The sequence below is a fragment of the Dendrobium catenatum genome, unplaced genomic scaffold (genome assembly GCF_001605985.2).
Source record: "Dendrobium catenatum unplaced genomic scaffold, ASM160598v2 fragScaff_scaffold_758, whole genome shotgun sequence".
NCBI classification, from domain to species: Eukaryota; Viridiplantae; Streptophyta; class Magnoliopsida; order Asparagales; family Orchidaceae; genus Dendrobium; species Dendrobium catenatum.
In genome coordinates this window covers 185,014-237,938 of record NW_021319220.1, presented here as the reverse complement: position 1 = coordinate 237,938, position 52,925 = coordinate 185,014, and the positions used below count along the sequence as shown (strand labels likewise).

The following is a 52,925-nucleotide window of genomic DNA, read 5'->3' as shown; positions in this document are numbered from 1 at the left end:
TTGGTGACATAAATTTTCATCTCGAATGAACTGTTACAATTCTTTGCATCTTAACATTAATTTTTGCTTAATGAGAAAATAATATACTGGGTTTGTATATTATAATCCATTTTATAAGTGATGAGAGGTCTCATCCTTTTTCTTTTGATAATAAGTGATATTAGCAATAAATAAATCATTTAAGCTAAACATGAAATTCCAATATGGTCTTGGGCCACCTTCATTTCGTCGTTCAAATCATGGCCTACCGGATGGAATAGTTTAAGAGATCATTCTACCTGAACTCTCACAACGATTCTCCATTTAAATCTCTCCAACAAAAACTCTTTCTTCAAAGATATATTTTGTATAATCTTCTTAAGCATTCATATAAGATTTAATGTTAACTCATATTTTGCATTAACCTACTTGAGGAGCATAAGCACTTATTAATGTATTGACGAATCTTATCATCGAACAACAATCTTTAAAGCTATAAGTCTATCTCCAATCCTATATTTTTATTTTAAACATATAGCTTTAAATCTCGTATTCTATAATATACACCTACACCATTTCTAGGGTAGCAACTCCTACCGGAATACCAAAGTTTAAATCCTAAACTATCCAATTTCCTTATCCTTATCTACAACCCATTTAGGTTTGATAATGCACAAAATAGTAGTTTTAACTTCCTATGAATCATAATATCTATTAATTCCATTAATTTTCCTGTAAGGGAACTTATATTCAAAGTTCATATCCTATTTTTTGTTTCATGGACTAGCTTCTTTGCCCACATCCATCCTTGATGTGGGAACCCTTGACTATTTAACACTGCACTCGGGCGCCGGTGCAGCGGCCCTTGCACACTTGTCACTGTATTCAGGCCATACAGCGCGTCGCTTCAAGGGGACGCCCTAGCATTAACACAATTTCTTAAAGGATTCATGTCATTATTGTTCGACAAGTTTTACGCTGGCTGTCGACTACCTAACGCAACCCTCCACTTTTCTCATCTAGGACTTGGGACCTGGCAACGGCAGTGTTAAAATCTTTCGCTTTTATACATAGCAAAATTAATATGCTCAAGGAAAGTCAAAACTCTATCTTCTCTGGTTTGGAAACTAATCTGTTGGATAAAACCCTTCATGGGAATGTTCTAACTATTCAATAAGAATTTATTGACGCTACTAAATGTGAAAACATTTATATTAAGCAGTGGCCAAATGTGCTTAGCTCACTAGTGGGGAGGATGACCTTAAGTTTCTGTATCAAAAATTAAAAGAAGAGGAAATAGGAATTATATTTGAGAAATTCATAATATTAATTATTGCCCCATTCACACTCAATAAAGAATCTCTACATAATCATTATTCATTTAGGCCCTCTTTTATCCCTAGATAAGCAAACTTCTCTCACAATGGGTCTTCTAATGATCATATCAAAGTTGCTCTTTCTTATATTGGAAATGATAAGGCCCCTGGCCCAGATGGTCTCTCTTCCTAATTTTTTATAGACTCTTAAAATATTATTAGAGAATCATATATTGTCGCTATAAGATGCTTCCTCAATACTACATTTATGACACCTCAAGACCAAAATTTGAAAGAATTGTCTATTTCATCTCTTATATAATCTACCAAGCTTTTAGTAATTCATTAATATAAATAAGTCTAGTGAACGAAATTATGAATCATATATATCAAAATATTTCTATATTCATTCGTCAAAATTTAATTTATAATAATCAATAAATCAATAACTATATCAGTATGTCTCTCTTAACTCCTAACAATAAAGGAATAAAAACTAAAATACAAAAAAATAAAATAAACCTGAATCCTAATCTGCCTCACTCCACTAAATCCTAGCTCCTTCATAAAAAATATATAAAAATCACATTATGAGCTAACAATTCAATATGTACCATAACCAATAATTACAATCAATGCACGATAGTAGAAATAATATTCATGTAATCATTCAATCCATAAAAATCTAATTATGTAGCAGTAAGAACAAATAGAAATCAATATGAATAATGCTATTCATAATTAATAATCAATGGTCATTGTTAAGTGTAAATTTTGTACTATTTATTATATTAAAAATCAATAAAATATATATTGTTTTTATTGTGTTTGTGCAACAAAAATTTAAGAAAATATAAAATTTACAAGTATTTAACAGTGTTGTAGTGCCCACATGTATAGCGTTGTAGTGTGGACATCTACAACACCTATAATCTAGTTTTAATATTGCAATGCTAGGCTCTCTAGAATTTTAGAAAAAGTTGGTGCCCCAGTAGAGCCAAGGTTAGCGTTGCAGTGCCTCACAGTGTCGTTGCACCAGAAATCAGCACCACAACACTGGAGCACCGATCATCAGAATGTCGTAGCACCCTCAACTTTTGCAGTGCCTCGGTGAAACAGTTATCAAAATAAGTTGTACCGTCTCAACCAATATATGTGTCAATATAACCATTAATCGTGCCAAGTCAGCCTAGTGTCGCAATGGAGCAAGCCTAATAGCATCTAGACGCTAATTCATTTATCAACATTGTAATGATAACTTGTCGAGTTCCATGACATCTAAATCCTTTTTTGCACTTTTATAAATAGTTTTTAGTACTTTTGCTGAAGAGTACTGTAATTTTAGTGGAGTCTTATACATTATAATATCTTATTATAGTTTTCCCTATAATAAAGTCTAAGGGAGGCTAGGAAAGTGCAAGATACTTTCATTTAGGAGATATGAGCTTCTATTATATTAGCAATTCTATTGTGTGAAGAAGAAGTGTGGAAAATATCAATTGATCATTCTGGGTAACATTTATCTTAATCATTATTTTGTATCTTTTTTTATGAATGAAATGAACATGATTTTACTTCCTTTATTATCCACGTCTAGCTAAATCTCTAAGTTTTGGGCTAATTTTGTAAACATATAGTACTGATATAGAATTTTGTGCTTTAAATTATTTCATATATGTTTTCAATATCTCTAATTCTTCATTTAATACATATATACATAGTTAATATCTAGTGTGATATATAGCCTTGGCAAAGAAATATTAGAATAAATAGGAATATTGAAATGGAATATTGGTATACTTCAATATAAAAGTTCGATAAGGAAGTTAAGCCTAAGTGAATTGTCCCTATGTACACAAATGTGAAAGCAATATTATATTTTAATGCGGAATCTAATAAACTTTTCAAGAGTTATAATATCAATTATGACAATTTAATCAACACAACGTACTATCAATCATAGATTTTTATCAAGAAATTATCACAAAAATAAATCTATCATGCAATCTTAGCAAATAAAAAATTGCATAAAAGTAAAATGTGGAAAATAAGAAATCATAATAAACACACAAGACTTTTATAGTGGTTTGATCAAAACATGACCTACGTCCACCCCCCACGGAGACCTCCTCTTTGGGTATTGCACTATCACTATAGTGTCTCTTATTTATTCCCCACAACAAGGCAGAGAAGCTCATACAAAATCTCTTCCACCAACCTGATGCGGTAGAGGACCATAATCCTTTTCACCCTCCCAGTGAGGCAGAGAATCTAGAATCATTTTCACCCTCCTAGTGAGATGGAGAACCTGAAATCACTTTCACCTTCCCTAGTACGGCGGAGTAGCCAGGTCCTTTGACACCAAAGAGGTCTTCTTCCCAAAGCTTACCTTAAGGCAAACCTTGACACATTGAAGAACTCAAGTGCAAGTTCGCCTGAACAACCGTGTGATACTCTCTCTCGTACTCTCTCTCTCTCTCTCTCTCTCTCTCTCTCTCTCTCAATAATGTTAAAAAGTCTTTTTAATATAATAAACTTCTAGCTCTTGGCTTCCTTATTTCATTTGTGAACTGGATTAAAGCTTGCACCAACTAGGTTCCCTTTTTTGTAATTATTAATGGTGACCTAAATGATTTTTCCAAGTCCAAAAAAGGTTTGGGATAGGGATGCGATGATTGCATATATCGTAATTTTAAAACTTTGTATTAAATTAGTTTTAAGTTAATGAAAATCCATGTTTGAATGTAAGATCATATTTTATGTTAATTTTCTAAGACCTATGTATGATAAATTGGAATTTAAATGAGAATACCAAGTGTAGGAAAATCCTTTGGAACTCTATGTTTCTAGTAGAAAAAATAGATTTTAGATGGGCACTTCAACACTATAGGGAGAAGCGATAGGTGTTATAGCTATGTTGAGTAGAGTTGCGGTGCTAATCACTAGTGAATATTTAATTAAATATCTAAATTGATAATGGGTCTGCATTATTGCGCTCAAGGGTAGTTGTGTTGTGTCATTAGTTCAAAAAATAAATATTTATATAAGTATCCCAAAGCATTTTCTAAAATCAAAAACCAAATCCTTTGGCTGGCTAGAAGAGAGGAGAAGAGGAGAGAGAGAAAAGAGAAAGAAAATTTGGGATTTTGGGGACCATGAAGTAACTTTCGTCCCTCATGCTAGTTGAGAATATTGTCCGTCTCAAGGTAGGATACAATTATTGTACTTTAATTTTCAATTTATCTGTTTTGTTGAGTTAGAAATTAAGAAAAAGTAAAGTTAGAAGGTTTGGGAAAGTTCTCACCTCATAGCACTTGATATGTTATAGTGCATAACATTCTAGGCATTTTGACAAAAAAAGTATGAAATTTCATTGGTTAATTTATTTTGTATGGAATTTTAATTTTTATGAATAAATGTAGGCATTTTTAGAAACAGTTGAAATACACTATAAGATTCAAAATGATGTTTGTTATATGCTTTTTGCAATACAAAATGTGAAAAGTTGGGGACAAAAGAGGTGAATATATGGCCTTTGTTATATGCTTTGTGCGATACAAAAGAAGTTAGAAAGGCTTGTGTGTTTATTTTATCTATCTTAAATAAACATAACATATCAAGTAGACGTATAGGTGAAAGTAGAGAAATAAGAGGAATCGGGTTAATATGATCAAGTAGCCGTGCACATTATCATAATTTTCAGTAGCCTGTGATTGTGTTTAGAAAGCTAACCTTGCAATTAAATTTATCAATAAAAGTATTATTTCTTAATAACAATCCAAACTCTTAATCATCAAAATATTATCCGCATTGGCATAATAGCCTCATAATTTTCCCTTTTGGATAACTTCTAAGGATGTAACTCATCCCAAAAATATTCTTGTATGAACATACTTAACTTTGAAGTGTTTCTTATAAAACTCCAATTATTACATAAAAGCTTTAATATTGAAGAAATTAATCGCATTCCACTTGAGAGTTTTCATATCACCTTTACCCTTGCAAGTAATTAAATTGCCTTCCATATTTTAAGGGGGTCCATTAGATGATTTTGGCTTCATTTACATATTTAATACCTAAAATTTACCATTTGCATAATAAAATACTTATTAACAAAGCTAATGAAACTCTTGATGACAAAGAGGAAGTCACAATGAATCTTTCCATACATAAGGGCTTTGAGATAGGATTTTGCTGAGGAGCTTCAAGTATCGTCCTACTTCCCGGCTACTACAGCTTACAACGCCGCCCATGAGTGAAACATTGAATATTCATCAGTAAATTCATCAGCAAAACTAGTGGTGTTCGAAGGATAGAGGTGGGGATGAGTTCGGTGGCTTGCAAAGCTTGATGACAATAAAATCATGACGATATATCAACTGCGTGCTAGGTTTTGATGATTTTAAATTTTATTTTTATTGTTATTTAAATGTTTTAATTGTTATGTGAATAAATTATGAAATTTTAATGTCAATATACATAAAATAAATTTATTTGGAATGTTATGTATAGGGTGTCAAAACCTGACACAACCCGAAACCCGACCCAAAAAATTCCGAGTTCGGATAAACCCGTTTTTCATACGGGTTCGAGTTTGTAATTCTAACACGTTTGTAAAACCGTGTAGGGTTAGGGTTGACCCAAAACCAACCCGGATTGACCCGTTTTCATCATTCCACATGAGACTGTCGCGTCAAGCCGTCAGGCGTCAGGTCTGCTGTCGTCGCCAAGTTGCATCACATCATCTGCAGTGCTCACTGTCGCTGCGGCCTTCTTGTCCATTGCGTGTAGCTGCCATCTATCCCGCATGCGCTGCCACTGCCTTCCCATGTGTTGCCGCTGTTGTCACACCCGCGGCTGAGCACTGGCTCTCGTAGTTTGTAGCGTTGTCAAGAGTCAAGACGACAAGACCAATTGGTGGACCGCTCCGCAGTCTCCGCTGTCGCGTGATTTCTAGCCATGATGTGTCAGGTCGGGTCAACCCGATAACCCGCACGAGTAGGGTCCGGATTGAAAAACCTGACCCGTTTACAAAATCGAGTCAAGTTAGTGTCAACCCATTTGCAGCCGGATCAAGTCGGGTTCAACCCCAACCTAATCCGCTGATCCGAATTGACACCCTAGTTATGTACGTAAATATATCCTAAATTAATAAAAACTTTTAAAATAACTTTTTTGGAATGGCCCAATAAATTAAAAAATAAAAAGCGTGTCATGTAGGGTAAAGCACATGTCATCATTTAATAGCGAAGGTGCTCCGAAGTTCGAAGCTGTTGACAGGCGAGACGAATAATAGGGCAGGTTGCGAAGCAACGGAGAAGCTGCACCGTGAGTTCGTCGGCTCGATATAAATCGAAGGAAGGATGAAAAAATATCAAACCCAAACAAGATGACAAACTCGCAGCAAATCTCGGCTTCAGCAAAGAATACGGGCGACGACGACTCCTACACCTTAACTTTCACAATCACCATTCTGTTCATCATTGGTAATGCCGTGGCATCAACATACCGCGCGCGCGGCGATCCATGGACTTTCGGCTTCGCGGTTTTTGCCTACGGGACGCTGCTGGCTCTGCTGACCTGCGTCCGCTTGTTGGAGAAGCGAGAGGCTGCGGGGCAGAAGACGGGGGGGTTAAAGACCGCGGTTTGGGTGCTGGCCTCTGTGCTTACCGTGAGCTTCGTCTGGCGGGTGGTGCAAATTCTGCTCCTCTGATCTTGTAAAGCTCGCCGGCTGAAGCTGCGGTTGATGGGGAAGAGAATGACAAGAAAAAGGTCAAGTCTTGCTATATAAGTATCGATGTCAGCGTAGGTTTTTACGGTTTACCTAGGGTTTAAGAGTCTGTCAGCTAGATCCGCTGTTGTATAGAATGACTAACCTACTTAATAAGATGTTTCTAATGGAATCTTTGCATAAGTGTTGGTTTAAGCGTTATTAGATCTCCAATCTAATTATTGGGAAGCTTTTTCATAATTTTTTTTTAATTATTATGTTTCTATTTGATTGTAATTTTATTCTAAGGCTGTGGCAATATTTTGAAGTGCAAAATAATAAAGAAGTGCTCCAACGGACCCAAATTCAGATCAGCCAACGCAAAAAGCAGTGGAAAAAAAAACTATGGGTAAAAGGAATGTAGTAATCTGAAATGCTTATTTTCTGTTAAAAAAAATATAGTGAAAGAAAAGTCAGATTCATCACAAACCACAGCATGATCATAGTGTTGGAGTAGCATGTTGTCTTATTACTGCGCTTAAAATGAAGAAAGGTTATCTGATCTTCCAAAAAAAACAGAAATGTCAGCTAGAAATAACATATCTAAAGAAAAAGCCATAGCTGTCAAGAGCACAAGTGGTAAAAGTAGTACTTTTCTTATATAACGTATAAAGAATGATCAAAATTACAGTTTCATAATTGGAGCAAAAAATAACATAATCGATCAAATGTCAACCAGACGATGGCAAAAGTAGCTCAAAGCAAACGAGAAATCATTAGTAGTGGATTTCATGCATAGTTATATGGAAATAATGAGAGTACACAATTACTTACTCACTATATGCTCTATTTTTTTTTTTTTAAGTAGTGAGTACTCCAATACTCCGCACATACATAAAAGATAATGTACGTAGTCGGCACCTAATTATTTCTCCAAGCTAACAGGAGCATCCTCTTCCAGGCTCTGGTTCTAAAATAGGTTCTGGGATGTTCTGGAAATATCTGCAAGCACGATCATTAACATTTCATAGTTCAGTTCATAATTTCACCACATTTACAGATGAACACACATCTTACCTTTTACTTTTTAACTAACAAGAATGAAAACCGAAAATAGAAATGTAGTCAGGAATTGGACAGAGTAGTATTATTGATTGGTTCTAGTAAAGCATGTAGTTATTTTGTTATTTATTCCATCAACAATCTGAATCAACATAGTAATCTGTTTATAAACCATGATTCGCATAACCGGCCTTACCTTAATCTTTCAATGATAAGATTAAAAAAAAAATGTCTCTACACCTTTCTCATGATGGATCCATCGTTCATATGAAAAATTACAGCAAAAGTTCCCTCTATTACATGGTACAACCATTTCCTTGTCCAAATATACCTGATAACAACCAGATAAATCAGTGGTTCAACTCTATAGTTTATATATGCTATGAAATGTTTAAAATTATTCTACCTTCATTTGCCACTGCACTATAGGCAAATCATTCTTTAAATTAACCAAAATCTAAAGCTAATGCAGTATATACTCTATACCAAAGCATTAAAGCATTTGCTTTTTAAGTTACATAATATATTGATTTCAATACGGTATCGTCCTCCTACAGATAGCGCTCCTACAGGAGCAAATAAAAGTGGTTTGTTAACAGTGCAAGATGATGTTATTTTAGATCAATCCAGCACTCTATGAACCACAAATGAATTGTAGCATTGATTTCACTCTTAAATAAGTTCACGGATAAAAGAAAAAGATTCGGATGACTGAAACAGCAAATATTCAGTGGCTTGTAGTTCTAAATCATAAGTAGGATAAAAGGAAACATGAGAATAAAAAAAAAAACTCAGTTATTTTGCTGACGAAATAGTTGGGATAAGGGAAATGATTATGAAGATAGTCAGTAACTGTAGAAAAAATAATCCACAGTTGCTAGTCGGCAACTGGAGCCTGGCTGGTTTCATCTGTCATGTTTATCTTAAGTGAAGTATTTATCTTAAGTGAACGCTGATACAAGATTATATCTTTCAGACCCAATCATCAAACTTTCGGAAACCTAACTGGGTTCTCCAAAAACCGCATCTATATCTCCATATGCAGAGAAACATTAATTGTTTTTCAAAAAATTTTGATCCTTATATTACAATTTAAAAGTGCATAAAAATTAAATCCCAAATAGCTAGTTGGCAACCAAATCATCAAACTCAGGGCATCCTAAATGGGTCTCCAAAAATCGTATCTATATTAACATATATGCAGAGAACAATTAAAATCTTTTGTATTGATTGATATGTGCATATATTAATCAGAAGCAAGATTTAAAAAGGCAAAATTGAAAATCAAGGCATTTTGCTTTAGCGAGGCAAGGCTTAAGCCTCGAGGCGGATTAAGAAGTAAGCCTCAAAACAGAAAAATAAAAAACACAAACTTGCAAATAATTCATAAAAATGAAATAAAAATAAAAGATCAATAATATTTATTTGACTCATCATCATAAAGATATAAATTACAAATTTGAATATTAAATGTTATTATAAAATGAAAGTTTGAAATAAGATTCAAAATGAACACTTATTTAAAACTTAAATACACCATAAATATTAGAATTCATGGCAACCTCATCCTTATTTTCATATTATTCATAATTGCCCTCATGTGCAATGATATCATCCTTGAATTCTATCTCATTGTCATCTTTTAAACCTTCTTCAATTATAATATTTTTTTAACTCCTCATACTAATTAACATTGGATTCAATGTAATGTAAAATAAAACAACAAATTAACAACACAACAAAGTAATCCATTATATTTAAATCATCAATTTAATATTTTTTTAAGCTTAAACTCCACTTTGCTACTTTCTTTAAATTAATTGAAGCATAAGTTATTATAAATTCAATAGTCATTTTAATATTAGTATTGATATCTTCATTCTCCTCATCATCAAACGCATTACTCCATTTTTAATTTTAAAAATTTCACAACTTTTTGCTATTAGTCATTAATCATTAGAAACTATATAATTAATAACAAATTATTTATTTTAACATTACCAGTTATTCGCCTCTATAATTTGAAATGTTTATCTTTCAAATATTTATTAAACATAACACAACAATTCAACCTTGTTCAGTTAATTGGTTAATTCTCTTCGTAAAATAGAATAATATATATATTATTAATAATAATATATAATAATAATTACAAAACTTAACTAAAATGAGATGCAGCCTAAAAAAGACAGGCCTCACTAGAACTAGAAAGGCTTAGGCCTCAATATGTTGATTATGTGCCTAAATTCGAGGCACGCCTCGAGGCTTTTGCCTCATACAATTTTTTAAACCATGCTCAGAAGTGCATACAATTGCAAAGTTGGCAACTTGAGGTACATGCGGAAAAGTTTAAAAATATCCAAAAATGACCCCTATATTGTAGGAGTTGTCGAGCGAGCCAAATCTCAAAACTTGCCCACATATAAGTTGCCCGCACATCAGTTGACAGTATACAAATCGAGATGCACGAGAAACTAGAAATTGCTTGAGATGTCAATTCACATTTTCTTTTTTCATGTTATTTTAATTAAGTTTATAAAATAAAATCATATATATATATATATATATATAACATAAAAGAATTAGCCTGAGAATGTTGTATTTGTTAAAATAAAATACAAATTTAAATTCCATTCACCTCAAAAATATAGAATATCATATGTTGATGTAAGAAATCATGTAAGTGCACCGTGCATATATAATTCCCACTTGTACATTAAATAGAGTACATGTTGACCCTAATAGAACCTAATAAGAATTTTCGATATGATTGGCTTATTTGATGTTTGGGGATTTAAAAAGAGACTTAAAAATTGAATTTAGAATAATTTTTTGGTAAGTACAGACTTGCAAGTATTTACAATGTTGGTATAGGGAGTGCATGATGAAAGAAAATTTAAGGCTCTTAGGAGCGTTGTGGCGCTACCTTATCTATTTTGGGGGATAGCGCTTGGGAGCATTGAGCTGTTGGGGTTGCAACGTTGTGACACTGAAGATGGGTTAAGAAAAGTATCCAAAGAATGAGAATACTTGGAAGCACAGCAGTGCTGAGTAATGTAGCACCACGACACTATCCACTTTTCATAATTTTTATATAAATATTTAAACACACCTCCCCGAAGCCCCATACCCATTTAATTTGGTTATGAGAGAAGAGAAGAAAAACATGAAGGAGAAGAAAGGGGAGAAGAGAGGATAAAGAAGACAGAGGAAGAGGAGTTCGAGGTCGTAGAGCAGGTTTATGTATATAGAGTAAATTAGGAAAAGTGTCCCTCTTCAAGTAGGTGACCATTACCTAGGTTTATTTTCAATTGTTTGAATTTAATAGGATTTATGGGTTTTAATTTAGAACAAATAGGTAAAAAATATGAAATCATGATTTCTAATAAAATTTCACCATATAACTTTTAATATATTGTAAATTTGATCATTATGCACATCCTGACATAATCATATTGATATTTTACCAGTATTTTTGTAGTTGGTGCATAAGAAAAATAAGATAAATATGCATACAAAATTAATATATTACTAATGTATTAAGATCTAGCAAAATGATTTGTATGCATACAAGATTGGCATGGTATACATATACAGTGATAGGACATACATAATTGATATGATATAAATTAATTGGCTATAACTTGTATATCTGTAATGATTTAATGAATAAATAAGCATATAGGATTCGTAAGTGATTAGCTAAACCTGAATTAGAGTGAAGAACTAGCCGTCTGCTTGTTGCCAAACCAACCCTGTTCTATAAAAATGAGCATAATGCTTTGGTTATTAAATATTATTACTATGATTTACATGATATTTACTATGTATACAAAATATGATATGCATGTATATCAATTGTGAATTGTGTACATACAAGAAAGAATGGTTATTGAATTAGATTGATTCAAATTGGTAGAGATATGAAATGATACCTTGCACAAGAGGATGGACCAACATACTTTCTTTAAAAATAAATAAAATACATGATATGATGGGAGGCTCAATGGTAGAGGCGTCAATATTTGACCTGAGCTTAAACCTGACCTGAATCCGACCTGAAAAATTCCGGGTTAGAGTAAACCTATTTGCCAGGGGTCAAGTTTGGGATTCAAGATTTTAACCCGTTTCTAAAACTGAGTCTGGTTCAAGTTGACCTGAAAACCCAAAGATGACCCGAATGCAACCCGGGTGGGTGACCACTAGTTGTTCTCTTCTCGATTCCACACCCCTCACTCAACCGCGCTAACGTCGCACCTAGCACGCCCGACCGCTTGCACTCACACCGCTCCCACGTGGCACCCAACCACACTCTGCTGGCACAGAGCACACTCGCACGTACACCTCGCACCCTGCACTCGCTCTTGTGTCGTGCACCTGGCCCTTGCCCCTCGCCCCCACACGTCGTGCACCTCGCACCTGCCCTTCTTGGAACCCGTGTTAGCGGGTCAGGTTGGGTTCGGGTCTAAATTCCTGACCCATATAGCTAATCGGGTCGGGTTCGAGTCGGATTAGTTGAACATGGGTCAATTTCAAGTTGGACCCGAACCCGACCAAAAAATCCCTTTAACACCCTTATATAAAGGAATATGAAATGATTGATGGAAGTGATGATTCCTATATTAAGCCACTGATAATGATTGAGATGTTAAGCTATAAAACGACTAATACTATATAGTATGTGATAACATACAACCTGATATGATATGATTAACCAAAATCCCGATTTACTAGTAATACATATGGATTAATGATGCATCAATAAGATATCACTACTGATATGATATGGACCGATATATTAATATAGAGAATGCACTTGGTGATTGACATATAATTATTGTGTGAATTATATTTTTCTTGCGATTGATAAATACATGATGATACCATATAATACATAAGACTAGTGTGCATAATAATGACATATGATAACACATGACAATTCTAATAGTTCTATTTTGCATATTGTGATCACATACAAAATATCATCACATGTCAATGTTCTATCATGCATGATAATGATCTCAACAACAACAACAACATCAAGCCTTTGTCCAACTACGTGGGGTCGGCTACATGAATCCTTTTTCATCATTGTATCATGTTAAAAGTCAAATTCTCATTTAAATCTAATAAAGAAAAATCATTTCTAATATTTTCCAATCAAGTCTTTTTAGGTCTACCTATGCCTTTCTTAACATAAGTCAAATGACTCAAATCTAATACCTCAACTTTCCAAACCGGGTCATCGGAAGGACTCCGTTTAATGTGATCAAACCATCTAAGGCGACTTTCTTTAATCTTATCTTCCACTAGAGCTACTCCAACATTTTCACGTATATTCTCCTTTTGAATCCTATCTCTAAGAGTAAAGCCACTCATGCGCCTAAGCATGCTCATCTCTGCAACACTTAACTTAATGTTATGCTTCTCTTTTAATTGCCAACATTCGACACCATAAAGCATTGCAGGTCTCACCACCATCTTATAGAATTTTCCCTTAAGTTTGACAGGGACTTTTCTATTGCACAACAAGCCCGATGCATTCCTCCACTTCAACCATCCAACTTGAATACTACGGATAATATCCCAATCTATTTAACCATCACTCTGAACAATAGATCCAAGGTATCTAAAACGTGTACTCTTATTAATGACTTGATCGCCCAAAGTCACAATCCCCTCATTAGGTCTATTGCTACTAAAATTATACTACATATATTCAGTTTTAGATCTACTCAAGTGAAAACCTTTAGACTCTAAGGTTGACCTCCATAATTCAAGTTTACCTCAACTCCCTCTCTAGTCTTATCAACAAGAAGAATATCATCAACAAAAAGCAAACAATAAGGTACATCCTCTTGCAAATGTCTAGTGAGAACATCCATGACTAAAGAAAAAAGATATGGGCTTAAGGTTGATCCTTGATGTAATCCAATCGAAATAGAAAAATACTTGGTCAAACCACCTTGTGTTTGAACACAAGTAATAGCTTATGCATACATATCTTTAATGATTTGAATATAAGCCTTATTAACTCTTTTCTTTTCAAGAACTCTCCATAGCACTTCTCTTGGAACTTTATCATATGTTTTCTCTAAATCAATAAATATCATAGATAGATCCTCCTTATTCTCTCTATATTTCTCTATCAACCCTCTCAATAAATGTATGACTTCCATAGTAGACCTACCCGACATGAATCCAAATTGATTTTGAGAAACATTAGTATAACGCCGCAATCTACGCTCCATAACTCACTCCCATAGTTTCAAAGTATGACACATTAACTTAATTCCTCTATAATTCGCACACTCCTATGCATCACCTTTAGTCTTAAAAATAGGAATTAACACACTCATTCTCCATTCATCTGGCATCTTTTTAGTCTTCAAATCAATATTAAAAAGTTTAGTAAGCCAAGAAATACCTTCATCTCCTAAGTATTTCCACATCTCTATTAGAATATCATCAGGTCCAACAGCTTTTTCACACTTCATTTTCTTTAAAGCATCTCTAACTTCGGTTATACTAATATGCCGATAAAAACAAAAATTTTACTTTCATTTAGAGTGCTAAAGTCACTAAAATTAATCGTATTTTCACATTCTTCATTAAAAAGTTTAGCAAAATATCTCATCCACCTTTGTTGAATATCTTCTAAGAAAAGTACTTTTCAATCTTCATCCTTAATACACTTCAGTTGAACTAAATTCTTACTACTCATATCTCTTTGTTTGGCTAACTTATACATATATCTTTCCCCCTCCTTAGTCTCTAACCTATTATATAAATCATTAAAGCTAAGCTCTTTACATCGCAAATAACTTACATAAATTCCTTACGAGGCTCTTTATAACTTTCCCAATTATCATAATTTTTACATTTAAAACCAATTTTTATAATAAATCTTCTTATTTTTTATCTTTTCTTATATATTTGGATTCCACCACAAAATATTTTTACTATTAGGAGCTTTTTCCTTCGAAACGTCGAACACATCTTTCGTAATATTCTTAATATCGCTAGCCACTTTTTCTCACATAACATTAGCATCCTCATGCACATTTAGAATCTTAAGATCTAAAATCTTACTCTCAAAAATATTTTTATTAATATTCTTTAAATGCCCCATCTAATCCTAGAAAATTGTTTTACTTTATTTTTATATTTTATGCCCTTTATCTTAAAGTCCAAAACTAATAAACGATGTTAGGTACATAAATTTTCACTCAGAATAACTATATAATCTTTGCAATCTAAACGGTCTAATTTTCTTATAATAAAATAATCAATATGTGTTTTACAATATCCATTTTTATAAGTCATAAGAAGCTCATCTCTTTTCTTAAATAAGGTATTAACTATTAAAAAATCATAAGCTAAATAAAAATCTAATATGGTCTTACCACCTTCATTTGTCGTTCCAAACTAATGGGCACCATGAATGCTTTTAAAATCATCTACCTCTCTGTCAACATGTTCATTTAAATCTCCTCCAATAAAAACTCTTTCTTCAAGAGATATCTTTTGTATTAATTCTTTTAAGTCATTCCAAAAATTAAATTCTGAACTCATATTCAAACCTACTTAAGAAGCATAAGCACTTATAATATTAACAATCATAGTATCAACAACAATTTTTAAACCTATAATTCTATCTCCAATTCTATTAGTTTTTATAACATTATCCTTCAAACTCTTATCAATAATCTGTTAGACCGGTCCAGCCGGTCCACGCAGGACCGGCCCAGGTGGAGAACGGGCGGAACATCTCCACCTCTTCCGTCAGCCGCACGCACGCGATTCCTGAGAGCTCATTTTAGGAAGGTTTTTGAATGGATTCTAGGAGGGACCTTGAATGTAGGGATTGTTTAGGGATTTCCTTTCGATTTGTATGCATTAAATACTTGGTTTTCTGAGGGTTTGGGCATCTGGAATTTGGCTGAAATTTGAGATCTCTTAGATTTAGGTTTTCTTTGGGCTCTTGGCGTTGCCAGAGATTTGGGAGAGATCGATCCTCCTCTCGAATCGAGGATCAATTGTATCTTGCTATTTTATTCATCGTCTAAGTGAAATACAAGTCTTTTCTTGAGTTTTCTCTCAGATTTTTCCGGACAAGTGCTGTTTTTCTGCTGTAAACAACAGAAATCTGCTGTTTTCCTGCTGTGGACAGCCATCTGGCTGCTGTTTGTTCGCCGATTTGGGTTAGGTTTGCTTGCGAACTCAAGTATTACCTTAGGGTTACTTGCGAACTCAAGTATTTCATATCATCAGAGTATCGTTTTTGGGACCGTTGGCGGCTAAAATCTTGAAATTTTAGCGGGATTTTCGTTTCTGGAAAAAAAAATATCATTGTGATTCTTGGGAAGAACGATGGCCGGGAAGAAGATAGAAGTCTTGGAAGGCGAAATCGGACAATTTAAATCCGATTTGGAGGGAAGATTTTTCAATTTTCAAAATCAAATCACCTCCAACAATGAAAGGTTGGAGGAAAAGTTCACCGTGATGGAAGAAATGATAAAAAAATTACTTGAAATGAAGACCAATCCGGCGACATCGGAAGTACGAGAGACCACCGATGGCCATGGCATGGGAGGAAATCCGAACCCGTTACAGGGGAGGAGGAATTCGGTGGTGGAGATCCTGGAGGAGGAGAACAACATGCCCCCCTCTAGAACCGCTTTCTAAAGAAGAGATGAGTAGGGGATACGACCAACGGGAGGCTGATTTTGTCGGAAGGAGGGAAGAATTCAATTGCCGAGGTGCTGAATTTGAAAGAATCCAGCGTCGAGGTGCTGGTTTTGAAGGGGGAAGGAAAGAATTTCATAGCCGAGGTGCTGAATACGAAAGAATCCAGCGTCAAGGGGCTGTTTTTGAAGGAAGAATGGAGGAACGTCATTATCGAGGTGCTGAATTTGAAGGAATTCAGCGTCGAGTTGATGATTTTGAAGGGAGAATAGGAGAGTATGAAGAGGGATTCGAGTATAATCGTCGGAGGGATGATCGGGACACTTGGGGAACTCTTCCCCTTAGAGGAATGGGAGGTTATGGAGGATACCGGGGAAACGGATGAGATCCAAAGGTGAGGAAGCTAAAGATGCCCATCTTTGAGGGTGAGGATGGCCATGAGTGGATTTATAAGGTGGAGTGATATTTTGCTGTCAATGGGCTGATGGAGGAGGATAAATTGACAGCGGCGGGAATGTGCTTGGAGGGAAAAGCCTTAGCTTGGTATCAGTGGCGTGACAGACGGGAGCCTATCCGAAGCTGGAAGGAGTTCAAAGAATGCTTATTAGAGCGTTTCCGAGCAGATGAGGGAGGAGACTTCTATGAGCAATTCTTTGCCCTTACCCAGGAAGGCACGATGACAGATTACCGGGACATATTTGAGTATCTAGCTAGTAGGCTGGATCATATCTCGGAGTCAGCTCTGGAAGGGAATTTCATGAAGGGGCTGAAACCGGAGGTAAGAACAGCAGTCGGAGTGTTGAAGCCAAGGAATCTAGGCAAGGCCATGGAGTTGGGCCAGTTGGTGGAAGACCAGAAGAAGTCTGAAAGAGGGGCTCGAGGAAACTGCTCATGAGGCTCTTACAGGACGACGACCACTCTTCTAGCACCCAAGGGGCCTGCATCAGACAACATTAATGAGACCACCAGAGAGAAGCCAGTAGGAGGAGGGAGTGGGGAAAATTTCAAGAGGCTAACAGAGAAGGATATGCAGGAGAAGAGGGCAAAGGGGTTGTGCTTCAGATGTGATGAGAAGTACATGCCGAGACATAAGTGCAAGGACCGAACTCTTCAGGTTCTCCTTGTCTGTGAAGACAAGGAAGACGAGGAGGGAGGTGGGAGCAGATCTGAAGAGGAGGAGAAATTGCACCTGGATGTGGCAGAAGTCTCTCTGAACTTTATAGTGGGATTCACTCCGAGTCACACTATGAAAGTGAAAGAAGATATAGCTGACCGTGAGGTGGTGGTGCTAATTGATAGTAGGGCTAACCACAATTTCATTTCCACTCAGGTCATCAACCAACTGGGAGTGAAATTGGTGGACACCGGTTGTTATGGGGTGATGATGGGTACAGGGAAGGTGGAGAAAGGACAGGGAATCTGTAAAGGAGTGGTGTTGACCATCCAGGGGATTCAAGTAAGGGAGGACTTTCTCCCACTAGAGTTAGGAAGCACTAATGTCATCCTGGGGATGAAGTGGTTGCAAACCTTGGGAGAAACCAAGGACAATTGGGGAGCACTCACGATGGAATTAATGGCGGATGGGAGAATGATGGTCATAAGGGGAGATGCAGGATTATCCAATGTCATCACATCACTTAAGACCATGGTTAGGAACGTACAAGAGGTGTGGGAAGATTATCTGGTGGGACTACACAGGCTGGGTGCGATCAGATTGGAAGGAGGGGATGTTTCTCTTTCCGTGCAAACCTTGGTTCAGCGATACAGAAAGGATTTTCAGTCACCTCATGGATGGCCACCTCCACCAGAACACGAGCATATCTCCACCTTGAGGACAAGGTGGATTTTCGGGAGGGGAGTATTGTTAGACCGGTCCATCCGGTCCACGCAGGACCGGCCCAGGCGGAGAACGGGCGGAACATCTCCGTCTCTTCTGTCAGCCGCACACACACGATTCCTGAAAGCTCATTTTAGGAAGGTTTTTGAATGGATTCTAGGAGGGAAATTGAATGTAGGGATTGTTTAGGGATTTCCTTTTGATTTGTATGCATTAAATACTTGGTTTTCTGAAGGTTTGGGCATCTGGAATTTGGCTGAAATTTGAGATCTCTTAGATTTAGGTTTTCTTTGGGCTCTTGGCATTGCCAGAGATTTGGGAGAGATCGATCCTCCTCTCGAATCGAGGATCAATTGTATCTTGCTATTTTATTCATCGTCTAAGTGGAATACAAGTCTTTTCTTGAGTTTTCTCTCAGATTTTCCCGGACAAGTGCTGTTTTTCTGCTGTAAACAGCAGATTTCTGCTGTTTTTCTGCTGTAAACAGCAGATTTCTGCTGTTTTCGTGCTGTGGACAGCCATTTGGCTGCTGTTTGTTCGCCGATTTGGGTTAGGTTTGCTTGCGAACTCAAGTATTACCTTAGGGTTACTTGCGAACTCAAGTATTTCCTATCATAATCACACCAACATCATTTCTAGTACGACTCCTACCCGAAAACCATAATTAAATCTTAAACTATCAATCTCCTTGACCTTCTCTCCAACCCATTTAATTTCCTAAATGCACAGAATATTTATCTTCCTATGAATTATAATATCTATTAATTTCATTAACTTTTTGGTAAGAGAACCAATATTACACATATGAATAAATGATTTTAAGAGATGATCATTAGAACAAACATGAACAATTGATTCCAACATGATGATTTGATCATACTTGCATATATGATACATATATATCAATAAGTATAGAATAATATTGTCTTAGCATATATTATGATTCAAGTGATAGCATAATGCATATTGATGCACCTTACTTGCATTAAATACAATTATAAGTTACGTGTGATCTAATGAGATGTGCACTCATTTTGTTGTTTAAATATTTTAAGGAAAGGTAAAAGACCAACAGAGCAACCGGAGGAGAATAATTATTGTAGAGATAACCTTTTATGATAAAGATAATTTCTTTGTAATCATAATGGTTAGATGTATTTGGATAAATGAAAGATAAATCATGATTATTGTATACATATTCAGAGACAAAATATCTAAATGTTTACAGATTATGGATGATATTTTATTTTTATATATAAATGAATTTTAGTGACTTTGTTTACTAATAAAATAACAAAAGAAATTCTCTCTAATAAAAAATTCTGGGTAAATGACTGGTCATGCACTTGACTTGCTATAAACTATTAAAGTGTATGGGTTATATGAGGTTGGTTCGCGATAAATTAATGATATCAAAGAAATTATTTGGAAGAATTGATCTATAACAGAGTTATGGGTTTGATCAATAGAAGCGTAATAGATATTGGTAGCATAATGATCATCCTTCCCTATCTGCGTAGTTATTTTATCGTATAGGTAAAAGTATAGTGATTGAAACCAATAAATATTGAAGAACCAGATAGAACTGATGGGCAAAGCTCAAATAATGTTTTGTTAGTTTAAAGTATAGTGAGAGCAACAAGTACAGATCTTATGACTTGGTTAGCTTGGTGGCTCAATTAGTAAGTGAAAGCCAAAGTAAAATATCTACCATTAGAGGAGATTAAGAAGATAGATATTACAATTATTCCATAGATTGAAGCTACCACTGTTTAAAGGAACAACATAACCCCAAGTGGTTGAAGATTGGTTACTAAGTATCAAAAAAATATTTGGAATGTAGTGTCGAGACAATAGGAAAGTACCCTTGGGTGTCTTCCTATTTGAAGGAAAAACAGAGACAGTAAATAAGATAGCAAAGAGAGAAGTTTCAAGATAAACCAAATTTACAAATCAACTGAAAGAGTTTGTAAAATACCTTTAGAGAATGGTTTGCTCATTCTTCAAGTGGGAAACAGATGCAGGAAGCCTTTAAGAGATTTATGAAAGAAGACAAGACAATCATGAGTACCAAGCTAAATTTACAGTCTTAACCATTGATTGGTACAGTAGAAGAGAAATGTTATTGATTCCTGAGGGGGCTTCAAGGTGAATTAAGATAGCCTTTAGTGCCTTTTGAGGATTAGAGATTTTTCTATGTCAGTAGAAAGAGCAATATTAATTGAAAGTGATTTGTCAGTATCTCAATTGAAGTTTGGATATGAGTAGGAAGAGATCAGGAGAAGAGATGACCAAAAAGAGCACGTTTAGTGAAGTCGGGAAAATATCTATGATACCTATTAGGGGTGTAAACAACTCAAATAAAGCTCGAATTCAAGCTTCATTCAATGAGTTCAAGCCGCCTCATGAGCCAGCTCATTTATTATAAAGAGAAAGTGACTATAATTCAAGCAATTATTATATTAAAATGATAAAAAATAAGAAATTTAGAGAAAAATAATAAAGAATCACTTATTATAAGTAAGATACAATTTTTAAATAATTTTAACAGCTTTATTTTTAAATTTTTGAATGCTAATATATTTTAAATATATGTTAAATTAAAATTTTTTAAAAGAGCTGGTTTGTAAGCTAACGAGTCAAGTCAGGGCTGGCTCAAGCTTTGGCTCATTAGCTCATCAAGCTCAATACATGAGCCATTTATTGTAACAACCCAAAGATATAAAAAATATAAAAACTTATGAAGTACTGGGGCGCGAAGGCGTTGTGCTAGGCAACGCTGTGGCGTTATGCATTAAAGTACAACGGTGCTATAAAATATAGTGCTATAAAATATCGTTGCGGCGCTTGTCTCTATTCTACAGTAACTTTGAAATCTATATGCAACGCTGCAGTACTAGATCTAAGCGCCGCGGCACTATGCCACTAATAGTATTTTTTAATATATTTTATTATAAATATCCCTACACCGCCTCCCTCACCTTCACTTTGGCTTGCCTTGCCAAGAAGAAACCGAATGAGAAGGGGGGAGAAGAGGAGAGAGAAGAAGAGAAAGAAGGGTCTTCGAGTGATTTTCGTCTGTCATTTCTTTAACAAAAATGATTATATTCGTTCTAAGTAACTATCATCTTACTTTTGTTTTTGATGATTTTGATTTTTACGAATTTATCTCTTCTAAATCTACTAAAAAATGCATTATCTCCTGATCTTATAAGCTTTCACCACATAACTTTTGATATATTATAAATTTGATCATTCTAAACGATTTGATATAGTTGTATCGCATCTTCACCGATTAAATATGTGTACAAGAATTTCTGAGTAAAATGAGTAGGAAAATGTTTACTAAAAAGGGCTAAAATGATGTATTGTGATTGGCATGATAAAACTGAAATACGATATAGGATGTTGGCATGATAATACTAAATTGTGATGGGATGAAATAATTGTTAATATGTATGTAAATGATGTACTTAAATGATACTGATGTACTGATTGATATATGATCAACGAAAAGAGTACGGATGATCGTACTAACACCTCAATGACAAAAGTACATATAGTATTGATAATATATGATACATTATAAGAGTATTGTCAGTACTTACATATTACAGATAATATTGGCAGTATTGATATACATGATAAGAATATTGCAAATATTGATATATTGCAAATAGTACTGTCAGTATTAATATAAATGATAAGAGTACTAACAGTATTGATATATTAGAGATAGTACTGCCAATATTGATATATATATATATATATATTACAGATATTTGAACATTAATACGATTAACTTACTCACAAGATAAAGTGAATGTTATAATTGAGATAGATTGAATAAGACTGATTAGGAGTCATAAGTGCAAGAGGAAGATATGATTAATGATACTAACACTAATACAGATACTCTGTATTAATATTGTCCTAACACCGTAAGAACACTGCTACTTGTACATATTACTATTTATGATATTGATACTTATACAAATACTCATGTGGAATACAGACATCGCTTATTGTTACTAATTACTATTATTGATATGGTTATTGTTATTGATCATTATTTATGGTTCACTGATAGTGTGACTGATGAAAATCAACTGAGCACTTGATACATATAATCGGTATAGATACCAATGCATAGATTGTTTTATATGGTTTACAGAATATTGATTCTCTTTTTATTGCGTTGATTTCAATTATAAGATTTTAATTATTTGTTGGGCTTTTATGCTCATTATGTAGTTTTATATGATTTCAAGTAAATGTAAGAAGTCTACAACCTGAGGCTACAGTATGCATAGTTTCTTTCCACACTGCTGGTTTTATTTTCGCACTACGGGTTTAATTTTCTTCAATTTTCTAGTTTATGTATATTCTTTTGTAACCTACGAAGGCTATTGTACATATGATTTTGAGATTGGATATAGCATGTCAATATTGATTATAGTAAATGTAAATTATGTTATGTTGTTTCTTGGTTTTCTTTAACGCAATTAATCAGTTCTGGATGTCTAAATGATTTGGATGTTTATTGATTTGATTAATAATAAATAAAATGAATTAACAAGATAATAAAGATTAAAAAGAAAAAAAAATCAAGATAGATCCCAAGGCATCAGGCTTGTTGCATCGGGGTTGTTATATGATAGAAAAGTCCCCCTCAAACTTAAGGAAAAATTATATAAGATGGTGGTGAGACCAGTAATGCTTTATGGTGTAGAATGCTGGTCATTAAAAGAGAAGCATAATATTAGGTTAAGTGTTGCATAGATGAGTGATTTTACCCTTAGAGATAGGATACGAAATGAGCCTATACGTGAAAAGGTTAGAGTAGCTCTAGTGGAAGATAACATTAGAGAGAGTCGCCTTAGATGGTTTGGCAGCATAAAACGATAGCCTTCTGATGACCCGATTACGAAAGTAGAGGTATTAGATTTGATTAATATTAATAAAGTTAAAGGTAGACCTAAAAAGACTTGGCTAGAAAATATTAGAAATGATATTTCTTTGTTAATTTTAAAAGAGAATTTGACTTTTAACATGACACAATGGCGAAAAAAGACTCATGTAGCCGACCCCACGTAGTGGGACATAGGCTTGATGTTATTGTTTTTGTATAGATCCCAGGGCATGATATTTATCAAGTCAACTTACGAGTCAGCTTGACATAGTTACATCCCTAGTATATGCTAATTGGACACAAGAGTGTCGAGTGTCCTTGTTGTGAAAAGAGGCATTCAGGACAATGTTTTATAATTATTGGGCAATGTTTCAAATGTGATCTTCATGGCCATAAAATGATAGATTGTCTTGTGAGAGATTGTGAGACTTAGGATATAGAGCAGAGTAGTCGAAGAAGGCTTATAGACAAAAGACTGCACAAATGAGAACTTATAGTAAAAGGTCGATGAATAGAAATGAAGAGAGGGTTGTACGAGAAATCTGGTGGAAGACAAATAAAACCTAGTCCTTATCGTTATGACTGTTCCAATGCAACCTAAAGTTTATAGTTTGAATCAACAGGAAACAAGAGAAGAATCTAATATGGAAATTGGCATTGATTTATTTCTGATATATTTTATATGATTCTCCCTAATTCCATTCATATTGATTAATGCAGGTCATATGATAAATTAATTATGTATGGTGCATTATCGTATAATGTTAAAATTCTTATTAGGATGTTAGTCTAACCTCATAGAATGATCGTTGATTTGATTGATAGATATAACATTAAAAATAAATTGATAAATTGAATATAAGATTCGTAGTGAAATATCAATAATGATATTTTTCTAAAGAGTGGATATTGTAATACCCACTTGTACAATGAATATAAACCCATTGATCCGAATAGGACCTAATAAAATTTATAAATATGATTGCTTATTTGATGTTTGGAAGATTTAAAAATACTGTTAGAATTGAATTTAAAATGAAAATTTGATTAAGACAATAATTGTCCTTGAAGGGCATTGCGGCACTGGTGTGAGGAGCGTTGCGACGTTAAACTATATACAACAACATTAAGCCTTTATCCCACTACGTGGGTCAACTCTAAACTATATAATGAATAAAAATTAAGGCTCTTGAAGTGTTGTGGTGCTAACTTCTTTGTTTGGCGATAGTACTTGAGAGCATTGTGTCACTGAATTCTCGAGTTAAGAGAGTTTTCATAGAATGAAAATTATTCTCATAGTTTTTATATAAATATCTAAACCCACCAACCCAAAGCCCCATACCCATTTCATTTGGCTGGGAGAGAAGAGAAGAAGAACGGACAGAAGAAACGAAAAGAGGTGAAATAAGAGAGATGAAGAGAAGTTCAAGATTGTAGAGCTAGTTCCGTCCGCCAAGCCAACTAGGAAAAATATTTCACTCCAAGTAGGAGAAAATTACCCTACATCTACTTTTAGTGGTTTTGAATTTTGTAATATTTCTGAGTTTTATTTTCATTTGAATAGATACAATATGTGATGTCTTAATTTATAGAAAATTTTCACCATGTAATTTTTAGTATGTTATAAATATGATCATTATGTACATTATAACATGATTATATGGATATTTCACCGAATATTTCTATAGTTGATACATACTTCTTAAAAAATAAGATAATTATCACATGAAATTAATATATGAATATTATGGTAAGACCTATCAAAATGATGTACATGCATATAAGATTGACATGACATACATACATTGACAATAACATGACATGCATAGCTTATATGGCACGCACAATTGACATGATAATAATTAATTGACAATAATATGTATGTTTTTACTTATTTATTGACTAAAAAATTATATATATATATATATATATAAAAGCATACTGAAATGATTATTGAATATTGTTACTATGATTTACAAGATATTATATGTACAAGAAATATGACATGCATGCATACCGGTTGTGAAGTATGCGTATGCAAGAAAAGATTGGCTATTGAATGAAATTGATTAAAGTTGGCAAAGACATGATATGATACCCTATGAAGGAGGGTTGGCCAATTATCTTTCCTTAAAATGAATACAATATATGATACGATGAGAGGCGTAAGGGAATATGATATGATTATTGAGAGTAACTACATGAAGCCATCTAACTATAATTAAGATTGAGAGGATATGATACAACTGATATTGTACAGAAGGTGATAATGCAAAGCCTGATGTATGATTTGCCACAATCCTAACTTATTATTGATACATATAGATTAATGATGCACTGATATGATGTCACTATAGAGGCAATTCATCATAGAGGTTTGTGCCAATGGGAAACCTAAAATCACATCATAAAATCCCCGCAAAATGAGGGCGAAATCTTTTAATAGTATCATAGTTTAAATATAATATGCTTTTTGAAAATTTGACCCAATGACATCCTTAAAACTCTCCAAACAAAGAGGCTAGGATACAAATTTTCAAAGCTCACAACAACCTTCACATCTTATTGGTAAAAGTTTTAAAATTCAAATAATAACATGAATTAACGAAAACTGGATTATTTTATCATTACCTTACCTTGGGGTTATTCATGGGCATGCTCAAATTTTTTTATCAATTTGGAAATCGTAGACATTCGTAAATTCTTCCTCTTTGATTTGAAATTGCAACCACCTTCTCTCTCTCCTATATTCGGAAGTGGTTAGCCCATAATATATTGTGTGATAAAATGTTTTACATTTAAAATGATGCCCTCTTGATTGGATTTGAATTCCACTGTAATGGATTCATGTAATCTCATATGCTCTATGAACCCAATCTACCTTTCAGGCTTGACCTAGGTCTGATTTAGGCTTCTGATACGGTTGTAGACCCCACCTCCTTTCAAGAGACAAAAGGCTCCTGTTTTGTGGGTCCCAGCACCTCATTTCAAACCTAAAGGAGGAAAAGTTTAAGAGGATATCATTGGAGGAAATGTGAGGTGCAATTATAGTGGGAAAAGTTTAAGGGGAGATCATTGGATGAAATATGAGATGCATTTACGATGGGATTATGGTTAGTTTTAAGGGGAAAAGTTTGTATATGAGGGATTATGTAAAGACTTTTTGTAGTTTTTTTAGGTGATTTTGGGTTCCTAGTTGCTTCTAAGAAATTGGGGAGAGCTAATTCATCTCTCGAACAATGAATCAATTATATCTTGTATTTCTTTGATGGAAGATTGTTATTTTAACTTTAATAGTTCTATTCCTACATACCATTGTTGTTTTCTCTTGATTTTGATTGTTGTTTTTTGCTATTTGGTGCTGATTTCACACCATGATTTGATCTCCAAAACCTATCAAATTAGTATTAGAGCAAGTTTTACGACCGATGGCTGGGAGAAGAGTTGAGGTGCTATAAGAAAAATTGGAGGGGGGAAAGTAGGGCCGCTGTGAATGGATGTGGGATTGTTGAATGAGCATTTTTCAGCGATGGAAGGAAGGTTTGAGAATCTAGAGGAGATGATGAAGCAGATGTTGAAGTTTCAAACTGAAGTGGCTCCGCCGAAAGCAAGAGGAAATCAGGGAAATGATATACCAATGGGAGACGAAGAGATGAAAATTTTAGGAGAGGAGGGAATATCCCACATTGAGCCTCTACTGAGATAGAGGATGGATAGGGAATATGGATGTAGGAGGGAATGGGAAGAAGAGAAGAGGCGAGCTGAATTTTAAGGAAGAGAGGGCTATAAAAGGAGAAGGGAGGAGAGGGAATGATGGAGAGACCCAAATGCTCGCTTCATTGGAGGCATGGAGGGCGGAAGGGGAAATTGGGGCGGGGAAGATTTGAAGGTCAGGAAGCTGAAACTTTCGGTGTTCAAAGGTGAACATGCACATGGATGGATCTATAGAGTAGAGAGATATTTAATGGAGAATGGGTTGACAGAAGGGGAGAGACTTATGGCGGCGGCTCTATGTCTCGAGAAGAAGGCCCTAGAATCGTACAAATGGAGGGAGATGAGGTACCTGATTCGTTCATGGGAGGAGTTCAAGGCCCATTTATTGAAGCCCTTTCAAACCAAGCATGAGGGGAACTATTATGAGAAGTTCTTTACTTTGGCACACGTGGGAACGGTGATGGAGTATTGGGAGAGATTTGAGCTTCAGTCGGGATGTTTAGGGAGACTACTTGAGACGGTGCTAGAGAGCAACTTTATGAAGGTACTAAAATTAGAGTTGAGAGCCGCTATGCAAGTGGCAAGACCCTCTGGCTTGGGATAGGCTATAGAGTTAGCCCAGTTGACAGAGGACAAGTACTCACTTGAGAGGAGTAGAAAATGGAGCAGTTTTGGGGGTTCTTACTGAACGATAACCACCTTCCTTGCGCTTAGGGAGCCGACTATATCGGATCAAAGAGAAGCTCCAAAAGAAGAAAGGTTTGGGAGCTCGACCGGGAGGGAACTTTAAATATAGAGCTGTAGGAAAAACAAGCTAAGGGGCTATGTTTTAGGTGCAACAAGAAGTTTACACCGGGACATAGGTGTAAAAATCGTACCTTGCAGGTCCTTTTTGTTTGTGATGAGGAGTAGATAGGCAAAGTAGAGGCAGAAGGAGAAGTGATAGAAGAAGAGGAGCCCTTACACTTGGAGATGGCAGAGGTTTCCTTGAATTATGCAGTGGAATTCACCCTGAATCATAATATGAAGATAAGGGGACAGACAGGAGGGAAAGCAGTGATGATTTTGGTGGATAGTGGGGCTACCCATAATTTCATATCCAATCATGTGGTTGACAAGCTTAGGCTAAAGCTAGTAGATTTGGGATATTTTGGGGTGATGATGGGCATAGGGAAGGTGGAGAAGAACAGGGGTATCTGCAAGGATCAATGGTTGAGTTGCAAGGGATTCACATCATGGAGAATTTTCTTTCGCTGGAGTTAGGAAGTATGGATCTGATCTTGGGTAAGAAGTGGCTACAAATTTTGGGGGAGACCAAGGTGGACTAGAAGACCTTAGCTATTGAGATTCAGGTGGAGGGGAGAAAGATAGTGATTAAGGGATATCCTAGCTTATCCAAAGCAAAGGTTTCCTTGAAAATCATGGTGTGTGCCATATAGGTGAAGGATTGGGATTCTTGGTGGAGCTCCAAAGCTTTGAGGGAAGAGACGTTGGAGAGATAGAGGACATTCCAGAAATAGCTCAGCCACTTCTCCAATAGTTCAGTGAAGTATTCCAACCTCCCTAAGGATTGCATCCTCCACGGGAGCACGAGCACGCTATTATTCTGAAGGAAGCAGTCAATCTCATTATTGTCTGACCATACTGCTACCCACAAGTCCAAAAGGATGAGATTGAGAGACTGATTCAGGAGATGCTTGATGTTGAGATCATCAAGCCCATGTGAGCCTTTTTTTTAGTCCCATGTTATTGGTGATGCAAAAGACTGAAAGTTAGAGATTTTGTATAGAATATCGTGCCTTGAACAAGAAGACTGTGCCGGACAAGTTTCCATACAAGTCATTGCTACTAAATGAGTTGCATGGTTTGGTGGTGTTCTCAAAAATCGATTTGAAGTTCGGATATCACCAAATCAGAATGAGGCTAGAAGACACCCATAAGACAACTTTCAGAACTCGTGAGGGACACTATGAGTTCTTAGTGGTTCTTTTTGGCCTCACTAACGCCCCTGCAACTTTCTATTCACTCATGAATATGGTACTTAGGGTTGCAAGCGAACCAAACATTCGACGAGCTACTCGTTGTTCGATTCGATTAAAGCTCATTTGTGATTGTTTAATTAACTAAACAAATAAATTTGAACAATATTTTAAATACTCGATTATTAAATAAACAAACTTGAACACTAATGCGTTCGGCTCATTTATGTTTGCGAACAACATTATTTGAAGTTCGTTAACAAGCTCGACATTAAGCTCGATTCGTGTTCGATTTTGAACTCGTGAATAAGCTCAATAAAAATAATTAATATTTGACTATAGAATTAATAAATATAAATAATCATTGTATTTGTTACATAGACAATTGCTTTTATTATAAATGAGTTTGTTTATAGATATGTTCATGAACGTGTTTGTTTGATAGTTAAAAAAAATTAGTTAAATATGTTCGCGAACAAGCTCGATAAGCACTAAACGAACGAACATGAACTGAACATGAATCGAACATGAACATTCATTAATTTAAATGAACCAAACATGAACACAAATAATAAAGCTCGAACAAACATGAACCAAACTTGAACAAGCTAACATTAAATGAACACAAACATGAACACTCACATACCGGCTCGGCTCGATTCATTTGCAGTCCTAAGGGTATTCAAGCCTTTTCTTCAGGAGGTTTGCTATGGTATTCTTTGATGACATCCTTATCAATAGCAAGTCGGAGGAGGAGCACTTGGGGATGGTGTTGAGAACTTTAAAGTAGCACCAACTATATGCCAACTTGAAGAAGTGCTCTTTTGAGCGGCAAAGGGTGAAGCATTTGGGACATATAGAATCTCAAGTCGGGGTGTCAGCGGATCCAACCAAGATAGAGGCAATGGTGGAGTGGCCTGTACTTAAAAACCTAACGGGGCTAAGGGGATTCTTGGGAATCACAGGATATTACAGAAAGTTTGTGAAGGGATACAGCTCTATAACATGGCCGTTGATAGAGCAGCTGAAGAAGGACAATTTCAAATGGGGATGGGGAGAAGCAACCACTCAGGCATTTGAGCAGCTAAAGAAAGTCATGACTACGGTCCATGTGTTAGCACTACCATATTTTAACCAACCATTTGTAGTAGAGACAGATGCATCAAGCTATGGGTAAGGAGCAGTTCTAATGCAAGGGCATAGGCCTATAGCTTATTTCAGCCAAGTATTGACTGCTAGGGACAGGCTGAAATCAGTATATGAAAGGGAAATGATGGCGATTGTGTTAGCAATTCAAAAGTGAGAACCTTACCTGTTGGGGCAGCACTGCATAGTCAGGACCGATCAGAGGAGTTTGAAATCTTACTGGAGTAGAGGATAGAGACAAAGGAGCATCAGCGGTGGCTTTCCAAGTTGTTGGGCTATGACTTTCAAATCCAATACAAGCCCGAGTTGGAAAATAAAGTAGTAGATGCTCTCTCCAGACGTAGTAAAGATCCCCAGGTTATGGCTCTATCGGTTCACATGGTGGTGAATGAAGGTCTTGAAGAAAGAGAGCAAGAAAGATGAAGAGTTGAATAAAATCAGAGGAGATTTATAGTAGAACAACGATAGTCATCATAGTTATTCCTTGGTGGATCAGAAGTTGATATATCAGGGGCAATTTGTGCTATCAAGGAGATAGCCAGACATCCCTCACTTGTTGCCTATGATGCACCGACACGGCACTTAAAGACGGTATGCAGTGTCGAACACGTGTCGGACATGGCATGGACACGTGTCCGACACGGCATTGGAGTGTCGCAATTTTAAAAATTAAAATTAAAATTGGACACGTGTGTCGGACACGCGTGTCCGATTATTAAATGAGGTATCGCTATGTACATGCTCGGTATCGCTAGGTACATGCACGGTACCGCTCAGTACATGCTCGGAACTGCTCAATATATGCTCGGTACCGCTCAGTACATGCTCGGTACTGCTCAGTATATGCTCGGTACTACTCAATATATGCTTGGTACTGCTAGGAACATGCTCGGTACCACCGGGCAGGTCGAACCCCGCCAGGGGGCAGCGCCCCCTTGGACCCCTGGCAGACCGGTATATTGTTGTATTCATGTTGTCTTATTATTGGGATATTTTGATTTCACTTCATATCAATTTAATTTGATGTATTCATATGTATGATTGGTTTGTTAGCAAAATGAGCTTTGCTGCTGGCGGGGGTGGATTAGGTGAAGGTTCAAAAGAGCCACATCTGTCCACGCCGTGTCCGTGTCCGTGTCCTATATTTTTAAAAATTATTATATATTATATTAAAAAATTATTATGCAGTGTCCACGCCGCACCCGTGTCCTATATTTTTAAAAATTGTCGTATCCCGTGTCCATGTCGTGTCGTGTCTGTGTCTCCATGTCCATGTCGGTGCATCATAGCTTGTTGCATGAGCTCATGGAACAACTATTAGGGGACATTCAAGAATCCAAAAGACATCAACGACTGGCAGTGGAACTATAATGAGTGGGCATGTAGAGGGATGTGGAGAAGATGATGGCCAGTTCTGATGTATGTCAGAGAAAAATATCAGGATATGGCTCCAGATAGTCTTTTACAACCTTTAGCTTTACCCAAAAAGGTGTGGGAAGAGGTGACTATGGACTTCAATGAGGGATTGCCTAAGTCAGAAGGATTCACCGTGATTCTAGTGGTGGTGGATTGATTGAGCAAATACGTTCATTTCATTCCCCTAAGCCCCCCATACACTGTGGTGTCAATAGCAACTACATTCATTGGAGAGGTGATCTGTTTGCATCAATGTTTAAAATTGCGTATTCGGATATTGAGGCGTTTTTCATTCGTGAGGCGAGGCGTAAGCCTCAAGGCGTTTTGAGGCGTAAGCCTCAAAATTAAAAGATTGCGTAAACATAAAATGATACATTTTTTATATACTAATGAGTGAATAATATATAAAAAAGCATAAGATATGAAGTAAAATCAAAATATCTCAATAATAAGACAACATGAAATATAGTTCAACTCAAAATTCTATCTTTCCCAAATCCCAGTATTCTTTTCATTAACATATAATTCTAATTTCCAAAAATAAATAGCAATGACATATCACATAAGAACTCATAAGTCATCAGCACTGTCATCACTAATGGGTTCTTCATGTGAATCATCATTATGGTGAACTGCTCTCTCCCCTCCCTCTTCTCCTATAGAGTCCAATGTCGGACATTTACTTCAAAATTTATGTAAGTTTTAATATATATAGCGTGAGGCGTAAGCTTCATGCCAGTAAGGCGAGGCAGGCCACAAGGCGGGCCTCAACTTGGTTGAGGCGCAAGCCTCATAAAAAAAAACTTGAGGCGTAAGCATCGAGGACTTTTTTATTGGAATTGCGCAAAGGCGGGCCTCAAGGCGAGCCTCATATTGCGCAATTTTAAACCATGGTTTGCATAGCATACCCGAGTCCATAGTGTATGATCAGGATAAAGGTCTTTTTGACTCTTTTTTTGAGGGAGCTATTCAAGATGCAGGGGGCTATTCTAAAGCGCACTACCACTTACTACCCTTAGACAGATAGCCAAACTGAGGTGGTAAATCATAGTGTGGAGACTTATCATCATTGCTTTGTCTTGGATACCCCAAGGATGTGGGCCAAATGGCTAGCCTGGGCAACGCAGTGGTATAACACTTCATATCATATAGCAACCCATACAACACCATTTGAAATCATATATGGAACCTCACATTTTCTCCGATGATCACCCCTTAAACTTTTTTGTCCTTTAGGTGTGAAATTTGGTGATGGGACCCACAAAACAAGAGCCATTTGGCTCTTAAAATGAGGTGGGGTCACAGCCTTATCAATACTCCTCTCCCAAAAAGTCACATTGACCTCATTGTGGACAGAAGGAAACTACTTATGGATAGTGTTGTAGGCTTCCCATGTCGCTTATATTCTAGTAAATTCTTCCACTTGATCAATACTTACTTGATCCCCTTGTCTCCTTAGCGCATCCCTTGCATCTCCAGTGGTTCTAATATTGCCTCCATATCTTCTAACAGTATAACTGATAGTGTGGGTGAGGGTGTATGGTCTCCAATGGCTCGTCTCAGCTGTAACACATGAAATACTGGATGGATGACTGAAGTTGGTGGCAATAGTAGGCGATAGGCGACTGCACTAATACTCTTCATGACATCGTATGGCCCAAAGTATGAGGGGAAAGCTTTTCATTCCTTTGTCTAGCTAGAGTCCTCTGTTTGTAAGGTCGAATCTTAAGATAAACTGTCTCCAATCTCAAAATGCACATCCCTCCTATCTCCATCTGCCTGCTTGTTCATAATATGTTGTGCTCGCAATAGATGTCCCTTCAATTCTGCTAAGATCTAATCCCTTTCTCCCTAGTACTGGTCTACTGATTATATTGATGTGTTGTCATGCTCATAATATAGTAGAGGCATTTATGATGTGAAAAGGTTAAGCGAAAATCATTGGAGAAAATATGAGGTGCATTATGGTGGGATTAGGGCTGGTTTCTTGTATGTGGGAGGGATTATGTGAAGAATTTTCTGAAGTAGTTTTTCTTAGGAGATTTTGAGTTCCTAGTTGCTTCTAAGAAATTAGGAGAGATCCGATTCACCTCCCGAACAGTGAATCAATTGTATCTTGTGTTTATTTGATTAAAATTGTTATTTCAACTTATTAGTGTTCCTATGTACCATTGATGTTTTCTCTTGATTTTGATGGCTGTTTTTTTGTTGTTTGGTATTGATTTTGCTCTAATGGTTGTTTTGGGTACTGATTCGATCTCCAAAACATATCAGCTTCATTGGACTAACTTGATGTTAAAGCCTCCCAGAATAAGATCTCTGCATCTATATGAGAAAAACTTGTTTGATTTCATGCAAGAAGTAGGAAATGGGCGACGTGGAGTAAGATCCTTTGGCCATTTGATTTTAAGCCGCTCCTGAAAGTCAATAATTATAACACAACTTACATCTGTGCACAAAAACATTTATTGATATATACATGCAAATATTAAAATTAGTTTATATAATAAAAACTATAGTAAGATTAGACAATAGAATCAATAGCCGAAGTATTATTATTTATTTATTTGTTTATATTATAAACGATAATTTAAATTATATGATAAATGGCAATACTAAATATTAAGTTGTTATTAATTTCATAGATGCACATAATATTTACAATATGCTAAGATAATGTATATAAAATCTATGTGAAACAAATGCAAAGAGCAAAAAAGTTCAGGCTTATGGACCAATAAAACCCTTTTTAGCGTTATGTTATAAATATAGATTGAAATATACAAATATATAATGCTAAATTAATTTCCATAAATAAATTACCAAAATCTATAAATTTTGTTGTACTTAATATGATCCTTTTGCTTTCCATATCTAAATAAGCATGCATATGAGTGTATTTATACATGCAAACCTACAAGTATAGGGGAACATATGTAATATTATGCTCAACAATACACACACACACATATATAACAACATCAAGCCTTTATCCCACTACGTGGGGTCGGCTACATGAATCCTTTTTCTCCATTGTGTCCTATTAAAAGTCAAATTCTCGTTTAAATCTAACAAAGAAAGGTCATTCCTAATATTTTCTAACCAGGTCTTTTTAGGTCTACCCCTACCTTTCTTAACAAAAGTCAAATCTAATACCTCTACTCTCCTAACCGGGTCATCGCAAGGCCGCCGTTTTATGTGACCAAACCATCTAAGGCGACTTTCTCTAATCTTATCTTCTACTGGAGCTACTCCAACCTTTTCACGTATATGCTCATTTCGTATCCTATCTCTAAGGGTAAAGCCACTCATCCACCTGAGCATCCTCATCTCTGCCACACTTAACTTAGTATTATGCTTCTCTTTTAAAGGCCAACATTCAGCACCATAAAGCATTGCAGGCCTCACTACCATCTTATAGAATTTTCCCTTAAGTTTGAGGGGTACATTTCTATCACATAACAAGCCCGATGCATTCTATATATGCATCCATTTAAGAATATATAATTTATTATGATAGACTCTAATATAAATATATTATTACAACATATAAACACTTTATATTAAATAACTTCTAATCAATAATATGCTTCTATTTTCTAGACATGTTATTTTCTTATTTACTTGTATATGCATACTTAAATGCATATATATTGAAAGAATCCGCCATATAGTTACTAAATTTTCATCTATCACCATCTATCTCAATTTTACATGACTATGATTTAAGGGTTGTTTGATATACTACATAACTAGTTAAAGGGTTGTTTGGTTACCTGAAAAAGAAAAATGTAGTGTAAAGTAAATGTAGGGGAACTATTTTCCTTGTTTGGTGAGATATATGGAGAGTAAAATAAAAACAGTATAAATATGAGCTTTCCCATTGAAATGCAGAATTAAATCAATTTTCAGGTGGTCAATATCATTATTTCCAAATTGAAAAGAACTATAGAAATATCACCCTTTAAGAGGACCTATACAATAGATCCCCAGTTTAGCAACATAAAAACACCTATGCTTAATCGATGAAACAAAAATCCCAGAACAAAAAGCTTTGGTAACCAAAACATAAACAAAGGTCCAAACAAAAGATCATACCTGCTTGCGGTGCATCTTGCAATCCAATGAAGACATGGGTAAGTGAGCAAGGAGCGATGAAGGAGATCAGCAGCTCATAGAACGTTGTCGTACGGTTACCAGTGCAAAGGAAAACCGTGGAGAGCGATGAAATCACAAGCTAGGAGTAGGAGAAGAAAAGAAATCAAAAACTAGGGCTTTCTTGCACGCCGACAGAGTTAGATGCTCTAGCCCAAGAAGACAGACCGATGAGAGCTTGATTTCGCAGCAAAGAACCAAATGCATGAGCTGGTTTTCATGGACTGGACGTCGTAGGAGCAGGCTTTTGCGGGAGGAAGGTTTATGGGAGTTGGATGTCACAAGTGTTGTTTTCAAGAGAGCAAGGGATTCCGTTCCTTTTCCACGAGGTGCTATGTATTTGAAACTCGCTCAATTTCAACAGGTTTTGAATACACTGTAAATACACCATCGAATGAGTTCCAAAAGCTTCGCTTTTTTACTGTGCATTTACTTTACGCTGAACCAAACACTGAAAAGCTAAAAACCCGCGTATTTATGTTACAGTACACCCTAATACTACCAACAAAATAGCCCCTCAGTGTAAACTAAATTCAAGCATTTTGAAATTTGGCACTTAGTAGGCTACATTTTAAATACAATGCAATTCATTATTAAATTTAGAAGTTACCCTCTAGTTCATTTTTGTATATTTGAAAATCCCCGATTTCAAAATATACTATAATTTTTTTTGTCACTCACCACCCCCTTATTGTCATCTGCACCAGCCCCCACTACCCAGGCTAACAATTACCGCCACTGATTGTTGTCTAACATCGTCAATACCGATTGTCATTTGACACTGTCAACCACCTTTAATGGGCATCATGATCAAGCTTTACACTAAATTCATCTTACTTAAAACCAAACACAAAAAAAATAATCTCTAGTACTTATTTAACACTTAATCAAACAACTCTAAATCATTTCAAATAGACTATTTATTTTATTCGTACCACTTTTACTATGCATTCCATTTTTAGCAAACCAAACCAAAGAAACCCATAAAGTAGCTAGAAGTCATCAAGTTACTAAAATATATCTCTACTTTAAGTCTTAATCGCTCAAAATTTATAATGGATGGTGTGCATTTTCCCACATAACCAAATGCATATATATGCATGAATGTGTATTACAAGAAACAAAAAACGACTTCATTCAAGCACGTAAAACCATATTTTATATTAGAAGCAATCATTAAAAAAGCGGACAAGGCGTCTGTATTGAGTCGCGTCTCAAGTCGAGGCGGAAGTCATGCGTATCGGGGCTTACGCCTTGAACCATCCAGCGAAGCCTACGATTTTTTCACACAAGGCGTACGCATCAGAGCGCAACGAGCGTACGCCTCGAGGAAGTACGAGGCATCGCCTCGAAATTTTTTCTTCGGTATATATGTAAATACGACGCAGCCGATTCGTGTTCGCGTATTCCCGTATAGAATTAGGGCATCCTGTGAGAATTGAAAGGCGGACTAGAGGTCAATGTTTAAAATTGCGTATTCGGGTATTGAGGCGTTTTCAGTCTTGAGGCGAGGCGTAAGCCTCAAGGCGTTTTGAGGCGTAAGCCTCAAAATCAAAAGATTGCGTAAACATAAAATGATAAATTTTTTATATATTAATGAGTGAATAATATAAAACATAAAAAAGCATAAGATATGAAGTGAAATCAAAATATCTCAATAATAAGATAACATGAAATATAGTTCAACTCAAAATTCTATCTTTCCCAAATCCCAGTATTCTTTTCATTAACATATAATTCCAATTTCTAAAAATAAATAGCAATGACATATCACATAAGAACTCATAAATCATCAGCACTGTCATCACTAAGGGGTTCTTTATTTGAATCATCATTATGATGAACTGCTCTCTCCCCTTCCTCCTCTCCTATAGAGTCCAATGTCGGGCATTTACTTCAAGATTTATGTAAGTTTTAATATATATAGCATGAGGCGTAAGCCTCATGCCAGTGAGGCGAGGCGGGCCTTAAGGCGGGCCTCAACCAAGTTGAGGCGCAAGCCTCATAACAAAAACTCGAGGCGTAAGCATCGAAGCGTTTTTTACTGGAATTGCACAAAAGCGGGCCTCAAGGCGAGCCTCATATTGCGCAATTTTAAACCATGTTAAAGATGAAGCCGTGAGGGAAAGAGACGAAGCCGTGAGGGAAGAAGACGAAGCCGTGAGTGCAGGAGACGAAGTCGGAAGGAGACGACGCAGGAAACGAAGCCAAAAACAATAACAGTTTCGAAAGCTGGAAACGAAGCCGAAGTTGTGAGTGCAGGAAACGTTCATTCCTCGGTTAGGTTAGAAGAGTAGGTAAGCGGTGTTGTGGGCCTTGACTTTGACGTGCAGTAATGAAAGCTTGAATAACTGATTCGGCTTTCTTTCATTAGTCTGCTCAGTACATGCTCGGAACCGAGCAAGTACATGCTCGGCACCAAGCAGGTACATGCTCGGTACCACTCAGTACATGCTCGGTACCGCTCAGTACATGCTCGCTACCGAGCTAGTACCGCTCGGTACCGAGCAAGTATATGCTCGGAACTGAGCGGTACATGCTTGGTACCGAGCCAGTACCGCTCGGTACCGAGCGTTATATGCTCGGTACCGTTAGATACATGCTCGGTACCGTTAGGTACATGCTCAGTACCGCTCGGTATCTTTCCATACAAACAACTTACGAACTTTAAAAACTAGCCGAATTTCAAAATTACTCTTACAATAAAATTTTGTTCCAGGGGCGCTGCCCCCGAAAACCCCAGCAGGTCGAACCCTGCCAGGGGGCACCGCCCCCTTGGACCCCCGGCAGACCGATATATTATTGTATTCATGTTGTCTTATTTTGGTGGTACAAATAATTGTTAATATATTTCCTATTGTTGATTTTGTGTTGTGATTTCTTTGCCTGTGAATAAATAAAAATCTTGTATATATCAATAATTTGATGTCGATTATTTATTTCTATAAATTATTAACATGACTAGTGGCACAAGAAAGAAAGATCCTGCATGAAAATATAGAACTCAAGTTGAAGTGTCAGGCGAAGGTGCAAAGAAGGGATATGTTTACATGAAACGTAATTTCTGTGAGAAACACATAACTGATGGCGTCAAGAGGTTGGAGAAGTTTGCCAAAAGTACCTGATGAGGTGAAAAAGGAATGTACATATTATTTAAAGAAGTTTGCCACCATAAAAGAGGTCACACAAAGAAATATGGAAGAGATGATAAGAAACTCTTCTTATATGGATCACAGCATGAAGGTTCCAGTAGTGGAAGCCATCTAGTTTCTTCTAACCGAGGTACTCGAGATCCCATGGATAGATTTATGATAAATATTGATGACGATGATAACATAAACACTCAGGATCTTCAGCCTCCTACTGCTACAAAAGAACTCAGGAACAGAGTTTGTTTGGATATCGCTAGATTCATCTATGAAAATGGGATTCCATTTAATGTTGTTAGGAGTCCGTCATTGATCAATATGTTACGATCTGTTGGAAGCTATGGAAGAGGACTACAACTTCCAAGCATGTATGAACTGAGGATTTGGATGCTGAATGAGGAGGTCAAGACAACTTCAAAAATGGTGGATGATGTTAAGAAGATTTTGATTGAGACAAGAATCACAATAATGTCAGATAGTTGGTCAGATATTCGACATAGAAGTATTATTAATTTCTTGGTCAACAATCCATATGGAACAGTTTTTCTAAAATCAGTGGATGTTTCAAGTTTTATAAAAGATGCACAATTATTGTTTGAAATGTTGGATGAAGTTGTTGAGAAAGTGGGTGATGCTTTAGTAGTAGTTGCTATTGATAATGCAGGTGCATATAAAGCTACAGGGAGAATGTTAATGGAGAAGAGGCTTCACCTTTACTGGACTCATTGTGCTTCACATTGCATTGATTTAATGCTTGAGAGGTTGGGACAGTTGCCTCAGCATAAATCAGCCCTATTGAAGACCAAATTTGTTAGTAAATTCATATACAATGATTATTGGGTACTCAATTTAATATAAGAAAATTCACTGTCAAGAAAATTATTAGACCTACTGTTACGAGATTTGCTACTGTATATTTAACATTGCAGAGATTCAAGGAGTTAAGGCAACCTTTGGAAGCTATGTTTGCTTCTGAAAAATAGGATAAAAGTTCATTGGCAAAAAAAAACAAGAAGAAAAATAGGTTAAAAAAATTGTTATGAAAGATAATTCATTTTGGCGCAATAAAAATTATGCTTTGAAGACAACAACACCATTAGTTAAGGTGCTTAGAATGGTTGATGGTGAGAGGGCCCTGGCTATGGGATTTATTTATGAAGCAATGAATAGGGCTAAAGAAGACATTTCAAAAGATTTGGGAGGTCAAGAAAGTGCCTACAAAGAAATATGGGATATTATAGATGAAAAGTGGGATCGTCAATTACACCAACACTTACATGCTGCTGCATACTATTTAAACCATCAATTTTATTATGATAAAGACTTTCATGTTGATAAAGAGGTGAAAACTGGTTTATATGCATGTATGGACAGACTAATTTCTAAAGAAGACTACCTCAAAGTGAATGATCAACTTAAGGAATTTCAATTGAAAAAGAGAATGTTTGGATTTAGAGCAGCACAAGCATGCTACAAAATACGATCTCCTAGTATATTTATAATTTGTATATTTATAATTTTAATTTTAATATTTATGTTCAAATCTTCTACTTCAATCAATATTCATAAAATACTATTCATTTTCATGTAGAACGTTGGTGGAGTCAGTTTGGAGATGATGTTCCTGAATTGAAAGCTTTTGTAGTTAAAGTGCTTAGCCTAACATGTTTGGCTTCTGCATGCGAGCGTAATTGGAGCATCTTCAATCAAATTCATACTAAGAGAATAAATCAATTGGCGACATATCGAATAAGCAAACTATTTTATGTTATGTTTAACAAAAAACTGAAAGATAGACATCTCAAATTACATAAGTAATGAAGCATTGATAATGAAATTGATCATTTACTTGTTAATGATTTACAATCTGATGATGAATGGGTTACTCCTAAGAATGTTGATGTTTCTGAAGTTGAAGCAGAAGCAGAAACTCCTGTCAATGAAGACAATGAAGCAACTACTCATGTATATAAAAGAAAGAAATAAATGAGATTGGAGCTTCAAAAAAATTCAAAGGTATTCTTTTTTATGAATTATTTGTTTATGCTATTATTGTTTCTTTCTAGAGCTAATAAAATATTAACTGATATAGGGGATAAAGGAAAAAATATTATAGATGAAGAAGAGTTTAAAGATGACTTTGACATTAATTATGAAGATTCTTCTGAAGACAATCAAAGTGATGATAAGTCTGCATTGGGTCTTGATCCCAAAGGGATGTTTTATTTTTAAGTGAGTTTATTTTAAATCTTCTTTTCCAGTAATATACTAATATTATCTTATAACAAATCATCAAATTCACAATTGACATAATATTTTATATTTTTTTTCGTTATTCTTAATTTTAAATTACTTAATTTTTATTATTTTTTAAGCTTACGCCTCAATCCACCTCGAGGCTTACGCCTCGCCTCGCTTAGCCAAAACGCCTCGGTTCCCGATTTCGGCTTTTAAAACGTTGATTAGAAGTATGTTAATAGGAACAATACGGTCTATGTTTTCCTTGAACTGTTACAGTCAATTGCTTTCCTCAGTAAGCCCAAACATCATACGTGATGTGACGCCTTGCATTACAAGACACTTAACTTCGAGGCATGCACATCAACACTGTTCCACTTTATATTATCAATTGTTACGATGTTGCCTATTGTAATTCAATCCAATTTCGCTTGCTAGTAGATTTATTTCTGCAGCAAATCTACCGTCAATAAAGAGCCTATTTAATGAATATCAGACAATACTTGAGCCCTACAGCCCAATTATGTAGCACAATTTGGACCCTAAAAATGAAAGGTAAAGAGAATGAATGCCGAATGAGCATTCATAGTTAATCATAGATAATTGGGATACGGGCCAATGACCATGATTAGTCCTAACAACAAGTCCATGATTTGCAGCTCACATATATTATTTTGATGAGTGCATATTATGAGAAACGTATTTCCATCACGAATGCCAGAGAAAATTCATTCTAAAAAAACATCCGTAATATATGAATTGCCAGCATTAAGCCAATCCCTAAGGAAAAGTTCATTCATGCTCTAAGAAGACTTCCACATTGAGCTATTGTTACTCATTTTAATGTTTTCAATAATAGCTAATGGCATCTTTGTCTTCATCCCCTTAGCCTTCAATGACCCTGAAGAGCTTGTTATCATAACGTGATGGTATCAAACTACTATCTTACATGGATAAGATTGCATTTAATTTTGATTCAAGTTTAAAAAAAAAAAAAGATAAGATTACATTGCTTTAATTGCTTCAAATTCACCAGTCTACAATATAAATATGCACTGTAACCTTACGTTTTAATTAAGAGATATGCAAGTTTATTTTACTTTCAATTCCCTGGTAAGGACCAACCATATCTATAACTGGAAATTTTTGTTTGAGAGCGTGCTTGGAAGGTTAAATAAAAACAGAGAATATAGCATTAGAAACTTAGAGATGCAGAGATAGCATAAGTCTAGCCCAAGACAACATAATGATTAAAATTAGAGGAATGCTTACATATCATGATCACGGTTTTTCTCCAGTGCCATTTTTGCAATTTGAAGAAAAGCTGAATCAACATTGAAATCTTCCTTCGCAGAAGTTTCAAAGTAAGGTATATTCCCACGGGAAGCACACCATTCTTTTGCTTTCTTCTCAGAAACCTAGATGAGCTCAAAGAATTAAAAAGATAATATTAGTAACAGCAGAAGAAATTCCAGATCCTTACCACCCTGCTGTTCCCTCCATCAACATCAACCTTGTTTCCGACAAGAATAAATGGAAATGTACCAGGATCAGAAGGACTAGCCTGGAATACAATGAGAAAGATAGCTGATAGCAATTAGTAATCATGATATAAATATACGTAGCAACATAAAACATACTGCTACGACACACTATAAAAATGATAATGCATGTAGTTTGAGCTAACATGAAAGGAGAAGGAAAAAAAATGAGCTGGTAGGAGTGTTCTGGACTGGTGGACGCTATAAGAATCATCAATGGATCCAAAATTTTCAAACACTAATAATTTCTTTCGCCAGAAAATTACTATAACAACAATAAGAACAACATCAAGCCTATATCCCCCTGTGTGGGTGAATTTCTTTTCTTCATTATGTCACATTAAGAGTCAAATTCTTATTTAAATCTAATAAAAAATATCATTTCTACTATTTTTTAACCAAATATTTTTTATATCTGCCTCTACATTTCTTAACATAAGCCAAATCTAATACATTTTTGCTCTCTTAACCGAGTCATCAGAAGACCGAATTTTTATGTGACCAAACCATCTATGGAGTCTCTATAATTTTATCTACCACTGAAGCTACTCCAACCTTTTCAAGTATATATTTGTTTGGCATTGTCTCTAAGAGTAAAGCCACTCATCCACCCGAGCATCTTCATATCTCTACAACACTTAGTTTTATGCTTATCTTTTAATGGTCTACATTCTACGCCATAAAGCACTATAAGTCTCACCACCATCTTATAGATTTATTCCTTAAGTTTGAGGGGTACATTACTATCACACAACAGGCCCAATGCATTCCTCAACTTCAACCATCCAACTAGAAATGTACTAATAATATCCCCATACATTTCAACATTATTTTGAATAATATACCTGAGTAATCTATAATATGTACACTTTTTAATGAGTTGATCGCCAAAGTCACAATCCTCCACTAGATTTATTACTATTAAAATTACACTCCATGTATTCGATTTTAGGTCAGCTAAAATAAAAACCTTTAGACTCTAAGATTGACATCCATAATTCAAATTTTCTCTTAACTCCCTTTCTAACCTTATCAACAAGAAGAATATCATCAACAAAAAGTGTATAATGCGGTACATCCTCTTGCAAACGTCTTGTAAGAACATCCATGACTAAAGCAAAAAGATAAGTGCTTAAAGCTGGTCCTTAATCTAATCCAATTAAAATAGGATAATATTTGGTCAAACCATGTTGTGTTTGAACACCAAGTAACAGCTCCAGCATACTTATTCTTAATGACTAAAATATAAGCTTTATCAACTCCTTCATTTTCAAGAACTCTCGATAGCACTTCTCTTAGAATTTTATCATAAGCTTATTCTAAATCAATAAATATCATATATAGATCCTCTTTATTCTCTCTATAATTCTCCATCAAACATCTCAATAAATGTATAGCTTCCATAGTAAACCTACCTGGCATGAATCCAAATTGATTTTGAGAAACATTAGATATCACATCGTAACATATGCTCAATTACTCTATCCCATAGTTTTAATGTATGACACATTAACTTAATTCATCTATAATTCTCACACTATTGTTCATCACCTTTATTCTTAAAAATAAGAATTAACACACTCCTCCACTCATCTAGATTTTTTTAGTTTTCAAGATAATATTAAAAAGTTTAGTAAGTCAATAAATTCCCTCATCTCCTAGGCATTTACACATCTCTATTAGAATGTCATTAGGTTCAACTATTTTTTCATACTTTATTTTATTAAAGCCTCTTTTAATTAATACGATGATAAAAACAAAAATATCCATTTCATTTAGAGTGTTAAGATCATTAATGTTAATCGTATTCTCACAATCTTCATTGAAAAGCTTATCGAAATATCACATCCACCTAAGTTGAATATCTTTTTATAATAAAAACAATTTATGATCTTCATCCTACCAATTTGATTTGCATATATATATATATATATATATATATATATATATTATATAAATCATTAAAAGCTTCCTTGTCTCTCATATTAATATCTTAGACTCTTTACAAGCACCTCTATATATTTTCCAAGTTTTTAAGTTTTTAAATCTAAATTAATGTTTATAACAAAAATCCTTATTTTGTATCTTTTATTACACATTTTGATTCCACCACCAACTATTTTTACTACTAAGAATTTTTCCTTTTGATTACTCCAAACACATTATTAGTAATATTGTTAATATTAGTAACTACTTTTTGTCATGTAACATTACTTTCTCATGCACAATCAAAACTTTGAGATCTTGAATTTTACTTTCAAAAAAAAAATTTTTTTGAGAAAATGACCAAAATGGTCTCTCAACTCATTATGAGGAACCAAAATAGTCATCAACTCTTATGACAGATCAATTTGGTCCTTCAACTCCTTAAAAAGGAACCTTTTTTGTCCTAATATCAAATTTTGAGGTTATGATGTTAAATAAAGGGGTATTTTAGTCATTTTCAATTAAATTATTTAGTAAATATAATTTTCAAATAATATTAATTTTTATAAAAAAACTTTTATTAAATATTTATTTAATAAAAAATATTAATAATTATAACTTTAATTTCAAAAAATTTTAATAATTCTAGTTTTAATTTAGGATCATTATATACTAGAATTATTAATATTTTTTACTAAAGAAATACTTAATAATTTAAGAAAACAAATATTATTAGTTGAAAATTACATTTAATAAATAATTTAATTTAAAAAAATGTTCAAAATACCTCTTGATAACACCATTAACCCCAAAATTTGATGTTAGGACCAAATAAGCCCATTTTTTAAGGAGTTGAGAGACCAAATTGTTCCCTCAAAAGAGTTGGAGACTATTTTGATCCCTCACAATGAGTTGAGGGACATTTTGATCCTTTTCTCTTTTTTTTTAAACATTCTTTAAATTCCCTTCTAATCCTAAAACAAAATTTTACTTCATTGTTTATATTCTGCCCATTCATCTTAAACTCCAAAACTAATGAATGATGTTGGTTACATAGAATTTTACTCTTAATGACTTGCAATCTTTATCACTAAAAGATTTATTTTTCTTATAAGAAAATAATCCATCTGAGTTTTATTATATCAATTCCTACAAGTGATGAGATGTTCCTCTCTTTTCTTAAATAATGTATTAGCAATTACAAAATCTGATATGGCTCTACCAATTTCATTAGTCGCTCCATCCCATAGCCACCATAAATACTTTTACAAAAAAATTACTCACAAAATTAATTAGACTTGGGAAAATTCCGAATTCAAAATTTTGAGAAATTGAAAATTATAGCACCACTGATTTTAAAGGTTAAATGACGTGATCACAAATTGGGGTACCAATATTCTCCATACAACATAGATGCAGGAAGTAAAATTTACAACAAAGCTCATTAAGCATGGAATTTAAAGATGAAACTATCAGTCTATTTTGCAGTGGAATCCCAAGAGGCAATATTTGGAACCAAAACAGAAGCCTACATCTATACTTTTCTTCAGAAAAAAAAAAAACCTCGGAAGCAAACAACAATAATGATGGACATTAAATGAAGCTAGAATAAAGGTGTACATGTGAAGAAGGGACTAGTAATTCTTAGGATCAAAAGACTATGCAGAACAAAAATATATAACAATAGTAAAGGATATCATAACCTCATTTGTTAGTAAATAGAGAATTTAACTAATACTTCTGTAAAATTGCAATTAAAATGGCTATAATATGGAAATTAAAGTCACTCGAGCGGCCTTAAAAGGTATTTAAGTAATATTTAAAAACGCTCAAGTGGTATTCAAGAGTTGCCTCAAGAGTCCTTCCTGCGGTGGCACTTTTGGGATTTGATAAGGTGGTACATGACGTGCATGTTATATTATTAATTCAGCTTGACGTTTAAAAGAAAAAAAAAAGATTAAAAAACCTCTACTCATGTTCTCCTTTCGCATGACTACATGTTCAGAAGGGTTAACAAAGTGAAATTACATCTTTAAAATAACTAATTATAAAGGGCATTTAAAATAGTATTCTCGTATAAACACCCAAGCCATTTCTTGTTTTAATCAGCCAGTTTAAATCTAGAAATCTCTCACTTGTTCCCCACAAATTTGCATAATAGATCCAATCCACTTGAAAATTCTACAACTTAGTGACATTGGATCTTCCAACATTAATATTGACTAATAAGTATCAATTTCATGATAAATAATTACATATCATGTATTTAGTACTTGTCCGACTACTTGTAAGTTTGTTATCTTCCAATTTCTCCATTATTCTAACTTATATCACTTTACTTGAAAAAATGTCTCCCCTACCAAAACTATAACATAAGCAAATAGTGCACCAAGGTTGTTAGGTTGGGTTGTCGGATATTATAAATCGAAATATCAAACAAAACATTACATCAAAGTGCAAGCGTGAGAAAATCAACAAAACCTCATTTACATGATTTATGCTTCTTGTTTCCGTCAACAAAAGCTTCTCTAAGGCATTACCAAAAACACATAAGGCATTACCAAAAACACATAGTGTGTTATATTGCATTACTATATGCAAATTCTAAAGCTCAATCTCTAAAAGTCAGATGTCCAACTAATTTTTTTTAGTTTATTCATTTTTAACTGATTGAGGATGAGTGCCATTAAGGAGCTTAGTTTGTCACTTGACCCCTACAACCAAGAACAATAATAACAACAACATCAAACCTTTATCCCACTATGTGGGGTGAGCTACATGAATCATTTTTATCCATTGTGTCATGTTAAGAGTCATTCTCATTTAAATCTAATTAAAATATATCATTTTTAATACTTTCTAACCAAGTCTTTTTAGGTCTACCTGTATCTTTCTTAAAATAGGCCAAATCTAATACATCTACTATTCTAATCGAGTCTGACGTTATATATGAACAAATCATCTAAGCCGACTCTCTAATCTTATCTGTGACTGAAGTTACTCCAACTTTTTCACATATATACTCATTTCGCATTCTATCTCTAATAGTGAAGCCACTCATCTACCTAAGCATTCTCATCTCTACAACACTTAACTTAATTATATGCTTCTCTTTTAATGGCCAACATTCTATGACATAAAGCATTGCAGGTCTCACCACCCTCTTATAGAATTTGTCCTTAAGTTTGGGGGTACTTTTTGTCACTAAACAGACCCAATGTGTTCCTCAACTACAACCATCCAACTTAAAATCTACTAATATTATCCCCCATCTATTTCACCATCACTTTAAATAATATACCCAAGATATCTAAAATATGTACTCTATTTAATGACTTGATCGCCCAAACTTAACACCTACAACCATAGTTATAAAATGATGTCCAAGAAATTTGATCAACTAAGAATGCTACATTAAGCAAGAACCATTAATTGATTGTCAATACAATAACTATATCAACATGCAAATGCTACCAGCTACTTGGCATTATACTAGTAAAACATAACTGAAATCAATTAATATGATGTTATCGTACAATATGTAATTCACCAAAAAATCATCCTCATCATTACCAAAGTCACCAATTGTGATTCAACTGAGTCAGCTTCTTCAATGCTTCATCATTTATTGAAGTTTAGATCCACTCTTATACTTTACAACTTCAACCATTTTCACTTTAACCTGAACTTTTTTATCCAATAGCCATTTTGCACTTTCATATTTGTATTTCAAACTATTACCAAATTCACCTTCTAAAACTCTTCTTCTTTTTTTCAAGAATCCTCAAAAATACTCAAGAAACTCGTCTATAACTTATTTGTTGCCAATTATTCAAAGCCTCAAAGGCATATAACATAGTTGGATTGACAAGTACTAAATATAATTCAAGCTTCAACTGGCATCAAAATGATCCAACCACAAGCATTCTAATGGCTCCTCTTACTTTAACCATCTAATTTTAGACCTAGTTATATACATGTCAATAACTCCAGCTTAATGTATAATAAATAAAAGTATTAAAACTTTGTATATTTGAGAATTATTTGATCTTCTATCATCAATGTTTGGTCTATTTTCATACCAATCAACTTAGCATACCATATAACTAGTTCTTGATAGTCTAAGCCCAATATTTTAATTGTTTTAAGCATCGCTATGAGTATGTGAACCCTAAAATATGACTTAAGAACTTGATCGTGCATCATTATACATGAAAAATTGAGCCTTTCTAATCATTCAGCATTAAAAAAGAGCAAAAAAAAAGATCTGGTAAGTGATTAAACAGGGTCCCTGTCAGTATAATGCAGGCAATGAAGAAGTTAACCTCCCATTGAGTTAGCTCATCTTCTAAATTATCCCACAATGGGATTTTATTTTAGAAGGTTCCCTTTCATCCAAAATGTCTAACAGCATGGACATAAAAAGTTGTAAGGATACAGTTAAAATGCATCTCAAAAAGTTCCCCTGACTCTGATAAAAGCAAAAATAATAGCACAGGATAAATTCAAGAAGTCAAGGAAAACATTAGTATAATAGAATTCAACAATATTCTCACTATCATGGAAAAAACGTATAAACTAATATTGCCAAGTACAGTATATTATAGTATTTAATCAAAAAAGGGCGTGAGGAAGAAGAACACAAGGAGTAGATAAGCAAACTCAATTCACAAACCTGCTTAAGAAACTCATCGTGCCAATTATCAAGAGTATCAAATGACCTAAGAACATTAACGTCATAAACTAGGATGCAGCAATCAGCTCCTCTGTAGAATGCAACACCAAGACTCTGAAATCTTTCTTGACCCGCTGTGTCCCATATCTAGCAAAAAATGACATAGAAAAAGGTTAAAGTTTAAGTTTATTTATACAGCATCACATTTAGAAAAGTAGAATTCTTACTTGTAAAGTTACAAGTCTTTCATCAATCTGAATCTCTTTGGTGACAAAATCAGCACCTATCGTAGCTTTGTACTGTTGAGTGAATTTCTTGTGTACATATCTAATTGACTGGTCAAAGAAACAAGAGAAGACACAAATAGAGAAATCTCCTATACATCTAGAGGATACAAAAAGCAAAGCATGCCTTCAGCGGTTCCCTTAGACGAGCACCGTAATTTGGATGCTCGCTATGCAACAGCACATGAAAGCTAACAAGCACTCTTTGATGAAAGCAATAAAGCCATCGAAGAAGCTGACCCGATGCCAAATTTCTTAATTCAAATAAACTCCGGGATACATAATTCCCAACAAAGTCGTCTGTAATTACAAGTACGAGGAAAGTTTTTGAAGCTTGCCATTACAGCACCTCTAAATAATTAAATTAATCAAAGCGTTAATTTTTTCTAACTTCAAAAATATTATTAATACAACAAAACAAAAAGTAATTCAGCAATTTCGCACGATTTGCAGGGTAAGAAAAACCCTAGAAGGAACCAGAACATCAGATACTCGAACCAGATCATAATAGGATAAAAAATTTAAAATCCTAGAGCATCCAACGCCCATTAAAATGATGGCAATATGGCAGCCCTACTATACTAAAACGATCATGCAAACAAAATGGCGCAAGGATACTGATTCATCAGCGACGTCTTCCCCACTCTGGAGATTGAAAAAGAACATAACAATTAGGGGACGGCGTAAACGAAGCAAATAAAGAAAAATGAGGTAGTCCTAAAGGAAAAGAAAACCCCAACAAAGCAGGAAGTATGGCGATCCGAATCGAGAATTGGATGCAAGTCCAAGGATGGAGAAAAAAAGAACCAAAACCTCACCCGCTGTCCCCTAGAACGATGACCTTGAGCAAGGTTCGCCTCCTCGTGTTCATGGCGGAGAGGATCGAGCGCCAAGGGAATTACTGAGCAAGGGAAGAACAGAAAGTAGGCGAAGAAGAAGAAGTTCCCGCTGTCCTCTCCGAGGCTCCGTCGATGACACGTGAAAATGGGCTGGCACTGAAGGCGCCCCCCAGGCTTTCAAATAGCCCTTCCAGCCAATGAAATCAGTTACATTTTGCCTCGCATGCAAGAGAAACTATTAGGGTTGCATTAGGACATCATAAAAGGTCTATCGTTTTCCCATCAGTTCACTTTTAAAATGGCAGCAAACTAAAATGTTTAGGGTTTGAAATTTGAAAAGTTGATTTTCATAGTTATTTTAGTCTCCTTTAGGAGAAATTATTGTGCGGAATCCGAACGCATTCGGATTCCAAACACATACGCCACGTCACTGTAGAGAGAGTTACTATTTGTATGTTTTACATTCTTGCAACTTGTGTTATTTTGATGATTTCAAATATTATTGTTATATATATCTCCTAACACTTTTTGGAAGATTTATTTTTGCTCTAGTGTGAACTAACATTTCAGGAAAATCAACTCCAAGCGTTGAAGACTTCAAATTATTCATTGGTAAATTATAAGTTTTGAAATGAGAGGGAGTGATTGTAATTGAGTGAAAAATCACAACACACTCTTGGAGGACAATGTTTGTGAACTGATCGTACGGGACGATCATGTAAATTAATCCTCAGAAGAGCAATGGATGGAACAGGCGGGTAGAAAATTTTCTAAGTCCTAATCGTCTAGGACGAATTTAATATTCGTCCCGGGACGAACGTCTCTGGATTCTCACCTTGCACTGTTCGTCCAGACGAAAAAGATGGTTCGTACCGGGACGAAACTCTCTGTATGAGATCGTACATGACGAAATAAATTTTCGTCCCTGGACGAAACTCTCTGTATGAAATCGTACAGGACGAAATAAATTTTCGTCCCTGGACGAAACTCTCTGTATAACATCGTCCCAGGACGAAACCTGTTCATCCCAGAACGAACAGAACCGACTTACTTCAGTTGGTTACGCCCTGTAGAATTTTGGGAACCGACCTATGTAATAATCGTTTCGTACCGGACGAACATAGTTCGTACAGGACGATGAGCGTGTACGAACATAGTTTGTACCAATATACATTATGATCATTTCCGACACTTTAAGTAAAATCGTCCAGGACGATCCACGATCGTACGGGGACGATCCACTGCGTACATAATTGAAAACTTGCAGTTTTTGGACAGTTTTTCTTGTCTTTTGTATATAAAGTTCAAATTAGACTGTGACCTAATTTTTTTACTCATTGATCTTCGTGCCTATTGGAAGAAGAGTAAAGGAGAGAGTGAGAGAAAGCATTCAAAGAATGATTTCTACCACTGGAGCGAGAAGACTTTGCATGGTGTTCAAAGGTAAGATTTCCTACTTGTGATTTGAGATTACTTCACTCTTTTTCTTTCTTCCTTCTAGATTTCTTGCGAAGAGATCTGTCAAGGAGATCCGGTTCTCTGCCGACACTAGGAGAGTGTGAAAGGACGAAGGGTTCTCTGCCCACACTAGGAGAGTGTGAAAGGACGACGGTTCTCTGCCAACACTAGGGAAAGTGTAAAAGGACGATGGTTCTCTGCCGCACCGGGTAGTGGTGAAAAGAGTGTTTGTAAAGGCTTCTCCGCCCTGCTGTGGGTGCAAAAGAAGATACACTATTGGTATTAATGCAATACTTAGAGGGTGACTCTGGGGAGTGGATGTAGGTCTGGTTTAGACCGAACCATTATAAATCGTGTGTCTTTTTATTTTCTGCATTTAATTTTGTGTTTTAAAAATTATGATTAGAAAACTTTTTATAAAAATTCATTAAAGTTTAATTTCGATTCAATTTATTAAAAGAGGGAAAATTTTTAAATGCTAATTCACCCCCCCCCCTCTTGGTAGCTTTGGAACATTAACTTAGGTTTAACAATCTATTCACTAGACTCAACAAGTGGTATCAAAGCTTTGTTTCAAAATCATAAGTTTAAACTATTTTTTTATTAACGTAGATGGCTACATTTGGAAACTGAAATACACCTGAGGATTACTCTATTACTAGACCTCCACTATTTAACAATATACCTTTTGATTTTTGGAAAACATGCATGTCTACTTTCTTACATTCACTTGATTATCGTATGTGGATCTTAGTCTATGAAGGTTATACAAAACCAACTAGATTAGTTGATGGAGTTAGGGTAGAAACACCTTTTGCATATTGGACTATAGAAGAACGTGACTTAGCACAACTAAATGCTAAATATTTAAATAGTTTCTTTTGTGCTTTAAAATCTGAAG

The 52,925-nt window shown here is 35.1% G+C and overlaps 2 protein-coding genes across 4 annotated transcripts; one reads left to right on the top strand and one right to left on the bottom strand.

The window, feature by feature from the left end:
- The first annotated feature begins 6,593 nt into the window (after positions 1 to 6,593).
- Positions 6,594 to 7,266, top strand: LOC110106160. Its single transcript, XM_020835937.2, has one exon. The coding sequence runs from the start codon at positions 6,685 to 6,687 to the stop codon at positions 7,006 to 7,008; it is 324 nt and encodes a 107-aa protein (XP_020691596.1). The 5' UTR covers positions 6,594 to 6,684; the 3' UTR covers positions 7,009 to 7,266.
- A 376-nt stretch (positions 7,267 to 7,642) lies between these two features.
- On the bottom strand, positions 7,643 to 50,695 carry LOC110106159 (ras-related protein Rab7). Of its 3 annotated transcripts, XM_020835934.2 has the most exons (8): positions 50,546 to 50,695; positions 50,346 to 50,372; positions 49,671 to 49,770; positions 49,444 to 49,590; positions 42,785 to 42,865; positions 42,574 to 42,719; positions 8,308 to 8,398; positions 7,643 to 8,007 (listed from the first exon to the last, which is right to left on the bottom strand). In XM_020835934.2, the coding sequence occupies exons 1-8, from the start codon at positions 50,596 to 50,598 to the stop codon at positions 7,927 to 7,929; spliced, it is 726 nt and encodes a 241-aa protein (XP_020691593.1). In that variant the 5' UTR covers positions 50,599 to 50,695; the 3' UTR covers positions 7,643 to 7,926. The 3 variants fall into 3 exon arrangements, with proteins under 3 accessions (XP_020691593.1, XP_020691595.1, XP_028552354.1); XM_020835936.2 differs by lacking the exon at positions 8,308 to 8,398 and having other exon boundaries at positions 50,546 to 50,694; XM_028696521.1 differs by lacking the exons at positions 50,346 to 50,372; positions 50,546 to 50,695 and adding an exon at positions 49,839 to 50,265.
- Between the last annotated feature and the right edge of the window lie 2,230 nt (positions 50,696 to 52,925).

Excerpts from the sequence above, each read along its gene's own strand:
- LOC110106160 (XM_020835937.2), top strand. The coding sequence starts at position 6,685 with ATGACAAACTCGCAGCAAATCTCGGCTTCAGCAAAGAATACGGGCGAC.
- LOC110106159 (XM_020835934.2), bottom strand. The coding sequence starts at position 50,598 with ATGAACACGAGGAGGCGAACCTTGCTCAAGGTCATCGTTCTAGGGGAC. Across the intron at positions 50,373-50,545 it reads ATCGTTCTAGGGGACAGCGG|AGTGGGGAAGACGTCGCTGA; the intron begins GTGAGGTTTTGG and ends TTCAATCTCCAG. Across the intron at positions 49,591-49,670 it reads AAAGACTTGTAACTTTACAA|ATATGGGACACAGCGGGTCA; the intron begins GTAAGAATTCTA and ends ATTTTTTGCTAG.